The sequence below is a fragment of the Phoca vitulina genome, unplaced genomic scaffold, assembly GCF_004348235.1.
Source record: "Phoca vitulina isolate PV1807 unplaced genomic scaffold, GSC_HSeal_1.0 scaffold7, whole genome shotgun sequence".
Classification (NCBI taxonomy): Eukaryota; Metazoa; Chordata; class Mammalia; order Carnivora; family Phocidae; genus Phoca; species Phoca vitulina.
The window spans coordinates 62,223,329-62,294,899 of record NW_022589710.1 but is presented as its reverse complement, the minus strand read 5'-3'; the positions used below and the strand labels follow the sequence as shown (position 1 = coordinate 62,294,899).

General features: G+C 50.4%; 1 long non-coding RNA gene across 1 annotated transcript; it reads right to left on the bottom strand.

Annotated features, from left to right (window-relative positions):
• Nucleotides 1–47,852: 47,852 nt before the first annotated feature.
• LOC116633265 lies at nucleotides 47,853–67,743 on the bottom strand. Its single transcript, XR_004299601.1, has 5 exons — nucleotides 67,102–67,743; nucleotides 61,465–61,526; nucleotides 58,870–59,693; nucleotides 51,603–51,789; nucleotides 47,853–48,392 (listed from the first exon to the last, which is right to left on the bottom strand). It is a non-coding gene; the product is annotated as an uncharacterized LOC116633265 (long non-coding RNA).
• Between the last annotated feature and the right edge of the window lie 3,828 nt (nucleotides 67,744–71,571).

Here is a 71,571-nt window from a genome sequence, read left to right as displayed (position 1 = left end):
GCTTTCTAAAGACATTTCCTCTTGAGTATGTTCTTGCCATACATTCTAAGAACCCTCATGAATGAAGCTCAAGACAGACCTCCCAGAGAGGCCCACATGAGACCATCAGAATCATCCAACTAACTCAAGAAGGACCAGACCGGGGATCTGCAGGATGCAGGCTGGTCACCCTCAAGACAGAATCCCAGAACTGGCCCATCCTGTCCAGTACCCTCATCAGGGCCTGAGACGAGGCAGGCCCAGAGAGGGGGGGCATGGGTCAGCAGCAGGGCCAGGTCTATGATTCAGGACGCCTGACCCGCGGTCCCCTCACATGTGTGGTACCAAAGCTATCAGATGCCGGGCGGTCTCTGTCTCCTCTGGACCGACGACGTCATGATGCTGTCACTGGTGCCCACCCTCGCGCTCACCCTGTGTGTGTCATCTCCACAGAGCCCACTGGAAGTGGGTGGTATTATACCAGGGCTTTCACCTGTGAAAACGGAAGAGCAGAGGTCAGAGCCCCCTTGAGGCCACAGGGCGTCCTTGAGGCAGGGCCCCAAACTCACGTTTTGCTCCCCAGGAAGATTTCGTGTTAAAATGTTTAAGGTGCGGGGAACATTGGGCCGGGTCATTTTTCACAAGGTCACGAAGCTCTTTGGAAGGTGCACTATGTCTCCATCAGAGCAAGAAACCTGCACCTTTGTGGTTAAAATCCTTGCCGGAATATTCGTTGACCTCAACTCGCAGGAGGAAAAAGAAAACTCATTCACGGAGTTCCACCCCAATGCTGTGAAAGCCCCAGGCACTACTCGTAGTCAGCGCTCTACCCAGAGCCCTACCCAGCGCTCTGGCCCCATCCCAGATGGGGGGTTATTCTCCAGGAGGGGAGAGAGGCTGGAGGCATCAAGTGACCCATCGATGTCACCCAGCCCGGGCCGGTACAAATGTCGCTTTTGGCCTCAACTCTGACCTCCAGCTTTTCCAGCTCACCAGGCTGGTTTCCAGTAGACCATCCCCTAACTGTCATGGTCAGAGAGAAAATTCCCTGACCCAAGTATGCTGGAGACATTCTCTTTTGTTGCTAGAAAGGAAAGAGCAGTAGAACTGTCTCCAAAGGGTCCCTTCTGAGGGCAGAGCCCCGAAAGGGGAGGTCTCGGCATTCCTGGGGATGGAGCGGGCAGGCCTGAGGTCCCGATACACACCCTCCACCCATCTGATGCTTTTGGCCCTGAGGAATCCCCATCATGGAGCTGCTCAGGAGGGCAGGAGCTGTGGAGGGACAGGAAGTGTCTTCATGTGCAAATTCCACACCTGTACACACATGCATTTCCCTGTCTTGGCCTCCAGTGCCTCCCCCCCACACACACACTGCATGGGGTTAGGACACTGAGGAGATCTTCAGGTGCCCAAGCAGAAATGGGGTGGGTGGGCTGGAGTTGCAGGAATGTGGGAAGGGCTCCCTACGTGGAATTAAATGAAAAAGCATTTGTAAATTGTCTGGCCCAGGGCTTAGCCCATGGGAGATTATCAACAAATAGGAATTTCAACCCCCACCACCATCCCCAGCTGGACCCAGGAATCAGGTCACACTGGGAGTGGTCTGAGAAGTCAGGACCCTGAGTGGGGTGCTGCCCCACTCAGGCCAGCTGTGCCCAGGTGTTTGGGGTGCATGCCGGGCCTATTCTGTGCTAAATCCTTGTTCTGTAAAGAGGCATTGTGTAGAGAGGAGCCCTGGGCTGTAGCTGTTAATGAGCAGGGGGTGGAGGGATCCACGTAGCTGGGGGCAGCCCTCCTGATAAAGCCACGGGGATGTGTACAGAGCCCCTCGGTCTGTTGGTGGTCCGGGCGGCTCCCACCCTCGGCCGGCAGAGAACAGAGCAGCACCCTCTGCTAATTATCTACCTTCCAGGGGATTCCCTCCTCCAATTTGGGGATTTGGGGTGGGGAGGGGACAGCCGGTGCTGCTAATTGGTGTCTTCCCAAGAACCCTAGATTGAGTCTGGGGATTACGCTAAGGAGGTGAGGAGGTGGTGCCCAAAATAAACACGAGCGCCCTTCCTAAGTGCATTCTTGCCAGCAAGTTAAATAATCCAGCCCCTGGAGCCTGTTCCTAAAAGATTTAAATGCTAAATCAGGGGAGGGGGACGGGTGGAAGGCGTAGTAGATTTCTACCGATTCTGACTTCTTCTGACATCTTTTAAAGGCTTCGTTTCTGAGCCGTTTGATTCCCTTTGACGATTGTCAAGTTAAGTTTACTAAAAACTGGAGAAGACTTTGTTCCAGGGTGGGGGGGATGGAGGGGGGCCGCTGGATTAGAAACATGAGCTGGTCCCCAGCTTGTCCATCCGCCCTGGCATCGTTTTCTTTCTGCGTTTCTGAAAGGCTCTGAGTAATCAGTTCCAGAGGACAGGCTGGGGGAACCTTGGCAAAGGGGCCTCGCTCTTGGCTATCACTTCGGGTATTTTATGCAGCTCATAGAGCTGCGATAGAGCCCAAAATGTGGGCACTTGGAAATCTAGGGGCCCATCTGAATTGATGTTCTGATGTGCACCCTCTCCCAGAAAGCAGCTCTCCGGAGGCCCTCGAGGGAGGCGTTGACGTTCAGGTTTCTAAGCGAGGAGTTTTGCATCAGTTTTCATGCTCCACAGGAAGGAAAGGTCTTGAGAACTGGCTGATAATAGCCTACATTTACTGAGCATCTACTGTGTGCCCGATGCCGCAGCTCCGTGCTGGCACTCCCTCTCTCATTTGACCCCAACCATGGACAGCCTGGTGAGGAAAGGCCTAGCATCGTCCCCATTTCCCAGAGGAGGTCACTGAGGCTCACGGGTGTCCAGCACTTGCCCACAGGCAGTCCGTGGGGGGCGGTAGGCAGGGCCCCGAGCTCCGCTCCAGTGAAGGAATTCTTTCCCAGTTGGCCTGTCTCCTGAATGCATTCCATGCTGCACTGAGCCTCATCCTTGGGTGGCTGGGCTGGATCCCGAGGAGAGATGGATGTGAAGTTTTCTAAGGCAGAGTCCCAGAATGACAGAGGCATGAGCTGTGTCCCCATCACAATGCTCCCCGCTCCCGGCCAAGTGGTCGGTTAGTCTCTAGGTGTTCTCGTCCAACGACAAGCATCTCATCTCTCCCTAAGGCAGGCACACCGTCTGAAGGCAGCTCTGGCTGGTTGAAGCTTTTTCTGGGCTGAGCTCTGAGTCTGGTAGGTTCTCCCAGCCTTCAGGAAGGCTCTGGCTTCCCCCCCGACCCCCACCACCGCCAGACCCAGGAGACGCCTGGCTGTCTCCTTCCTGCAGACATAAAGAGATCATTCCCAAGCCTCCTCCCACCCACCACTTCTTATTTCGCACATTTCTTTTAAACCGATGACAGCAGAAAGCTGAGAAGAAACCAGGCTTTTCTGTGTAACTCACTTGAGAACCGCTTTGAAGTCATCCTAAGGGTGTTCTCCCCTCCTCAGCACAGTGTCCACAGGACATATGAATACAGACATGTTTGGTGGCCACCTTTGGATTCACTGCAAAGAGATTAGCTCTGGGCCCGGAGGCTGAAGCCGGGGTGTTTAGCTCTGGCCCTGCCACTTACTGTCTGTGACCCTGGGCTAGTCACTTCCCCTCTCTGAAACTCTATGAAATGGCATTATTATCTCCCCTCATCGGGCCGTGAGGGTCAAATGACAGAAGTCTTGAATGGCCAAGGGCTGCGTTGTAAGAGTTGTCATCTGCACGTGTACATGGAAGCTTGAAATTTCCAAGACCATCAGGGTACCAGCACATAGTGATGCTTAGCTTGTCCATATTTGTCCAAGGAATGAATAAAATGATACACGGTTGCCCCTTAAATAGCATGGGTTCAAACTGTGTGGGTCCACTTTTTGCACATTTTTTCTTTTTTTTTTTAAGATTTTATTTTATTTATTTGAGAGAGAGAGAGAGGGAGGGAGAGAAAGCACAAGCAGGGGCAAGGGCGGAGGGAGAGGCAGAAGCAGATTCCCTGCTGAGCAGGGAGCCCGATGCGGGACTCCATCCCAGGACCCTGGGATCATGACCTGAGCCGAGGCAGATGCTTAACCAACTGAGGCACCCAGGAGCCCGTGCACATTTTTTTTTTTAATGAGTACATAAGAAAGATGTTTGGAGATTTGCGACAATTTGAAAAAAACAGATGAACCGCAGAGCCAAGAAATAACAAAAAATCTCTGAAAAGTTAGGTATTATTGTAGGAATACATTATATAATACATATAACATACAGAGGATGTGTTGATTGACAGTTTATGCTATCAGTAAGGCTTCCGGTCAATAGTAGGCTATTAGTAGCTTAATTTAGGGGAGTCAAAAGGTGTACTTGAATTTTCAACTGTGTCGGGGTTTGGTGCCCCAAACCCCCAAGTTGTTCAACCATATATGCGTCCTGGCTAGAAAGCCAGGAAACAACTTCAGGTTAGTTAAGTGAGCTTGAGTTACACGTTGCCTCCCTAAGACTTCGGTGTCCACTGACGAGCCCACGGGGGACAGCCAGTGCCCGGCACAAGCTAGGTGCAAAACAGCTCATTGCTGGCTGTCTTCTCTCCCCTCCCCTTTCTCATCCCTATTTGAAGATAAAAATATTGCAGTTGCTGTGACGTAAAATTCAATGCTTTTTTTTTTTTTTTTAGCGTTTAGCAAAGAGGTGACGAGTAGCCTTGCAGAAACACCATAATCAGAACGTTGTGGCTCTTGCAAATCTGAGGCCACGTACGTGTCACTGTGCTCTCTGTGGAAATAATTGTTTTCCAAGTGGCTGTTCCTCAGGTAACCTGATGTTGACTGCAATAATGCAATTTTCATATCGAAATGTTGTTCCAGAGGGAGGGTGTCTATTTCCCTTAGGCTTGTTGAAACCCAATCTACAGGAAAGGACGTTATAACAGAATTGGAGGTTAAATTTCATTTGCTGATTTAATAAAAACTAACAGGATGGATTTGGGGATATTTCATTAATCTTTCTTTCCTTTCAGTGCAAAGGAAATTAAGTTCACTCTAGTTCAAACTTTGTTTCACTCTTATACAGGGCCTGCCAATGTCCACTTTCTCTCTGGCAAGTTAAAACCTAATTAGTCACAGAAAATTCTTCCCTGACCCTGTCACCGTGAGCAGGAAAGCACCGAGCAACAGGCGCGGTGCCGCACGTTCACGTGTGCACGCGTGTGCTCACACACACACACGCACGCACGCACACGCTCCTGTCACCCTCTGCTGGGTCTTGTTTTTATTATCAGTGGCTTCCACAATCTGGGTGTGATGACATTCCTAAAAACGTATTGACAGGATGTGAGTTTTGCAGACGCTCCTTGCCAGGGCTTCATCACGTGACTATTAGACCATCCCTAGATGGGTCTTGCTTCACTTGCAGAATAGGCGGGGACTCTTTCGAAATGGAAACAATATCTTTTCCATTAGAGGCACGCTATTCAGCTTTTAAATGTCAACTCTGAATTTTTACTTCACCGAATAAATTGCAGGGGGGAGTATGTAAGGCAGTGAAGGTAGAAGCGGAGAAGGGGTAAGCCCCAGCTGGCTGGATCCACTGAGCCCACACTGGAGCTCTGGCTCTGTTGATGATTAGCTGTGTGCCTTTGGGTAAATGACTTAACCTCTCTGAGTCTGGGTTTTCCCTGCTGGAAAATGGGAATAGATAATCCCCAGTCTACCTGCCTCAGAGAGGGAGTGGGGAGGTCTAGAATGGCCCTTCGGGGTTCAGTCTCCTGGCCACCCTCAGAGTGCTGTAGTCTGGCTAACCCAGAACCCCTCTCCCTCTTAATCTTAACCTGCTCTGTCTCCATGCAGCTCTGATCATGCACCGTGCGTCGCCGTCCGCTGACTGCCTCTCCCTCACTCCCACGGACGAGTTCCAGGAAGGTGGGCATGCTCTCTGTGCCCCACTGTCAGCCAGCCCCCAGACCTGTGGCTGGGACACGGGAGACCCCCCAAAAGGCATTTGATGAACGAGGAAATGTGTGCCCAGGAACGCCCTTTGTAAACTATGATGCGCTGAAGTGACGTCATAGTCACCCCCAGGTGAGACATGATTGTGGAAATGTGACGTATTTATGGTGAATGTGCATCTAGTATTTCTCAGTCGTCTGGAGTTGGCAGCCTTGAGCGCCCCTGGAGTTTTAGGGATGCACTGGATGCTCATGGCTTTTAAGCATCTCTTCTTAAGGTAGGTGGTATTTCCTGTATTTCCAAAGATTCCAGGGTAGAAACCACTGCTGCTTGAGGGGGCACCATTTCTTGCCTGTGAAAGTCTTTGTAATGTAGAAAGTGCCCCAGATACTGGATGGTTTATTTTTATTTTTTTTTTAAGATTTATTTATTTATTTGGGGGGTGGGGGGAGGGGTAGAGGGAGAGGGAGAGAGAGCATCTGAAGCAGATGTTGCACCGAGCACAGAGCCCAACGTGGGACTCGATCTCACAAACCCAAGATCATGACCTGAGCCGAAACTAAGAGTTGGACGCTTAATGGACTGAGCCACCCAGGCGCCCCACCGGATGGTGTAGACTCCTGGTGGACACAGGCCTGTGGAGTAGCTTCTGGACCTGTCACCTCAGCCTTCTAGAGGGGTGCACGGTGCAGAGGAAAGTGAGAAGGACAGGTCCCACCTTCACCTCTGCTTGTGTCCTTATGACCCACGTGGTCTGGGCAGCTTCTTAAATCCTCCCGAGCCTCAGTTTCCTCGTCTGTAAACTGGGGATGGTATCGTGCCGGCCTGGGGTCTGAATGGGGATTACGGGAGGTAGCAGGTCTTTGGAAGGTCTTGGAAGGCTCGCCCTGCAGCACAAATCTGCGGAGCCCATGGCCCCGGCGGGAGTTCTAGTCCAATCTGTCTGCTGTGCGGGCTGGACTGGGTTCCCTCTAGCCTGGTCCCTGCCACTCGCACCCAGGGCCCACCTGGTGCCACCCTGCCCAATAACTGGTCGTCCGTGGACCCAGCGGTGGGGTGGAGGACAGACTGTGTGCACCGCTGCCCTGGGGGGCACATCTTGCCTCCTCACTTCGCACTTGCGAACATTTCTGTTCTGCCTCCTGCGTCATTAGGGTTAAATCTTGTAGCTGAAGCACTGGGAGTGAGCTGGGGCCCCAGGGCCTCTGGGAACAGCTATGGGTTTTTCTCCTCATTTAAAAAGTGAGCCTAGGGCGCCTGGGTGGCTCAGTTGGTTAAGCAACTGCCTTCGGCTCAGGTCATGATCCTGGAGTCCCTGGATCGAGTCCCGCATCGGGCTCCCTGCTCGGCGGGGAGTCTGCTTCTCCCTCTGACCCTCCCCCCTCTCATGTGCTCTCTCTCATTCTCTCTCTCTCAAATAAATAAATAAAACCTTTAAAAAAATAAAAAAATAAAAAAAATAAAAAGTGAGCCTAAACATCCTTGTCCTGTGCCTTCCCCCGGGGTCACACTGGGGGGATAAAGTGGAACAACACCGATGAAAGTAAAACCAGGCACATTGAAGAGTTTGGGCTCCTTAGTCCTCCTTCTGGGGCCCCGCAGGGCTGCTCGAGGCAGAGGGGTGGGGCGGCAGGCAGGAGTGAATAGATGGCAAATAATCCAACTCGGTGGGTAGGAATGTTCTTACTAAGCATTTATCGTAGGCCAGGCACTGGGCCGCGTCCTTCATCACAGCAAATCCTCCTATGAAGGAGACACGAGTATTAGCCTCTCCATTTTGCAGATTGGGAAGCTGAGGCTCAGAGGTCACACGGGTTTGGAGGCTGCAGAGCCAGGCTTGACCTCTGCTGCCCGTGACCGGCTGTGCGCTGTCCACTTCTCCTTGCCAAGAGGGGAGGCAAGAAGAAGCCTGAGTTACGGGGCTTTGAACTTGGTCTTGAAAGGAGGAGGGGAGTTGATTGCGCAATGAAGATGGGGAGGGCTGTGTCAGGAGCAGGGCGGGTGGGCAGGCTCCCGGCTGGAGTGGTCAGGAAACCTGCCCAGAGGACATGAGGCTGGAGCTGGACTTAGAAGGGTGGGTGGCAGGCAGAGGGTAGAGGAGGTCCTCTGGGAGATGAGCTTGCAGGGAGAAGGATGGGGGAGAAGGGCTACAGATGGGGTCAAGGCAGAGGAGGCCAGGGCCCACTGGAGTCTCCTAAGAGCATAAGCTGGTTGCCCAGGAAGGTTTATCCAAGGAGGGACAGGCCTCCCTGTCTCCTCTTCCTCCCCGACTTGAGCCCCCACTTCTGCATGCCTGCCACCATGACTGTTACCCCTTCTGAGAGATGGGGAGGCTGAGGCTCGGAGAGCCTAAATCCCCCAGGGTCACAGGGTCGCAGCCAGCGTAGCCCTGGCTTTGGAATCCAAGGTGTCCGAGCCTGAGTCATTCCCCCTCCACGGTGCCGAGCTGCCCTCCCTGGCCATCTCCCCCCAGCCCCGGCACGAGGGGACCGACCAGAGGGTCCTCAGGGTTCAAGGGGGATGAGTGTGAATGGATGGGCCCTAGACCCCAAACCCCAACCAGAAAAGGTCCACTTCTGTCTTATTGCTGAGGTCTCTTTGAAGAAATGTCTGCCCCTTGTGGTTCAGTGGGACAAATTAAGCCCCAGGGAGCGGGCATGACTTGCCCGTGAACCCACACTGAGGTGGAGCTGCTGAGACTCCCAGGCCAGTGCTCCTTGGAATGGACTTGCTCGTGTGCCCCCGTAGACACGAGAAGGACACTCCAGGCTCCTTGTCCCCTCCCATACGGTCCACTGCTGCCACCTTTGTCCAGACCTCACCCTGCCACCCCCTGTGGCCCAGGGAAAGAATGACTGAATGAGGTCAGGAGAGCAGAGGAAGGGCCGGGAGGTTCAGGAGACGCTGGTCAGAACCATGACAAGGAGAGTCGAGGGGTTGCCAGAGCAGCAGGCTCACAGCAGAGCCCGACACTGGGGATGACCAGACAGCGCACACACGTCTCTGGGCTCCAGCGCCATTGAGCCCGCTGGGCCTCGGAATCCTTCTCAACCCGGGGCACCAACAATAAACACAACACAGCACCTTTGTGCAGCACCATTCTGAGCTGTTGAACTTGTATGTGCACATGTGCACTCACCCCGAGACGGACCCCATGATAATCCCCAGTTCACGGACCAAGAATGAGGAGTCCAAGGCAGAGGGACATTAAGTGAGTCGTGCAGTGTGACCGGGAGCCCGTGGCAGGGCTGGAACATGGGCATGGGCAGGTGCACTCCAGGGTTGTGTCTCTAACCACCTTCCCAGTGGCCTCACGGATTTAGCAAGTGATTCATTTTGTTCACTTCTTAGCATCTGTGCTTCCCTGTTACCCGCCTGTCTCCTCTCTCTACAGTATAAGCTCCTGGGGGTCGGCATGCCCCGCAGGCTCTGTGTGCACCCCCAACAATCTGCCTCCTTCATGGCCGAGCCCTGGACCTAAGAAGCCACTGGGGAGGACTCTAGGCCCCTGTTGGGTGTGAAACACGAGCCAGCCCAACCTTCCTTGTCCACACCTTGCCGAGTGCACCGGGTCCCGTGAAGATGGGCACCTCCCCTCGTCCCCATCTCTGACAGGGAGGGAGCCACGCTGCTCAACACTGAGGACCATGAGATCCCCCTCCTTCCCTCCACCCCATACCAAGGATATGACTTCTGATCCCTGTTTGTCCCAGGCATCTGGTGCCAATTCAAACCCTTCTGCTGGGATTCCCAAAGGTCCTTGAGTAGAGTCTCTTGTCACCATACCCAGCCCTCACCACCCTGCCCTGGATTCGTCCGTCATATAGCTTCTTCCAGGAAGTCCTCTGGAATGCCCCCCAGGCCCCCATCTCACACTCATCATGGTGTCTGTAACACACATGCTGTGATGTGTGGGCTATGTCAGTTGGAGAGCAGGCCCGCCCGTGAACCTGGGAGGCCAGGAGCCTCCTCTTATCCGTGGCTGTGCCCGACGGTAGAGTGTGCAACCCACCTTTGTTCAGCAAATGAATAAATGAATGAATTCCACCGGGGCCCAAACAGATCACATTTCGAGCCCACCTGGTGCTCACCTGTGCACCCTCCCAACAGGGCTGGGGCAGGCATTACAGTCCATCGCTGTCACCTTCTCATCGCCCCGTCGGACACAAAGCCCCGGGAGGGGTGGGGGGCTCTCCTGGGACACAGAACAACATCGCCCCACCAGTTGGTCCACGTTGGGGAGCCACCTGTGTTGAAACAGAAAGACGGCCGGGGCTTGGAGCCAGGCGGGGGACTCTGCCGAGAGGGGGCGTGGCGGCCTGCTGTTGAAGGACACACTCCTGGGGGAGGTATTAGCATTCCAGCCACTCTCCAGATTTGATTAGAGCCGATAACAATCGTGGAGGAACTGCTCTGCCAATGATCGCAACGCCAGGAGCGGCCTAATTCAATAGTCTGAGGCCCGAGCCTTGTTTATACGTCTCAGGTGTGGCAGGGCCCACGCGGGAAGGAAGGGCGCTCTGGTCTACCAGACAGACGCTGTTTGTATTAAAGAGCAGGACGAAAGGGCCCTGGCATGGCCGGGGACGGGGTTCATACCCCGTCAGCACATTCCTGGCCGGCTGGGGGGGGGGGGAGCGGGGGCGCGGGCTTCTCCCCAGGGACAGCCACTTTCTCCTGGTTTCTCACTTTCACTTTTGGGGAGGGTGGCCCTCGGTGCTGCTGGTTGCCCGCCTGACCCGCCCCCTCCGCCACCTCACACGAAGACCTGCCATCCGGGCGGCCGCTGATAGGAAACCTGCTCGGCTTTTCCTGCCTCTCGCAGCGGTCCAGATAAGGCGAGACTCGGCCAAGGTCACGTAGCCGGTCCACGGAGAGTCGGGTCCAGGGCACGTGGCAAGAAGATGCTGCTGCAACGGCATGAAGTGCGTGGTGGATTCCCTATCTATGGGCTCTCGTCCACCTCCAGGTTCATTCGAAAATGTAGCTCCTTCTGCAAAGCCTTCCCTGCCCTTCTGGGCTCTGCCTGCTCACCCCCAGCCCTGCCACCCAGCCCCAAGTCATAAATGTCTCCATGGGAGGCCCTGCCTACTTCTCTTGGGTGGGATTCTACTTGGGCTGCCATCTCTGTGGGCCACGTTCCTGCGGCCACACACCACGAAGCCACGAGTAGCCGAGGCTGGCCCAGGTTGACCCCCATTCAGACCAGAGTCAGGTGAGCCCTTTGGGTTTCACTCTGGCTATAGGCCGGCGGTGACAGCTCCCCTCACCACCTCTGCAAGTGGCCGCAGCCCTGATGACCTCAACATAGACATTCTGGCCCAAGTGCCCCCCTCCCAGGCGGGCCTGGGGTGCTGGAGGGAGGGGCAAGGGGCAGTGAAGTCAAGACCACTCCGTTTCTACGGGCAGGGCTGCCACTTGGTGACTCCTATGGACTTGCCCAGCTGGGCCAGGACCCAACAGGCTGGACAGATGGACAGAGGCCTGGGCGTGGTGGGGGGGGAAGCATCAGCCTTTACTGAGCTCCTACTGTATACTCTTCACTCTGCAAAGCATCAGCCCTTATTAAGCACCTGCTGTATACTCTTCACTCTGCAAAGCATCAGCCCTTTATTAAGCACCTGCTGTATACGCTTCGCTCTGTGCAAAGCATCAGCCCTTTATTAAGCACCTGCTGTATACTCTTCACTCTGCAAAGCATCAGCCCTTTATTAAGCACCTGCTGTATACTCTTCACTCTACAAAGCATCAGCCCTTTATTAAGCACCTGCTGTATACGCTTCGCTCTGTGCAAAGCATCAGTCTTTTATTAAAGCACCTGCTGTATACGCTTCACTCTGTGCAAAGCATCAGCCTTTATTAAAGCACCTACTATATACTCTTCACTCTGTGCTCTGGTCTATGCAATGACACACCCACATAGGAGGGTGTCGGAAAAAAGTGGGTGCTGGAAATTAGTTTGTTGGTTTTGAAGATTTCTGCCTAATGCAAGGGTGTAACATGCACACCTCAAAACATCTTAAAGGAGAATGTTGAAAATATCAAGGTCAAAATGTGACGAATAGTATAGTAATGGAACCTCTATTAATGGTGTGTCAACAGATTTTTAGAGAAGAACACTGGGGAGAACATGTCTTTATTTTGGTATGTTCATATGCTGGTGTAAACAGGCTGAATATAACACGAGAAGTTTATTGGTACGGTGGAAATACAAACACGTCTGTGTTGGTGTATATACGTCATTTTTGACAGATAACTTGATACAGAAAGCTAATCATGAAGCACGTCTGCATGCATATTTGTAGATACAATGCACACAGACAGACACGATGCTAAGAATGAAATTCACAAAAAGTTCTCCCAGAAGTCGTGTTTCCGGGTACGGAGATATCTAGCGCCCTTGAGGCACGTGAAGCTGATATCATAGCATAAATGATAATGAAGACACGAGTTAGTGGGAAAGAACATCCTAAAAGTCCCATCTGCTTAAGAAGCCTCCAGCTCTGTCACACGCCAGGCTCATTGGATAACCAGGGGTTTGGGGCCCTATCGCCCCCCACCCAGCGCTGCCGCCACAAGCCGGGTCTCCGTCCCAAGAGGTGGGTGTCAAGTGCTGGCCAGGTCACAAAGCGGGGCTGGGAGCCAACAAGACAGACGGGGACCAGGTTAACGGGGCAAACCATGGAGGCAGGGAGGCCTGGCGGGGCCTTCACTAGTCTGCTCGAGCTGCAGTAACAGAACAGCACAGACGCGTGGCTTCAACAACAGACATCTGTTTCCTCCCAGTCCGCTGGCTGGAAGCTCGAGATCAAGGCGTTGGCAGGGCTGGTGTCTCCTGAGGCCTCGCTCCTTGGATTGTAGGTAGCTGTCTTTTCTGTGTGTCCTCACCGGGTCTTCCTCTGTGTTTGTGTCTTGATCTCTTCTTATAAAGTCACCTGTCAGATTGGATCAGAAATACCCTAATTAGCTCATTCTAACGTAATCCCCTCTTTAAAGGCCCTGTCTCCAAACACAGTCACATTCTGAGGCACTGGGCTAGGGGCTTCAGCATATAAATTTGAGGGAGCCCACAACTCCGCCCTTATGAGCCTTGGAGGACACAAAAAGGGTTCCTGGGCTTGGGGTCAGAAGGCCCGAGTTCCAGGCCAGCCGTGGTCCAGCGCAGCCCTGTAGTTTCAGTCGGCCATTCACACCTCTGAGCCTCCGTGTTCCCATCCGTGAAATGGCTGTAACAATCCCACCTTGCCTCTCTCACAGGACCGTGGGAAAATCCAAAAAGGTAAAGGATGCGAGAGTGCTCTAGAAACCGTAAGGTGCTGTGTGCGAAGGGGTGACAAGGGAGCGCTCTACGTAGGGATGCGCCCAGGGGGGCAAAGGGGGGCTGAAATCCAACCACTTCTCTGCTCACCACACAATGTCACATGAGGGGCTACTCTGACCTGGAGAGAGAGGCTCCCTTCTCTGACGCACGTCAAGGTTCTAGAAGGCTCGGACGGGCTAGCGGAGGCCTTGCCGGGGGCATGGAGGACTGGGAGGTGATTACATCTAGGAGAAAGAGCATAGCTTCCAAATCCCAAGTCCTTGTCCGCCCTATCTAGGCCTTTCTCCCGAGTCGGCACGGTTCCACTTCTCTGGCTGCATCAGGAATTACCTCTCCTTTGGGCCAAAGACAGAAAAGAATGCAGACTTGTTTCTAGGATTATTAAATTACATACAGCGTATTCTTCCCGAGTGTGTCCCGTCTTAGTGGGGTTTAGAGCTGCATTCGGGCCAGGGGGGCTCCGGTTACCTCTAATGAGGATAATGATCAGGAGGCTTAACCATAATTCTTCATTGATTCTCTTGTGCCTGCAGAAACCGTGTTGGACAACTCAGATGCCGGGGGGATCCTCAGAGGCTCCCTCGGCCTCTGCTCGTGGAGCACTCACCTTGGTCAGGCCCTAGGGGCCAAGGCCTCCTGCCCGCCCTACTTCAGAGCGGCCCAGTGCTTTCAGGATGGGATTAAACACCAGCTTACACCCCTGTGGGGGGGGGGGAATGAAAGAGCAAGAAATTAAAACCCAAACAAAAAAAAAAAGAAAACAAAACGCAGCTAATTCCATCCTGTCAGCGGTGGATATTAAAGACTATTCGCTGGCAAAAGGCCACGGCGTGTCCACAACAATGGTACTACTGTTAAGTTTTAATTCAATTTTCAGAGAGGTAAGTGAAGCCCCAAGTGCCGACTGGGAAGGGGGTGCTGGAAGTTTTGCTCCCTGCAGGCAGTCTGGAGTTTTCCCGAGGCCTTGCTGAGTGGGTTCCCTGCCTCGGTGAATGGAAATGTCCAAACAACGGTGACCCTCCGGGAGTGGCCGTTTTTGGAACATCAGCTCTGTGCCTGGGCTTCTCCAGGCCACCTGCCGGCGGCACCAGAGCTGAGAGGTGGGTGTGATTATCTCCATTTCGGGGAAGAGGAAACCGAGGCTCAGAGAGGTTGGGTGAATCTGGTGAGGTTGCTCAACAAATGGGTAGCAGAGCTGGGGCTCGAGCCCATGTCTTTCCAGTTCCACTGGCCTTCTGGATTCTGCGGCCTCTGTTCTGTCCATTCTCTGTTGCCCTCCAAACATCGGGACCCGGGGACTCAGAGGTCACTTTTGTGGTTCTGTCTCCTCCTTGGGCAGCTCTCCGTAACAGTTGGCACTGTTTCTCAGAAGTCGAAAGAAAGGCCAATTGCCCCCTTTTGCACAACTGTCCCACCTACATCTTCCCCTCCCCAGGGGGCCTTTGGCCCATGCTCACCCCTTCCTGTTTCACACACATCATCTTACCCAGCCCTGGGCCTTGCGTTTCTCATAGGTTACCTAGGCTAACTATTATTACTTCATGCCCATTTTACAGGTGGGAAGTGATGAGGCCAGCAGTTGAGTGTAGGCCCGATCCAATGTGCAAACCTCTGCCAAGCTCCCTCCCTGGTTCTGACGTCAATAGGCTCCTTCTGAGGGGGGGGGGCGTGCACCCTTGATCGTAGAACTAGGAAAGTCAGGAAAGAGGGAGGGACAGACAAAGGACGTTACAACTTGTCAAGCTATGAAGAATGAGTACAGGTCAAGACATTTAGGTTGAGAAGGGTCACCTGTGGTTAATGGCGTGTAAATGACTGTCCCTTGAGGCCTGCTGGAAGGGTCCACTAGCCACGGTCAGAGGAGACAAGTGGCCTGGGAAAAATGTTCTGTGACCTTGACTCTTGGGTATTTCCAGAGCCTTGAGGCATGAGGCAGGAACCACGAGGATCCCAGTCAGACAGGCCTGGATTCGAATCCTAGCTCATTCGTCAGCTTGCTGGGTGACCCTGCACATTTTTCTCACTCCTTTTGGGTCCAGTTTCTTTTTTGGCTGCACACCCTCATGCACACGCATGCTTGTGCACGCACACACAGTCACCCCACCCCCTCATGCTGACATAAGGTGCTGAGATCCATGTTGGGAACGTTCACAATTTACTCTCATGACAAGGACGCGGGCTTGAGAAAAAAATGGCTCACACAGCTTTAGCCTTACAGTTTACAAGGAACTTGCGCATTCATTGTAGGAAAAATAGGTCCTTCGTTTTTCAGATGAGGAAGTTGAGGTGCAGAGAAGTGACTTCCCCAGCCAGAGTGAGCTTTCCAAAGCACAAATCTGAGGGCGACGCGCTCGTGTTTCAAGGACCTGCCACTACCCTCAGGGTAAAGACGAAGTGTCATGTGCATGCGTGTGCGCGAGTATATGTCCACGGGTGCGTACATATGTGTCCACACACTTAAGTGCATCCATACATAGCCATGAACGTGCGCATGTGCGTGCTTGTGGGTGCACCTGTGGGTGTGTGCAATCTGCTCCCCACTCGCGCCCTCCCATCTCCAGCCACGCCTGCCCAGCTGGGCTACTGCTGTTTCCCAACTACTCTGCATTCCTTGCCGCCTTCACGAGTGACATCACAGGAGCACTGACTCTAGAACCAGACTGCCTGGGTTCAAAATCTGTCCCTTACCCTTCTGAGGCCTCAGTTTCCTCATCTGTGAAATGGGTTTAGGAGTACCTAGCTTATGAGGTTTAAACGCAGTATTTGTAAATTGTTTAGAACAGGGCACGACATATCACAGGTGCTACCTGGGTGTTAAACAGATCACTGGGTTGGTGCCTCTTCTTTTTGTTTTAAAGATTATATTTATTTATTTGAGAGAGCATGAGAGAGAGAGAGTGAGCAAACATGAACGGGGCAGAGGGGCAGAGGGAGAGGGAGAAGCAGGCTCCCCCCTGAGCAGGGAGCCCAATGTGGGGCTCGATCCCAGGACCCCAGGATCATGACCTGAGCCGAAGGCAGATGCTTAACCAACTGAGCCACCCAGGTGTCCCAGTTTGGTGCCTCTTCTGTTCCTCCCCTATGGTGGAGCAAATCTCCCCATCCTGGAAGCGTCCATCCCCGTAGACTGCGAGATCTGCCGTCTTTCAAGCCCCAGCTCCCAGGACTGCGGGGCCTGGCAGGTCAGAGCATTCAGGAGGCTCCCTCCAGGGTCCAGCCAGGGTCGGCTCCGAGGGCCGTCACTTGCAGGCAGCATGCCCTGTGTAAATCTTTCTGGAAAGCTATACAAATAATAGCCATGCTAGTTAAGCGTGTGAACAGAACAACATTAGGCCGTGGCTCTCCGATTAAATGATTCCTCCTCAACGTAAAATCGTTTCTGATTTTAATTGTAAACTTCTCGGGACCTCCCATCCAAACGCATGATGGCGCCTTCCCAAGCGGCTGCACCTGGACGAATAAGGGTTTGGAGAAGCGGCCCACGCTGCTGGCCCATCTGGTGCAGCTGCTTGTATGTGGCGCCCAGGTGTCGTCCCAGTCCCCAAACTGGACAGTGTCACCAGCCCCCTGACTGCTTAGAGCTCTGGCCAGAAGTGGCAGGGGAGAGGGTCCCACAGGCCCCGGGGGGCAGACCCAACTCCAACCAGCTACAGGGTGGGTCTTCCGAGTTCAGAGCTACCTGGAGCATGTCTGGCTCTGCCTGGAAGGCATTAGGTGGCCGTCCAGGTGAGGTCCGGGAACCTAGGCATCTCGGCGAGGCCCGATGGCAGCGGACCCAGCACGCGCTGAGGCCCGAGAACCAGTTGTTACCATTTCAGGAATTTTACGAGCAGAGCATTAAATAGAACCATCATTTCATCATTAATAATTAAATTGTGTAAATTTATACTTAAATAACTTATATTAAAAACAAAGGTAAGCGTGAAACTATTCTGCATGATATCACGATGGTGAATGTGTCATCCTATATTTGTCTAAAACCACATAATACACAATGGCATGAGTGAAGCCCAGAGTCAGCTATGGACTTTGGGGGATGATGATGTGTCCGTGCAAGTTCACTGAGGGTTACCAACGTACTCGTACCCAGTCTGGGGAGGGATGCTGAAGTCGGGGAGGCTGTGCGTGCTGGGGACGGGGAACAGGGCACTCCGCTTGCTGCTCGACTTTGCTGTGAACCAAAAAGTGCCCTCAAAAAATCAGGTGGATTAATTCAAAAGCAAAGGTTGTAAGTACTCAAAGCTCATCATTCCTGGTTATTTTACTAAATCTTTGCTGCCGCCTGAGCTCCTGAGGTTATTCACGCAAATTGGAGCTGCGTGGTAGTGACACAGGAAATGCCAACTTAGCGACACGGGAAATGCCAACTTAGCTCTCATCTCGGCCATGCCGCGCCCAGGCGACGCTCCTACCTGGAGGGGAGCGTTTACCATGCAAATGGGCCACCGCCACACATAGGGCTCTGTGATTGTTTAGATTTAAGAAAGTACATGGAAAAAAAAAAAAAAGAAAGTATGTGAAATACACTCAAAGCGTGTCGTGTCTGTCGCTGTACATGGTAAATAGCCCCCCGAATTGAGGCCCCATTCTCCCAGCCTTTGAAAACTATCGTCTGAGTCATCGAAGACACTGCTCCTGGGTTACTCGTGAGAACTTCATCGTTCGCTTTTGTCTTACGTGCTAAAGTAAATGGAAACATCCACCATCATTGCTGGGCGGTGTTGCCCTCATTCTTCAGTTGAGACCACTGGTTGGCTACGGGTAGGGGAGCTCATCACCGTGAAAGCATTCTTGGAGAAGCACCTGGCTGTGTGGAATTTATAGTATTGGGTATTGTATTATTTGTTGACTGTGTGCTACACATCTCTCATATTTATTTATAATAAGCATTTACCTGCCAAGGCTGCTTGGTTTCCCTCTTAGTCCCGTAAGATAAAAGGTGAAGGGAGTGTAGCAGGTGCTTTAACAGAAGTGAGGAAGAATAGCTGCTCTTTGTTGAGAGCCTCTTAGATGGTAGCACCGTGCCAGACATTCCCTCACATTCCCCCATTCAACTCCCATGATCACCTGTGGGAGCTATCTTAGTTGGGGTTTCCTTGGAAGCAGACCCCGAAACAAGGAATGGAGTGCACATTGTTTCTCTGGGAGGTGACCCAGGAGACAGCGGTAGGGACGGGGAGACAGCCTATCAACGTGGGTGTTACCATGGCGGCAACTGGAGCTGGATCCCACTAGGGGACGCTGGAGCCAGGGAAGAACGAGCCCTCAGGACTCTCCCACGCGAGGGGCGAGGATGCTGGGGCAGGCATGGATACATCAGCTCCTGAGTGCTGCTGGTTGAGTTGCTATTCTGGGAGAGCATTTAATCATTATATTTGTCTCCCATATTGCAACATACTACCTCCATTTTTTTTTCTGTGAGGATGGAGAGAACCTCCTGTTTCTCTGAGAAGGGGTGAGAAAAACAGCACGAATTGTCTTCAATGGAAAACTTAGAAGTCCAAGAGCAGGTGACTGGGGCTTCTACAGTCTTTCTAGGTCTTGGTCTCTCTCTCGCAGTCTCCAGGCTTTCTCCTCTGTTCTTCCCACAGTCTCAGAAGTTCTCCCTTCATAGTGATGAGATGGCTGCCCCAAATCTAGCCTGACATCCTCCTGGCTCAAGGGGCGCCTGGCTGGCTCAGTTGGTAGAGCATGTGACTCTTGATCTCAGGGTGGTGAGTTCAAGCCCCACGTTGGGCCTAGAGCTTACAGAAGAAGGAGGAGAAGGAGCAGAAGAAGAGGAGGAGGAGGAGGAAGAAAGATAAGAAGGAGGAGAAGGAAAAGGAGAAGAAGAGGAGGAGGAGGAAGATGGAGAAGAAAAAGAAGGAGGGGAAGAAGAAGATGAAGAAGAAGGAGAAGGAGAAGAAGAAACAGAGCAAGCCCTTCCCAGGTACTCAGACAAGAAAAACCTCAGTCTTCTGCTTGGGGCTGCTTGGCCCGGCTCAAGTCACGTGCCCACCTCCTCTCCGGGGGCTCACACAGGGTGCCGATCTGACCCACCAGACTTACATCTTGTGCCTTTTCACAAGGGGCCCATAGGCAGTAGGAAGGAGAGGACCCCACTTGCCCCGAGGACAAACTCTGACAATAGATGGGTGACTTGTGTTCACAAATTCTACAGATTCCATCATGTTGGTCCATAAGGTGTTCTGAGCACATTAAAGGGGTGGGGGAGTTGCAATCTTCATGGACAACATGTAACATGCATCTGCTATGTAATAAGGGAAAAGAGAAGCAGGCAACCCTGAACCGACACTGCATTGGCTTACTTGTTTGTTTTTTACCTTCCTATCTGTCTCCCTTTATTAGACTGGAAGTTTCGTGATGAAGGGAGGGCAGGGATTCTGTCTGTTTTTTTCATTGCTACTAAGCATAGCAGCTAAAGCGAAGTAGGGCATATGGTAGATGCTCAGTAAATACTGGACGGTTGTGTTGACTATAGAGAGTGTGGGTGCATGCGGAAAGGAGTTTGGTTTGTAAGGGCTGGGGGCACTGTGCAGTCCTCTGCATCCACCCTCATGATGACATCACTGTACTATCTGGGCAACAAATGGGGAGAAACAATGAACACCAAAAACAAGGCAGGCACCCTAATAAAGCCAGAACATAGCCTATTACCTCTGTGACCAGGAAGATTTAGAAAATGCTCCAAGTGGGCTGGCCGTACAGTTAAAAGCAATGACCATGGACCAGCTCTCTCTGTATCCACCTCTTTAATCCCCCCCATGGCTCTACTGAGGCATGGACTCTCATCGTCATCCCCATTTTACAGACGAGGAAACAGAGGCACAGAGTTGAAATGCCACTCCCAGGGTCACACAGGAGGGGCAGCTACGGGCCCAGTGCTTCTCAGACTGTGAATAAGACAGACACGCTTCTGACCCTCATAGAACCACAGTCTACGGCAGAACTTTTCAGGCTTTAAATGCACACCCGGGATCTTGTTAAGATCCGCATTCTGATTCGGGAGGTCTGTGGTGAGGCCTGAGATCCTGCATCTCTTACAAGCCCCCAGACTGTGGCCGCGCACGTGACTTTTAGTAGCAGGGTGGTGCGCGACCTCCCGAGAAGAGGACCTCATGGAAAGCCAGCCACAGAGGGGCTGGGCCAGAAAGTGGCTGTAAGGTGAGCAGAAAGGAGCAGGTTCAAGCAGACCCTCTCTCAGACAGGAAGCAACCTACTGTATTACAACACTTTGATACTTAATCACCAACCCAAGGGCAGCTTAGTTTCTGGCCCAGTCTGGCGGCCTCCTCACACCTCCCCTGCACCATCCCAGAGCCTGGTCCCAGCTGCTTCCTGTGATAGTCCTCTCCCACTTCTGACAAGCCTCCCCACCCTCGGGGAGGCCCCACTTTCTGGGATGCTCTAGCTCCTCAGGGCTGCTGCCGGATGCCGAGCCCAAGGAGGGGGCCCATCAACCCCACCTGGGTCCTGGTCCTCACCACAACCTCCATGAGGAAGCTGACTTGGGGTATGGTAGGAAGCCACCTAAGTCCCCTGCCCCAGCCTCAGGGCATGGCTGGCAGATGCCTCGGTCTCCACACTTGTATAATGGGGGGATGGCCTTTCCAGCCCTAAGTTCTGCTGCCTGACTGGCAGACACACTGAGGAGAAGTCTTAGATTTCAGGCACACTCTCCCCCAACAGTACCTGACATCCCTCGATGCAGCTGGAGGGCAGGTTTGGATCCTGGGGGTAATCTCTCATGGCTGATGGGGGAGGTGTCTTGCTGGGAGACCCTAGGAATGGGCTGTGGCTCTGGGTTCCAGCCAGAGAATGAGGTTTTCACCGAGGGCCTGGCCTGGCTCCCCACCTCCCTCTCTTACACTACTCTTCACACATGGCAGGGGGTGGGCGTGAGGGCAAGGGATGGGCAAAAGGGGAGTGGAGGAAGTGCCTGGTAAGAGTTTAAATATATGTCTGGCAAATGGATGGATTAATGAATGGTTTCAGGTTTCTTCAATTTTCTGGAAGCAAAATTCATGAATCCCTGTTGAGGGAGGCAGTGGGGCTGCCCTGGGAAATGGACCCTGATGGGCTGTGTCCTCTGCTATGTCTCCAAGGTCCGATGCATAGTAATTACTTAAATATTTGTCGAATTTATGAATGAAGAGAACTGAACAGTTGGGGGAAAGAATATCTCCCAACTAAAATAAAGGAACCAGTTATTTCAACTTCTTGGGATCAGAAAGAGGAATCAGAATCGAGCAGTGACTAGCATGCAGAGAAAGGGTTTGGGCCAGCAGTGATTTCAGGGTGAGTCCCACTGTGAGGTATTGGCTAATGGAGTTCATGCCCACTCAGGTTACATTAATAGATATAAAACATTTAAAATGAAGGGGGTGGTTTTCTCTCACTCAGCTCTGTTTTACCACTTTTGGAGAATTGTCTTGCATTCTGAGCCCTGCTATTTAAAAGAAGCACTGATAGATTGGAAAAGTCCAGAGGAAAGGGGGCTGGGAGGGCAATTGAAGGAACTCCTGGGGATTTATTTTGAGAAGAGAAAAATAATATCTTGAAATAGTCAAAGAGCAGTCCTGGGAAGGTGAAACTGAATATTCTTTGTGTCACCAAAATGTGGTAGAAATGTTACAGAGAGTCATCTTTAGAGTCAATCTTGCAGCAAAGTTATCCAAAGGTGGAAGATTCTGTCTCCTGAGACAGTGAGTTAAAGGTCACAGAAAGACAGAGGTCAAATGTCCATTGAAGGAGCTGCTACAAGAGGTGATTCAGCAAAACAGAAAGAGCATCACTGTAGGGCTCAGAAGACCAAGGTTAGAGCTGGCTCTGGTTAGACAGTAATGAAGATAATGGCAAGAATCAGTGAAGTGGAGAAAACAACACTAACAACAGAAGAAAAAAAAAGATTAATGAAACCAAAAGTGATTTCTTCAAAAGGATCAATTAAGATAGATAGGAAAATGCAAATAAATATAAAATAAAACTGAGGAAAATATTTATTGATACAAGAGAAACTAAAACACAATTTTAAAGTTTTAGGAAAAACTAAAAGGTAATACATTTTAAAATCAAGACAAATTTTGGAAGAACAAAAAAGAGCAAACACTTACTCAAGAAGAAGCAATTGATCTCCAATAGACCGCTACGCATTTTAAAGATACTGAAATGGTGATCTAGGTCCCTTTGTCACAAAAGGTCCAGGCCCAGATGGTTTTACAAGTGAATGCTATCAAACTTTCAAGGTCGAGAAAATTCTTACCTTATACAAGTTATTTCAAAAGGAGCTGAAGAAAAAGAAACCATTTAATTAGTTTTATCAGATTATCAGTGTAATCTTGATCCTTAAATTAGACAAGAGTAGTCCAAGGAAAGAAAGTTACAGACACAATAAAAAATTCAAACAAACCAGAGTCAATAAATTATTGGAACTGGGGCTCAGTGGGTTGAGTGTCTGACTCTTCCTATGGGCTCAGATCACGATCTCTGGGTTGTGGGATCGAGCCCCACATCCAGCTCTATGCTCAGCACAGTCTGCTTGCCCCTCTCCCTCTGCTCCTCCCCCCCACACAGGCTCTTTCTCTCTGAAATAAATAAATAATATTTTAAAAATTTTAGTTATTTATTTGAGAGAGAGAGCCTGAGTGGGGTGAGGGGCAGAGGGAGAAGCAGGCTCTCAGCTGAGCAGGGAGCCCAATGCGGGGCTCAGTCCCAGGACTCCAGGGTCATGACCTGAGATGAAGGCAGACGCTTAACTGACTGAGTCACCCAGTTGCCCAAAGTTAATTAAATCTTTTAAAAAATAAATTATTGGAACTAGCAAGAAAGTTCAGCAAGTTTATTAAATACAAAACAACTTTTGAAAACATCAGTAGATTTTTTTACATGAACAATAAATAGAAAACATAATAATAAAATAGACCATACACAAGAGCAACAAAGCCATAAAGTATCTAGAAAATAACCTAAAAATAAAACACACAGGGGTGCCCGGGTGGCTCAGTCGTTAAGCGTCTGCCTTCTGCTCAGGTCATGATCCCAGGGTCCTGGGATCTAGCCCCGCATCGGGCTCCCTGCTCTGCGGGAAGCCTGCTTCTCCCTCTCCCACTCCCCCTGCTTGTGTTCCCTCTCTCGCTGCGTCTCTCTCTGCCAAATAAATAAATAAAATCTTAAAATAAATAAATAAATAAAACACATGACCTCTCCGAAAAAAAATTTTTTAAATTGTAGTAAAAGACTTAAGACCCCCCAAATAAATAACTATTTCATGCTTTTGATGGGGGTGAGTTAATATTAAAAAGATGTCGAATTTCTCCAAATTAATCCATAAATCCAACGTGGTCTCAATCTCAGTTCCAGTTGGGCTTTTTTGATGGATTCCATGAACTTATTTTGAAGAATAAAGGTCTGTGACTAGCAAAAGCAACTGAGAAAAATAGGAGCAACGTGGGAAATCTCACTCCATCAGACAATGACAAATTGCAAAGCCCCTGTTCCACAAACCAAGTTGGGATGATACACCAAAGAAGCAAAGAGGGGGCTTGGACAGAGATGCATGTGTATGTGGGAACTTCATAAACAATAAAGGGGGGGCACGCATTTCAATGGGGGAAAGGAAGGATTGTTGAGGTGTTGGGGAAACTGGGTCACTACAGGGAGAAAAATATGCTAGATGCCTAACTAGTAGTACAGAAAAGTCGAACCACAGATGGATTAAAGACCTCAATGTGAAAGACAAACATAAACATAATGAAGTTATAGGAGATTATCTTTGTAACTTGGGACCACGAAAGGACTTCCTATACAAGACCCCCAGAATACAAGCTATGGTTTGAATGAAGTGTGGGGAAGGAACAGATGGATTTTTGAGTATGTTGACATTAAGGATTTCTGTTCATGAAGGGCAACCTGGACAAAACTGGTAAATAGACACAAGGCGGAAATGTGCAATATCTAAAATTAATTACGGATTGATAGCCTAGCATATATATATAAACTGTTGTAAATCTACAAAAAACAACACTACCACCGCCAACAACAACCAGGAATCCCAATAGAAAAATCGTCAAAGAAGGGCGCCTGGGTGGCTCAGTCGTTAAGCGTCTGCCTTTGGCTCAGGTCATGATCTCAGGGTCCTGGGATCGAGCCCCGCATCAGGCTCCCTGCTCTGCGGGAAGCCTGCTTCTCCCTCTCCCACTCCCCCTGCTTGTGTTCCCTCTCTCACTGTGTCTCTCTCTGTCAAATAAATAAATAAAATCTTCAAAAAAAAAAAATCGTCAAAGAACATGAACTAGTAATTCACAACCAAAGAAGCCCCAAATTCTAACAAGCATATGAAGAAATACTCTTACTAGGAACCAGAGAATTGCAAATTAAATCAACAATGTGATATCACTTTACATCTATCAGACTAGCATGGATTAGAAAGGAGGATACAGGGAGGTGGGTGGAACATCATTCTGAAAGGTCATCAGACAGAACTCCATCAAATTAATTATGTGTATCTCCTATGACCCAGCAGTGCAACTCCCTAGTGTTTGGTCTGGAGAAATCCAGAAGATATTTATGGGAATGTTCGTCACTTCACTGATTAGGTCTAGGGACCCTGGAGGCAACGCATATGCCAATCACTGGGCGGGAGGATGGATAATGAAGACATGCTAGATGCATACACTAGGGAATACCATGAGCAATTAGGGAAAGACACATAACAACATGGACAGAGCATAAATACATATAACTGAATGAAAAAAAAATAGAACCAGCATAATATCTAAGTACAATCGTATTACCTGCACATAAAATAATAGAACGTGTTTTATACAGCAATGGCAGGAGTGAGCCTGGGGAATGGGGAAAAAAGAGATTAGGTTGACCTATCCATCGGTCAAGCTGGCACGCTAACACGGACCAGGAGCACCTTTAGCCATGAGCTGAGGAGTGTGATGACTCAGTCCTCTGAACCTGAGGTCGTGCAACGATCATATTGGCTGGGCCTTCAAATCTCAAGGCGGGCATCCTTGGGCAAGAGGACTCACCTCTCTGAGATCGGCAGTCCTGCATGGCAGGGCTGTTACAAGGCTCCAGGGTGATCTGTGTAGGGGACTCAGTCCACAGCTTGGCACATAGTAGGTGCTTCTTCAGTGGACAAGCTGCAGAGTATCTTCTGGAGCCAAAAAGCTGGCTCTGAGGCTTAGTTCCTGTGTGGCGTTGGCAAGTTACTCAACCCCTCTGTGCCTGAGCCTCATCATCAGCTATGTGGGAATAAGAAAAGCTCTGCCTGGCGGGGCTATCATGAGGATTCGCTGAGTTAATCTATGTGAAATGCTTAGAATGACGCCTGCCATGTACTCAGTCCTCAATGGGCATTTGCTTTTATTTTTATTATTCAACTCATTATGAAAAGAGGGACTGTGTCCTCATGGGGTTTCTTCCCAAACTGAGAAGCTATACTTTCATGAATCTAGGAAATGCCTGTAATATGCTCAACAGATGGAACAGTGTGACTCAGCAGGAGAGGGTGAATTACTGAGTGGATTTTTTCTCATCTGTCATTCCAGAAACCCAAGTGAGATGGTCAGTGCTTCTGAAAGCTGCCTCGGCCGCGTGGCTGGGAGGCAGGGAGGCGGGGCACCATGGGGTGGGGCAGGAGGAGCTGTCCTGACTCGGCAGGTGTGTGCACCTGACCGTGGGCCAGCCCCGCCCACGCCCCCTTCCACTGGACCGGACAGAACCTTGGGGTCTCCACCTCAGGCCCTGGAGAAAGGCCTCGTCCCCCATTGCTGGGGGCATCCAGAGTGTCTCACTGTCATATGGGAATGATTTAGGACTCGATTGCAGGGTTCTTGGGGCAGGAGCAGGCTAAGATTTCCATAAACACGAGTACTGAGCCATTTATGGGTTTTACTAGAAATTTTATTGGCGTTTGGTCGTGTTGGCATTGTGTGTGCCTTCAAAGGTAAATTAGATTACTGGCAGTGGATTCAATTTAGCGGTAAAAATGTAAAGGGAGAGGAATCAGGCTGCAGATGAAACAATGCAGTGACTGTTCTTGGGTCGACAGACGGTGAAATCACCAAGGGGGCGTGCGCGCTGAGAGGGGGTGACGTGGGGGACCAGGATGCAGCGCTGTGTCCCCACCGCCGGGACATCCTACGCACTTTGCCCCAACGGCCACCTGCGTTTTCTGTCCTGGAAGGTGCCAGGCTCAGCCATCCCCATACACATGAACAACACACTGCACAGACTTTTGAGGAAATACAGTAACTGCAAATTTGGGAAGAGGTCTGCACATGGAGGGGCCGAGAAAGCTTAGCTGACAAACAGCCCCACCGCAGCTGATGTGTCCTGAGCTCTTAACCGCGTGCCACGCACTGTGTACAACTCCGCACGGCCATCCTTGAGGGAGGTGCAAATAATAGTTCCATCTTGCAGATGAGGAAATCGAGACAGGCTGGGGGGGAGTGATTTGCCCCAGATGACCCAGCTAGTATGTGACACGGCTGGGACTCAAACTGTGAGCCTGTGCATCTCACCAATGACATTTCAATGTTCCCAGGAAAGTGCCTGTGTCCTTCTCATATGGGCTCATGTGTGTGTGTGTGTGTGTGTGTGTGTGTGTGTTACCCAATTGGGGGGTTTGGGTGGGGAGCCGAGCTGTGGGGGTCTTCGCTGCAGGCCCACACAGAAGGTGGGGGGCATCATGGTAGAGCCAGAGCGTCTGACCCCAAGAGGGGGGCTGTGGGTCCCCAACGAGCCACAAGCTTGCATGGTGACCTCAGGTAGGCCAGCTCAGCAATCTGGGCCTGCTAGAAAGGTGGGGGAGGTGCTGTTTCTGAAGGCGGGGAATTGTATCAAATGTAGGGATCCTATAAGAGAACCAGGGTCCTCCTTCCTGTGCTTCCTCCCTCTGGGGGCCCCTCTCTGCCCCATCAGCAGGGACACCCCGCAGTCTCTGTTCTAGTTCCTCTGGATTAATTCCTAGCTGGTGATGAGTGAATTGAATAAACTGAGCCCATGGAGCGAGGCATGAGGATGCACCGGGGCTCCACGATGCTGGCATGCTCCTGGGGTTTGGGGCCAGTGGCTGGATGGCCCCATATGCATCGCCAGCCGGCTACCCAGGCCAGACCACGAAGTCATCTGCCCCCCTCCCTGGGTCCCCTCCACAGCCTGAGCTCTGTGCAGCCGCCCCCTTCCTCCCTGTGTCCATCCCCCTCTGGCTCAGCTGGATTCCTGGGACCAGCTCCTGACAGGACCAGGCTGGTGGAAATGAGGGAACTGGGCTGTGCAGGGGGCGGAGCACCGGGAGCCAAGGGGGCCTGGGGAGGCCCTGGGAGGTCTCTATGGGAGGAACATGGGGCGTGTCCCAGGGGTGAGGCTGGAGGGGCCAGCTGTGGCCAGGTCACTGTCAACTCCTCTAACAACGGGCGGAGGTGTGTGACATGGAGATTGAGCAGCCAGGGGAGTCCTCTCTGAGGGGGTGCTGTTGAAAACATGACCCGCGTGACAAGAAGGTGCATGTTTATCTTTGTATATCTGTGCATGCATAGATTCTATCAGACACTGGGCTAAAGACTTATCTTCATGAGGATCCAGCAATGTAGGTGTTATCCCCACTTCACTGAAGAAGACACTGAGGTTCAGGGTGGTGCAGTAACATACCTCAGTTCACACAGGACTGCAAAGCCTCAGCCGGGGGAGCCTGAGGATACCCGAGGAGTTACCTATCCGTGAGAGTGTGGGCTTCCTGAGGGCAGGGTCTGGGTCATCGCCCTCTCCCCAGTACTGAACAGACGGCGGGTGTGACCATGAAGGTTGTGACCCAACTTAAGCTGAAAGAGAACCAATATGTGGCTACTTATAAATCCATGGAGCTTTCCAAAGATGTGGCTTGGGGATCCAGTGCCCTGAGGCCAAGTTCTCTCTAACGGTAGACTTCAGACAAGCTCCTGGGAGCGGTGTTCGCAGGCAGAAATCCTTGCCAGAACACCTCAAATCACCTCCCTTGTGTGGCCTTCATTCCCAGTGGGAAAGAGTGACCGCCCTGTTTATGAAATGGTTGTGTCCAAAGGACACAGCTGGTTGGTGTGCAGCAGACCTAGAAATCCGGGTTAGGGTCCCGGTTCTATCACAGATGGTCACATGACACTGGTTGACTCATTTTCCCACTGGGTTCCTAAATTAACTTCCTTGTGCCAAGGAGGCTTACATGTCCAGACCCCTCGGGGTGACACCTGAGATGAAGCTAACAGGGAAGCAGGAGAAGTGTTCAAACCCTAGGATAGGACCAGCTACGGGATTTGCAGGGCTCAGGGAGGAGAAAAATGCAGGCTCCTTAATCAGAATTTCAAGATGACAGAGCAGTGCACTAAGCCAGTTGTGGGGTCTTTCCGAGTGTGGGCTGTGTGTGCTGCCCAAGAATCTGCCCAAGGAGACTGTCCTCAGAGAGGTCCCTAGAGGTCCCCTCTCGGTGTCAGGCAGTGACTTGGTTTCCAGCTGGTTAGGCTGGGTCATTCCAAAAACTGACATTCCAAAGGATGAGAGGTGGTTTTAGCCCTGAGTGGTTTGGAGAACAAAACTCTTTACTGGTTAAAGAAGAAATGAGGTAAAGATGAACCTCCTTCGGCATTTTCCTCACTGGTGGCTGAGGCAAAATCCCACCCTGAATCCATGTGAACTCGCTGCTGCTGCTGGGGCTCGGGTCCTACCTCAGGCTCTTCCTGCCCTGCGATCTTGGCCAAACTACTTCCCTCCCCAGGCCTCAGCTTTCTTCTGGGCAACTGGTGGGGTAGGGGTCGCTGGGGGTGGGCCCGATCATCCTCTCCCACCCCAAAGAACCCCCCATCCTCCTCAAAGTCTGTCCTAGACTGGTGTGGTTATCAATACATCAATTCATGTAAAATTCTCATTAAATTCATTAAAGCTTTTTATTATTTTTTTTTCCCAACCAGTGCCCCAGGTGGGAGTTCACGACATTTTCAAGATTAAAAAGGCATCAAAGTAATCCTGAATGTGAGTGTGGAAAACCTTGGGAAACCATCCGGCTGGGATTAGCCAGATGATTTCAGGTTTCCTCACAAGGCAAACACTATGCAGCAGCCAAAAATGCTGTCAGAGCAGAATGAATGGCACAGAGAGATGCCAAGGATGTACGGGTGAATACAAAAATAGAAGAGGTTGAAAATGGTGTGGATGACGTAATTCTGTCTTGAGAAGAAAACATGGATATAACATTTATAAATGTCCGTTATATGTAGCAATAAAGGTTAAGCCCCAAATATTAAGCATGACTATTTCTGGGTGGTGGGATTTTGTTTTTCATTTTTTTTTCTTCTTTCTCTTATCTATATGTTACCTTAATTTTTCACCATAAACATGTGTTACTTCTATCATGAGTAACAATGATCAGATTATTTTGTTTGAGAGGCTGAGCGCCCTGAGATTCCTGCATCTCAGCTTCAACCTTGGGCTGTTTTGGCTTCTGACCTGCTTTAGGACTGGATAGAGTGGGGGCTGGGGGATCTCTCCACGGGGGGGTGGTGGTCTGTTAAATAGCTTGATCTCTTTTATGGGGTTCTTGTACACACCTCGGCTTGTCTCGATGGCCCCCTCGTCACTTGCAGGGCACCTGCCTCTCAAGCCTCGCGGCTGGACACGCTCCAGCCACCGGCCCCCAGGCCCCAGGCTCTGGGACAGCTCCGGGTCGGGGGCAGCCTGGCCTCCCCACCGGGCCCTCCACCTGAAAGAGATTAGCTGGGACCACCAGAAGCCTGCAAGCCTAATCGCAGGGATTTTGTTTCTTGTTTCCTCGGACGGGTTTCTCCAGGTGTTTCAAGTGATTAGCCAGGACCCATGCGGCCGGTCACTGTGCCACCATTGTGTCCCCAGCGCTGTTTCCCTGCCATGTGGCCTTTGGGATGACCTCAAATAAAAACGGCAAGAGCAGACTGCCAAGTGGCTGGACCATTTATGTGAGGGATGTGGGACAACGGGGAACACACCCAGAAGGCTTTATAGCTCCACCTCGGGCCCCAGCAATGGGGGCTCCCTGGCTCCCAGGTGCCTCACTGGCCTCCTTTATGGGGGACACCTCAATGACGCAGGCCTGGCTTCGGGAGGCTTTTTTCTTTTGGGGTTGGTTTTGCTTTCCTGCTGGGATGGCCTCAGTAAATCCCCCTGATTGCCACTGAGCGGTGAATGAGATGGTCTGTTGCACAGACAGCTGGCCTCCAATCCAGCAGATAAAGAGGGATGCCTTCCCCAGCGTCTTGGGTTTCTCACGCCGCCTCTTCCCTGGGTATGGATTACACTGTTTTCTCGTAAACATGCCCCCCATGCCCCCCCCCACCCCCAGCGAAGGCTTCTTCTGAGCAGCGGAAGAGACCCAGAAAACCTCAAACAGAAATGGGGGTGGGGGTGGGAGGAAGGTCCAGCCCAGGTCCCCCTCTGCCCTGGAATCTGGGGTTTTTCTGTCTTCACAGTTGGACAGGGTTTCAAGAAGCAGTAAATACAGAAAGGGAGACAGAAGAAAACGCAAAAGGCAGGGTGGAGGCACTTGGAGTCATCCCTTGGCTTTCAATCCACACCCACCTCCTTTTCTTGCCAGAGCTGGTTGGAGGCTTAGGGAGCCCACAGATCCTGGAGCCCTCAAACTGAGCCTCATGAGCAGGCTTCTGGGGGCTAAGCAATGCTCAGACCATGGGAAGAATCTTTCTCTGACCGTGTTCATGGCTTCCCTCGGATTCTCAAAGGCCTGTGACTCCATAAGAGTTCAGGATCATTGACTTAGTTCAACCTCATCTTATATATGGAGAAACTGAGGCGGGGGGGCAGGTGACCATCCCCTGGTGACTAAGTGACAGAGTCAGGATGCCCAGGACCATACACCCCGAAGTCAGATTAGGACATCATCCCAGGGTTGACACCACATTGGAGGCCATGCCCTGCTTAATAATAATAAAAATAAGAGCATTTGCTCTGCATCAGGCTCTGCTGGGAGCCTTTGACATGTAATAATTCCTTTTTTTTTTTTTAAGATTTTTATTTATTTATTTGACAGAGAGAGAGACAGTGAGAGAGGGAACACAAGCAGGGGGAGTGGGAGAGGGAGAAGCAGGCTTCCCGCTGAGCAGGGAGCCCAGTGCGGGGCTCGATCCCAGGACCCTGAGATCATGACCTGAGCCGAAGGCAGTCGCTTAACCAACTGAGCCACCCAGGTGCCCCATGAAATGTAATAATTCCTTAATTTTCAAAACAGCCCTACGAGGGAGTTTAATATCATCATCATTTTACAGACCAGAAAACTGAGGCACAGAGGAACTCACGACTTATCCAAAGTCATGGAGCTGAAGAGACACGGAGCTGGGATTCGGAGCCAGCCAGCCTAGCTGCAGACTCTGCACTTCTAACCACATCGCGTGTTGGGCGTGCAAGTGGGCGAGCCTGGGGCCATGACGGGGGTGCCCGTATGTGCTCTGGTCATTCCAAATTGGGGTGTCTGCCGTTTACCTGGGGACCTTCTCCCCATCTCTGAGACTCAAGCTTCCTCATCATTTCTACCTCCTGAGTTGAATGGACATAAAAGCAAAGTGCTGCCAGTCCTTCCAAAGCTGGAGATGGTCCCAGGACAATGTAGGGGGGAGGGCGGGGCCAGGAGGACGGACCAAGTGACTGGGGAGGTTGGAAGGTAGGGTTGGCTTCTCCTTCCACCCCCCGGGGGGGGGGGGTAGGTCTCCTGAAGGGTTTGGGGCAAAAAAGCAGTTGGATTTGATTGTGTCTCTGCAAACATGCCTTCTGAGGACCCAGTGAGGCGTAGTCCCAAACACAGGCTGAATGGGCTTTCTAGATCCTTCTTGGAGCTGTCACTCAAGCAGGAATCCTTGTTCAGGTTCCTTTTTTTTTTTTTAAGATTTTATTTATTTATTTGAGAGGGAGAATGAGAGAGAGCGTGAGGGGGAGAGGGTCAAAGGGAGAAGCAGACTCCCCGCTGAGTGGGGAGCCCGATGCGGGACTTGATCCTGGGACTCCAGGATCATGACCTGAGCCGAAGACAGTCGCTTAACCAACTGAGCCCCCCAGGTGCCCTTCGTTCAGGTGTCTTAGCGGCCCTCTGCTGCACCCAGAGCAAGAGCAGAGCTTGGTCACCACGGAGGAAGAGCCCACTCTTGTTGGCAGTGTCCCTCCCTCCCCTTGGCCCACCTCCCTCTTGCCAACCCACAGTTACCAGCTCCTGAGCAATCCTTGTCCCTCAAATAAGCTTGGGACAGAAAGCAACAAGCGAGTGAAGATGCAAGCACAGAGCCCCAGCATAGTAACATTATGCTGTAAGGGCAGGGGACCAGAGATAGCTCTGTTCCCATCTCAGGTAAAGGCAGGTCAAAGGTTTTAGCAATCAGGGCTGGGTTCTGCTTAAAGCAGTTAAGGTAGGAACACTCTTTCTGGAACTCCCTAGCACCCAGTGAATGTTCAAACCCCTTTGCCTGGTGTTTAAGCTTCACCCTGACCAACGTGCTGCCCTACATGCCCATCAAATGGAACTGTGCTCACCTGTCCCCATTCATAGACCAGACTTTTCCATCTCCAACAGGTGTCTTTCCTCCGAATCCCTATGGGTCCAAATCCAGAACATCCTACAAAGTCCTTACACATGCCCCTTTGCTCAAAGCCCTCCTTGACTCCTTGGTGACATCATTTCTTATGTGTAGCTCTCATGGCATTGATGATTTCTCACCCATGTTGGAATTATTTGGCAATGTCCCCTAGCCTGGGCGCTCCTGGAGAGCCACGGATCTGTAAACTCTCAGGAGTTCGGGGCCCTCCAGATTCACCTGCTTAGTGCATGAACTTTGTCCACACCACCTAGGCACCTGTCTGTCCTTACTCTGTCTCCAGGTTTCCGGGAGCCCAGGGCAACCTGCTTCATGCAGCCCCGCCCCCCACTCCGCCCCAGAGTCTCCTGGTAGAGTGCACTAGTTACGGTCTTCACGGGCAAGGACGCTGAGGCACAGAGAGGTCCTGAGCTCTCCCACAGCCACACAGGTAGTAAATGGCAAGAATGGAACGTGAGCTTGGGCAGTCTGGCTCTTGACCAGGATACGCTACTCTCTCAACTCAGGAAGGCAGGTAACATACCCATCTCAGAAAGTTCTTCTGAGGATTCAGTGGAAACTCACTTTCTCCTCATCTAGTCTCTTGTCTCCAAGATCCCCGGGTTGATCCTCGCATCTCCAGCCACGAAATCTAGCACACAACAGGAGTGCAGCAATGGCTATTGAGTAAATTATTCGGGTTGTGCTCAAACTCAGCTCTTCACAGCACCTTGAAGTCCATGGAATCACTTTGAGCCTCCCAGGAATCTCAGAGGAAGACAGGACGGGGCCAACACACCCATTCTACAAATGAGGCACAGAGACATAAGTGACCACTGGGGACACAAAGCTAGTGAGCAGGGCAGCTGGACCCGGGCACCGACATCTCCTTGTGACAGCTCCGCTTGTCCGCTCTCGTTTAAGCATCCCCACATGGCTGCCTTTTTACTAGACAAAGTATTCATCTCCTTGGGCTGCCTTAGCCAAGCACCCCAACCTGGGTGACATGAACACCAGAAACTTATGGTTTCATGGTTCTGGAGGCCAGAGGTCTGACATCAAGGGGTCGGCAGAGCTGTGGTCCCCTGGAAACTCTAGCAGAGAATCCTTCCTCGCCTCTGCTAGCTTCCAGCATGTACGAGTGATCCTGGTGCTCCTGGCCTGTGGCTGCGTCGCTCCTGCCTCCCCTCCATCATCACGTGGTCTCTTCCCTGTGCGTATCTCTGTCTCTGTCTCTTCTTCTCTCTTACGAGGACATCAGTCATATTGGAGCAGAAACCCACCCTGCTCCAGTATGACCTCATCTCAGCCTCAGCTAATTACGTCTGCCATGGCCCTCTTTCCAAATAAGGTCAATTCTGAGGTGCTGGGCTTTGAATTTCAGCCTATCTTCTGGGGGGCCGCAGTTCAGCCCATAACAGACACACTATTTTTTTAAAATTTTTTATTGTTATGTTAATCACCATACATTACATCATTAGTTTCTGATGTAGTGTTCCATGATTCATTGTTTGTGCATAACACCCACTGCTCCATGCAGAACGTGCCCTCTTTAATACCCATCACCAGGCTAACCCATCCTCCCACCACCCTCCCCTCTAGAACCCTCAGTTTGTTTTTCAGAGTCCATCGTCTCTCATGGCTCGTCTCCCCCTCTGATTTTCCCCCCTTCATTCTTCCCCTCCTGCTATCTTCTTCTTCTTCTTCTTTTTTAACATATATTGTATTGTTTCAGAGGTACAGATCTGTGACTCAACAGTCTTACACAATTCACAGTGCTCACCATAGCACATACCCTCCCCAGTGTCCATCATCCAGCCACCCCATCCCTCCTACCCCACCCCCCACTCCAGCAACCCTCAGTTTGTTTCCTGAGATTAAGAATTCCTCATATCAGTGAGGTCATATGATACATGTCTTTCTCTGATTGACTTATTTCGCTCAGCATAACACCCTCCAGTTCCATCCATGTCGTTGCAAATGGCAAGATCTCATTCTTTTTGATGGCTGCATAATATTCCATTATATATATATCACATCTTCTTTATCCATTCTTCTGTCGATGGACATCTTGGCTCTTTCCACAGTTTGGCTATTGTGGACATTGCTGCTATAAACATCGGGGTGCACGTACCCCTTCGGATCCCTACATTTGTATCCTTGGGGTAAATACCCAGTAGTGCAATTGCTGGATTGTATGATAGTTCTATTTTCAACTCTTTGAGGAACCTCCACACTGTTTTCCAGAGTGGTTGCACCAGCTTGCATTCCCACCAACAGTGTAGGAGGGTTCCCCTTTCTCCACATCCCCGCCAACATCTGTCGTTTCCTGACTTGTTAATTTTAGCCATTCTGACTGGTGTGAGGTGATATCTCATTGAGGTTTTGATTTGGATTTCCCTGATGCCGAGCAATGTTGAGCACTTTTTCATGTGTCTGTTGGCCATTTGGATGTCTTCTTTGGAAAAATGTCTGTTCATGTCTTCTGTCCATTTCTTGATTGGATCATTTGTTCTTTGGGTGTTGAGTTTAAGAAGTTCTTTATAGATTTTGGATACTAGCCCTTTATCCATAACAGACACATTATTCACAGCAAATATTTGGTCGTGTTCATATTCAAATATAGACGTAACACAATCAGGAAGATATGCCAACCAATCTGCATGAATATGACAAGTCACACAAGGGAACACAACAAAATAGACTCAGCAGATACATGTTTACTATGATTAAAAGAAAAACAAATTAAATAACTTGGATAAACTATTCTGTTCCTAATAAAGTAGCAAACACTTTTAAAATGGTAATATCCATTGCTGGTGTGGTTGGAACAAAGCTAGCAAATGCATTTATTTGTCGGTAGCTTTCTAAATTATTACAGTTGACCCTCAAAGAACACAGGTTTGAGCTATGTGGGTCCACTTACACACAGATTTTTTTTCAATAAATACAGTATAGTACTATAAATGTATTTTCTCTTCTTTATAATTTTCCTAATATTTTCTTCTCTCTAGCTTATTATAAGATTATAGTATATAATACATATAATATACAAAATATGTTAACACATATTGACTTTATGTTATTGGTAAGGCTTCTGGTCAATAGGAGGCTATTAGTCATTAAGTTTTGGGGAAGTCAAAAGTCATATGCAGATTTTTGACTATGCAGGGGGTCAGCACCCCTAACCTCCACATTGTTAAAGGCTAATTTAGTTAAGACTTCATGTGTGTTTTGTTTTGCTACTTAATATGATTGTGTTTTATTTAATATAAAAATGTACTGCCCCTCACCACCACCACCCTGTCCAGTAGTCCAGGAAAGCAGACGCTGCAATGAGCTGACCCCAGCGCACCATACCTGTCCTCCTTCCCAGCACCGCATACCTGTCCCAGGGCCTGTACCTCCTGTTGAGGAGCTCAGACTAACTCCGGTCCTGGGGCGGAATGCGTCCCTGTGCCCACGTAGGGAGAGGCGAGGGGCTGAGGGGCTGAGATGATGACAGGTCCCCGTGGGGAAGCGGCGGGGCGGGGCCAGGGGCGGGGCTTCTGTGGCAGAGGGCTTGCTGCCTTGCCACAACGTCTACTCGTCCACTTAGCTGTCCCTGGAGAGGGGCACTAGCTCTGTTTCGTGTTCTCTGCCTGAGGAGGCAGGGAGGAGCTGTCTGTCCTCCAGGGATGCGTGCAGGAGTCCTCGCTTGGGCGGAACAGGCTCTGCGCGCGTGCCTGTCCAGAGCTGCCCTGTTCCAGAGCGGAGCTTTGCCATCCCCCTGATGCCCCCACACTGGAACCTAAACCCAGTGAGATGGGGTTAGGAGTGGAGGCCTCTGGGAGGTGATTAGTCACGAAGGGGGAACTCTGACGGATGGGATTAGTGCCCTCATAGGAGAGAGCAGAGAGTGCGCCTTCACCCCTCCCATCAGGTGGGGACACAGGAAGATGGCCCTCATTGGACACAGGCTCGCTGGTGCCTCGATTTTGGACTTCCAGCCTCCGGAACTGTGAGAAAGACATTTCTGTGGGTTATGAGCCCCCCCCCCCCATTCTGTGGTATTCTGTTACAGCAGCCCAAGTTGACTAAGACAGGCCAGTGCCGATCACCGGAGTGAACCCCAGACGGCAGCCCAATGCCAAGCTCGGGAGCTCAAATGAACAGAGTGCAGAATGCACTCACCGGGGATTGTGATGCAATCAGGAACATGAGCGAATGCAAAATGTGGATGGGTCTTAGCAATCCACTATGTGGTTTAGAAAGGCACCAAGAATAATATTAAGTAAAACAAAACAAAATAAAACAAAGCAAAAAAAATCGTGGCCCCAGACTGCATACAGTTAAATGCAAATAAAACAGTCATTTTATGAGAATTCATATAGATGCAATAAAATTACATAAAAAGGAAAGCAAGGCAATGTTGAATATAAGCTTGGAGGCGCTATGTTGGGAAGGACCATATACTGTCCAATGGCGATTATTATTAAGGTCTTAGCCGTGTTTGGAGGGATGATTGACAGGTGCTTATTATGCTATTAAAAATAATAAATTGAACCAATTACATAAGAGTGTGCTACTACACCTGGACTAATGATGGCAGGTATATTGTTATTATTGTTATTCTTCGATAGAGAATAGAGAATGCAGGGGCTGGGGGTCAGCAGACCACGTTCCTGAACTGGGGCTCTGTTTTTGGACGGCTGGGATGGCTCTGACCAAGGTCAGAGGAGTGAGGCCAGGGAAGGGGTGGGAAGATGGAGCTAGTGGGGCTCCTCCCTAGGAACACACGTGGAAGGGGCATGGTGGTTCTGGCCTGCAAGGACAATGACTCCAAGATCGGTCCAGCCCAGTAGTCCTGACGGCAGGCAAGGTTCTGGGGAAGCAGTCGTGTAAGGCAGGCTGGGTGCCCAGGCCTGTCATTGACAGGGACTGCAGGTGGCCGGGCAGAACACAGAGGGATAGTGAGTCCCCTCTGTAACCTTGAGGAGTCCTCCACAGTCTGGGCCTCTCCTTGGTGGTGGCACCTCTGGGGTGGCTCAGCCTGCACCAGTTTCCTTGCCCTGTTGGGGTGCCCATGTTGGGAACCGGGAGGTCATATTTGTGCAGTGGTAAGTCTCAGCCTCTGGCTTTGAGGACAGCACCATAGCATGTTCTGGAGAAAGTTCTTGACTCATCCAACCCAAAGCTCCTTTCCAACAATTAGTTTAACCTCCTTTTTACCATCCTGAAAGAAAAGTTCCTAGACCCTATATTGTAACTACTCACATAATTTTATAAATCAATATAATGCTCTTAATGTTAGATGAAGACAAAATGAAAAGGAAGTGGTTGGTAACAAAAAGTGTGCATCTCAGCAGGGAGATGCATGGGTCTGTCTCCATTGGAAGACACGGTGGAGCAGGGCAGGGCTAGCACCCACTGGGCACATTGATGTTATGCAGGAGCTGCCCCCAGTGGACAGACACACAGACATACAGTGACTGGACTGGCAACTCACAGAGCAAAAGCCTTGCTGCCCAGGGAGGTGCTTTTCTCAAAGTAGGACGGTTCTTAATCAAGTTCCGTTGATTTATACCATCATTTCATCCCAGAGAAATTCAGTGCATATTACGACTTGCCTACAAAACTAAGTTTATGCAGAAAACAGAGGAAGTTTTGGATCAGGATTTCTGATTTCTCAGCACCATTGACATTTGGGGTACAATTATTCTTTGTTGGGGGACTGTCTTGTGCATTGTAAGGTGTTGAGCAGCATCCTTGGCCTCTACCCATTAGATGCCAGGAGCACCCCCATGCCCAGTGTGACAACCAAAAATGTCTCCTGACATGTCTAATGTTCCCTAATGGGCAAAATCACCCTGGGTTGAGAACCACAACTCTGGGCTTAGATCACTGCATGAAGATTTTTACTCTTAGCTACTCACGTAAATGTCTGTTTGGGAAATCCCCTGTTGGCGTGGGACTGCCCTATGCCTCCACAGTGGTACTTATCCACTCAAGAAACACTAGTTATGCCCCTCCTTGGTCTCTGTAACAACCAACCCCACCGCACAGAAATCTAAAATGTTTCTTGGGTGGGGGTGCTGGGTGCCACTCCTGTGATAGACCACAGACTAGAGTGACCATACACAGGGTTGGGTGTGGAGGCCTCTGGCCCCAAAGGTTCTGGTCCAACTTTGAGTCCCCAGCTTGGCAAGAGCAGCCAGGATTGGCTCCTGGTGCAAGAATGAGATCTCTCGAAAATTCTTGGACATCTTAGGGGAAGAGGCTCCGGGGAGGAGGTGGGGTTCAGTTGTCTATTGCTCAATAGCAAACCATCCCCAACCTCAGTGGTTTGAATGGCAGCTTCTTAACTCTTCTCAGCCAGGTGGTTCTTCTGCTCTGTGTGGCATCTACTGGGACTGGAAGATCCAAGATGGCGCCACCACTCTCAAGTCTGGTGCCTTGGCTAGGTAGGTGGCTGGAACCCCTGGGGGCTGGCTGGGCCTCTCTCTCCACATGGCCGGCTTGGGCTTCCTCACAGCATCACGGTCTCAAAGGAGCATCACATGACGACTGCTTCCAAGAGGGAGGGTCCTAGAACTGGCACACCTGTCTTCTATTGGCCAAAGCAAGTGGTAAGACCATACCTGATGTAGCCAGAGGGGATGCAGATGTGAGCAGGAGCATGTGTATATGGGTGGTCATCTTTGGAGGCTACCACAGGGACACTGGATTCCTACTGATGTGGGCTGGTGGAGATTCAGTTTCTGCCACTGGATAGATAGGGGCATGTATGTGAAAGATGCTAGAAACTTCTATTAAAAACATGTTTCCAGGGGCACCTGGGTGGCTCAGTCGGTTAAGTGCCTGCCTTTGACTCAAGTCATTGATCTCAGGGTCCTGGGATCGAGCCCCACATAGGGTTCCCTGCTCAAGGGGGAGTTTGCTTCTCCCTCTCACTCTCCCTCTGTACTATCCCTCTCTCTCTCAAATAAATAAAGTCTTAAAAAAAAACAACAACACACAGTTCCAAAAAGGTGCTGCTTACTAGCGATTTTTATTGAACATTTAGTATGTGCTGGACCCTGTTCGTATTATCTGCCCCACATTTAACAGCTCCACAATCCTGGGACACGGGCACTGCTATTATCCCCATTTCATAGGTGAGGAAACAGAGATTCGGGAAGTAATCTGTCCACCAGTCCCACTTCTGGGCACTTATTCTAAGGAAGCAATTCAGTCTTAGTCATCAGATGTTCATAACAACATAGTTTGTAATGGGAGATTGGTTAAATCAATCATGATATATCCATAATTAGAGAGGACCGTGCAGCTGTAGGACAATATTGATGTGCAGTGATTCTCTCAATGTAGTAAGTGAAAACAATGGGTTAAAAACAATGTATATGATATCCTCCCATTTTGGAGAAACATACATACAAGTTCTTATAAAAGTGGTCACGTCTAGGGAGGGAGTATGAAAAAGAATATTTTGTCTTTTGGTTAATGTGTGGTTTATTCTCCTTTTACAATGAACATGTATTGCTTTTGAAGGAAGAGAAAAATAACTCGTTGTCGCTCTTAATTCTTGAAAAAGAAAGAAAAAAGGAAAGAAAAGGTTGTCTCCTTAAATGAGAGAGCTGCAGGTAACTGGAAAAGTCAATGAACCAGAAAATCACCCTTGGCAGTTGGACTCCCCTTGACCTTGTTGACTAAATTCAAGTTCTCATAACTGAGCAAACGTGGTTGAAACAGTGCAGCCTGCTCTGGGGTGGGGGTTCTCCACAACTGTCAGCTGCTATGTCCGCCCCCCCTGCCAGTTTTGTGTGCTGAGTGCTGGCTGCAGTCCCCGAAAGTCTGTGTGGTCTACAGGACCCATCAGCGCCTCCACGGCAGACATCTGTGGATGTAGGTGGGCGGGCAATGACTCATCTCCCCGCCTTCTTCAGTGACAATTGTGTTTGTGGACCTTTTGCTCCATCTTCCATCACAGACATTTGGCAACCTTTCCATCTCTGTCTCTCCCTTTATCATAGCAGAAGTCTTAGAGAGTCTCCCCCATATTCTTGGCCCCGGGTGTACACCTGCCTTCTCCCAGTTATTCAATCAAACATGAACCCAGGTGTTGCAGTGCAGGGGTTTTACAGACGGAATGAGGGTCCCAAGTCAGTTGACCTTCAGACCTGGTGGAGATATCCTGGTGGGCCTACCCTAATCAGAGGAACCCTTAAAGTCTGGGTTGAGGGAAGTCCGAGATCGTAAGGGCTGGGGGAAGTTCTACATTGCTGGCTTAAAGCTGGAGGGGCCACCTGGTGAGGAATAGGATGGCCTCTGGGAGCTGGGAGGGGCCCCTGATCAACAGCCAGCACGGAATCAAGGAGGTAAGGAACTGCATTCTGCCAACAACCTGAATGAGTGTGGATGAGCTCCAGATGAGACCACAGTCCTGGCCAGAACCTTGATTTCCACCTTGTGAGAGCTTTTACTGACCCATGCCCAGACTCCTGACCCACAGAAATTGCAAGATAATAAATTGTGTTGCTTTAGGTTGCTACATTTGTGCTGATTTCTTATACAGCAATAGAAAACTAGCACACTTCCCTCCTACCCTCCCTTCCCCCCTTCTCTTCTTTTGGTCTTTCTTGTAAACCTATCGAGGAAAACTTCCCCAGTTATTACCGAGTATGCGGAAATAAACCCCATGTGTGTTGGCGGATTTGACTCAGGGATTGAAAGTCTGGCATCGCAGCATATCCAACGTGGAAGACACACACTCAGCCCAGAATTGTGTTCTTTCAGATATCCGTAAAACAAATCCCCCCCTCCAAAAGGGTGTTTTTGCCACGTCCAGGTCCTTTGATGGTGGAGTTAGCTACCTACAATCAAAGAGAAAACCTCTCATAGAAAGAAAGAAGCAGAGGGACGCCTGGGTGGTGTAGCCAGGGTGGTTAAGCATCTGCCTTCGGCTCAGGTCATGATCTCCGGATCCCGGGATGGAGTCCTGCGTCGAGCTCCCTGCTCAGCGGGGAGTCTGCTTCTCCCTCTACCTCTGCCCCTGCCTGCCACTCTGTCTGCTTGTGCTCTCTCTCTATCTCTTTGTCAAATAAATAAATAAAAGCTGAAAGAAGAAAGAAAGAAAGAAAGAAAGAAAGAAAGAAAGAAAGAAAGAAAGAAAGAAAGAAAGAAAGAAAAAGAAAGAAGAAAGAAAGAGAAGAAAGAAAGAAAGAAAGAAAGAAAGGAAAAAAGAAAGGAAGGAAGGAAGAAAGGAAGGAAGGAAGAAAAAAAGAAAGAAAGAAGGAAAGAAAGAAATTATGACATACCAGGTGGGGAGAACCACCCTGTTCCCCAGGAGCCTCCATCCCTTTAATGTGCAGTTTTGTTCTGTCGTGTTCTGCCTTCTTTTCCTGTCACGTGTGTCTTATCTCCCTGTTAGTTATAAGCTCCATGAGGGCAGGGATCTCGGGTCATGGGATCTCCCTGCCATGCAGCACCCCACACATGGTGGTTTACGTAAAGGGGTATGGAAGCCACGTCCAAAATTCCATTAATCTTGACCAGTCCTCTTTTCATCTGGGTGCCCAGGGAGTAAAGGGGAAAAATTTTGGAGACAAGTTTGATTTGATTCCCAGCCTTCAAACTTATTGGCCGACCATTCCAATTTCTCGACCTCTCAGACTCAGAAGGCCCATCTGTAAAATGGTCTACCGGAAAGTTAGCATATGTGGCCCATAGTAGGGCTTCAGCCTCTGTTAAGGTTTTCCCCTTCCTTTCTGTTCTTTGATCTCATTTTACTTTTTCTCCCTCTTAAAATAAACAAACAGGTTTTTGGCCTCCTGAGCCAGACCCTTCTAGAAAGAATTCATGTTAGAGCCGTGATAACGAGGTTTGGCATGAGCCTTGGCGACTGTGTTTGAATGTTTTCAGGCTGTGAAAATTCACTCTGACAGTCATTTATGACCAGTTTCTGGCCTGGGCACAGCCCACGCTGGACAAGAGGGGGTTTCGGATATGGGTGGGTCGGTGAAGCCACCATGAGGACGGAATGGTTAAAGGGTGTGTTCAGGGGCAGGAATGTCACGTGGCTTAGCTTTTGTCACAAACTCGGGGCACCTGTCTGAGGGAAAGGCCTGGGCTTCTGTGACACACCAGCCAGGGCCCTCACCTCCCCAGAAGTCAGAGTGAAAGCCCTCAGGGGGTGTGAACGCCATGAAAAGGATCCATCAGATGAGGTCTGAATGGAGTGATGGGAGGGCCCTGGAGGTCAGGCTGACTGCTCAGCAAAATGGAGAAATCAGTGATGTTTATTTTTACAGGAAGCTTACAGACCTGTGGGATCTTTAGCTTCTGATGAGGGGCAGGAATCAGGTCTGACTCATATCACCCTCCGGCACCTGGCCGGGCACAGCGAGTAAGCGGGTACCCGAGCTGTTGAATGAATGAATGAAGGGAGGAGAGGAGGAGACATACCCTTTCCCTTTTCAGATCAGGAAACAGGCCAATACAGCCTAAGGTTTAGTCTCAGAAACTGCTTTCCCATTCGGGTGTCAATAACTGAGAATAGATTGAAATTAAGACGTCTCCTGGTTGATTTTTTCCTTTAGAAATTACATGGGTCTTGGGGGAGGGAGTGCTCTCCTATGAATGAATTTCACAGGTGAAAGCAGGTCTCAGGTCTGTCTGGTGCTCTGTTAGCAAGCTATGTCGGCGACTGGCCCATTGGTAAGCCGAAGCTGGCCCCAGAGTTACCGGTGTCCAATAGGATGGCTTGGACAAGATGCCATGAAAATTCCTCCTGGCTTTATTTTATACCCTCATCCTGGGGTCCGTCATTGTCATCTCTCCCCTGGACTACTGCAATGGTCCAATTATGCCCCTTCACTGTCTCATACTCTTTAACCCACTTACAAATGAGAATGGGCCCCTGGGACACTGTTCCCTCTATTTGCCTCTGTTTCTAACCCTTCGGTGGCTGGATTTAGAACAAAAGGAAAACTGCTCACTGCCCTCTGTTCCAAGCCCACCTCCTGCCATGGTTACCCTCTGTTTCAGCCCACTGCCGTCCTTTAGTCCCTTATAAACACAAAAAGCTATCTCAAGGATATGCTATTTGCTGTTCCCTTTGCCAAGAAGACTTTTCCCTCAATCATCGCATTCTCCTTCTCATCCAAGTCTCAAATTAAACCCCACCTCCTCAGAGAGGCACCCCTGCCCACTTCTCTGAAGTAGATCCACAGTGGTCTCTAGCCTAGGGTTCTATTTTTGTCCTTTATGGTGCATGTCAAAGTTTGGAAATTACATATTATTTTGTTTATCTGTGGCCTATTATGTGGCTCTGCCATGAGCCAATAAGCTCTATGAGGAGAGGCACCATGTACGTCTTGTCTACCACTGTGCTTCCCACTGTGCCTGGCACATGGGAGGTAGTCATTATATACGTGTTGAATGAAAAAATGAATGAATACAGAGTTAAGTGAATGTCTCGAGTTCCTGGTGGCACACTTCATGCAGAGAATATTCAAGGACACTACCCTGCTTGGTCACACACTTAATAAGTACTGGGTTTAAAGTGATCTCAGGCAGAGACTGTGAGCAAAGCTACTAAAAAGAAAGTGACCATGCCAGGGCAACCCAGTATGGAATGAGAAGGCAGACTTTGAGAGATGAGCCAGCCAGACTGGGCCAGATCTGCAACCAGCCCCTTGGGCAATCTGGCTAAGAGCAGTCACTGCTCCCTTGGTGAAGAGGGAACTAGAAATAAATGTGGCTGCCCCAGTGGTCCCTGTGTGGTATGGGATCATTCTAGAGTGCCCCTTAAGAGTGTCCATTCCCACTCTGTAGCATGGGTGTCTGCCATTCTCAGCCAACCATGCTGTCCTCTATCAAATGAAGATTAACAAGCTCCCTGGGGGAACTCCGGGATAGGCTGGGGGTCCTACGTCCCCATGATCCAGGTCATGATTCTAAGACCTATTCTCATCTATTTCTGGTGGGAATGTGCTGCATTGCAACTTTTCTGGAAGGAAATTTGGCAAGATATATTAAGAGCCTTAAATATAGTCATGCCCTTTGACCCAATAACTCCACTTTGAAGAATCTACCCCAAGAGCTAGGGTCAGAAATGTACACTAAACCATCAGTATTAGGTTTCTCATATGAGAGTACTTTTAATAGCAGGAGAATGGCAAAATGAAATTATCAAATATCCAACAATAGATCAGCTATAAGTAAATAACGGTCTATCCATATTATGGAGTATTATTAGCTGACAAAAGTTTCCAAGGACATGTGTTTCTAAGGAAAATGTAATCGCATGGGAAAGTGCTCACAATGTAATTTGGGGGGGAAAGGGGGATACAACTCTTTTGCATTTTATTAAAAATAGAAATGTTTAAATACTTAAAGTTTGTGACATAAGAAACTTGGGTTCAAAGCAGCAGAGCCACGTTATCTTTCAAGAGTCCTAAAGACTCATGTGTACAGTCTTGAAATTTCTCAAGAAAGATACGGCCATTGATGGTCTGGTTCTCTGCCTACCATAATCTCACTTATACTTTGCTGTTGCTGCACGGATCTGGTTGAAATCCAAACGCGCGTGCGGACAGCGACATGTAAGACACACACCATATCACATCTATACCTCCTTCGTTCAAAAGATCCGTTTCACAGTGTAACTTTAAGTGAAAAAAAAATTCATGGAATACAAAGCCAAGTATAGAGAAAGAATCTTCTTTTCTAAAAGAAACATGGAGGCACCAATCCTAGAAGGATATATCCTGGAGCCATGAGCAGCGATGACCTACCTCTGATGAGATTATAAATTCTTTTCATTGTGATTGGCTACTGGGAGCAGGCACTGCATTTATAATTAGAATAAAACAATAAACAACCTTTAGTCGCACGAGAAAAAATCCTGCTCTGTGTGTGTGTGTGTGTGTGTGTGTGTGTGTGTGTGTGTGTGTCTATAGGGGAGGGAGGTGTGGTATTTATAGTGATTAAAGAAAAAAAGAGCATGGACACCAAGGTGTCATTAGCCATTTGAACAAAGGAAAGGAAACAGCCAGTCAATGAGCACAGAACGCCGGGCTCTCTTTCCTAAGCCAGCCGCACAATATCCACCCACAAAGGGCATTCCCCCGAGGCCCGCCCACAACCCCTACAAGACCGACCACAGAGAGCCTACAGGAAGCCCTCACCATGGCCGCGGAGGCCATTTTGAATTCACGGATTTTCAGCATTTTCGCCACAGAGCTTGAAAAGTGCTTCTCATGGATCCTTCCCCCAGACGGTGCGTCCTCGTCTGATGGGTTTTCAATTCAATAAATATTTACGAAGCCCCCATTCTCAGTCTGACCTAGCAGCTCACGCCTTTTCCTTCGAATTCTCCCAGTTAAGTGGGGAGCAATGTAGCATTAGCCCCGTTTCGCCTCCCAGGAAGCCGAGGCCAGGTCGCCCGAGGCAGAGCCACACCACAACTGCCTGTTTGCTTCAAAGCCTGGAACAGTTGATGAGCCCTCAACCTTCTGCGAAGCTCGGCAGAAAGGAACTGGAACTGCCAAGCCGACTTGTCTGAAATAGTTGTGGTCCTCAGCTTCCTGGAACAAAAACGCTCTCTTTCCTGAGTGGGGACCGGCCCCTTCACCCATCTTTTATTCCATGCAACGGCAACTCCCCACCACCCGTAAATCCTTTTCCAGGCCTTTCCGCTAGGCAACTCCACTTCGGAAATGCAATGTCCCACGCAGGGCGAATGGGTAGTCTTCTGGACCCCATCAGGCAGGCGAAGCAAAACCAGAAGTGTCATATGTAGCTGCAAACCTAAAATACATTACGACCGAGACCCAAACACACAGCGCAGATAGGAGAGGAGGCAAACGCAGAGCCTCGAAGTGCAGTTTTCAAGTTTCCAGGCCTTGCGAATGGATCAAAGAGTGCCACGACCCTTGGGAGCCATCCAGGAAGCTCCTTGCTATGGGAGCTGGCTCGCCACAGTGATTTTGTTCTTTTTAATTTTTGATTTGATCAAGTTCTGGGCGGGGCCTAGAAAAGATCTCCAAAAGGTACTTGCTAGACCTCATCTTGATGAAAAAGATGCCTTCCCTCCAGCTTACATTGCGCTGAACCACAGTGCAGTTGGGTGGGGACATTTTGTCTGATGAAACACAACAAGCTCTTTGTCCGTGGGATAAACACAAAAATAGCAGAAAAGCGCAGAAGAGGATGACGATTTGCCGTTTATTCGGGGCCTGCAGTGTGTCACACACAGTGTTAGGCACTTTATGAATATCATTTGTTTCCCAGAACTGATGTCTTTATTTTACAAGAGGGAATGGAAGGTGACAAGTAAAAGGCTAAGCTCATCTCACATGGAAGGAGTGGACTGTGGGTTTTAACTCTGGCTTGTAATGAATAAAAACAGTTCCTATTAATGGAGGGCCTGCGGTGTGCCGGGCAATGGTCTGAACCCTTTTAGGCATGAACTCTTCAATTCCCCTAATCAACATTGTGAGATGGGTACTATTATTACGTCCATTTTACAGAAGGAAAAACCAAGGTCCAGCAGAGACGTGCAGCATCTTGCCCCAGGCCACACAGGCGGTAACTTGCAAAGCAGGATGGGGACACAGGCAGTCTGCCCCAGACCATGCACCGCTGACCCCTGCACTGCTTCTCTGGAAGATTCTGGAAGACATTAAGCTATAGAAGTTGGGGAGCTCATGTCAGAGCTGCAGGACCTTTGAGACCTGAGAGGAGCCTTCAGTAATACTTCTCACAACCTCCCTATTATACAGGGAACTAACTCAGGCCTGGACAGGGAAGCGACTGGTCCCCCAGGTCTCTAGACTGTTCAGCTGCTTGACCGTGGGACCAAATTCCACTGCCTCACACCAGTTCTTCATTCCTGAGTCAGCTGCCATTTAATCGTAGCCAAAAGAAATATAATGTGAGCTTTATGTAATCCAAGTTGTTTTTTTTTTTTTACTGGCCATATTTTTTAAAAGTAAGTAAGAACAGGTGAAATGAATTTAAATAATATATTGTATTCAACTCCATACTTCCAAAATATTACCATTGCAACGTACAATCGATATAAAAATTATTAGTGAAAGATTTTACGTTTTGGGTTACAGAGTCTTTGAAATCTGCCGTGTATTTCACACTTACAGCACATCTCAATTTGGATGAGCCACATCTCCAGAGCTCAGGGGCCACATGTGGCCAGTCCCTCCCAGGTTGGGCGGTTCAGCTCTAGACTGCTGGTCATGCAGTTCGGTCCATGGATCGTCAGCAGCAGCGGTGTCAGGTGGGAGTCCCTGAGAAATGCAGATACTCAGGCCCCAACCCAGACATCCAGAGTCAGAATCTGCACCTTAACGAGGTCCTCAGGAGATCTGGGTGCACATTTCCTTGAGAAGTGATCTTGACTCCTTACCTTTCGCGATAAGAGCCCTTCATAATAGTTGAAAGCCACTGAGTCTCCTTCCCAGAAAAAAATGTAACTATGCAAATGCCGCAGATTTCTGCTTCAGATTCCAGAAACTTCCCCCAGTTCTTCGAAGTCCAGCTAAGGACCCCTAGTTCCATGGATTCCACAATAGGAAATCTGGTTTCCAAAAAATAAAAATAAATATTATAAGCAGTGCACATTTTTTTCCTATTCACAGATGAAAGCTTGTTCAGAAGCCCCAGCTATAAAATGGGCTAAGAGTGAGGACAGTGGCTGATCAGGCAAGTAGCCCCATTCCTATGGATCCTGCCTCCCCCCCCCACCGAACCCTGAAGACTTTGGGGGTACCTTAGGCCCAGGGTAGAACTTCCACCCCGACCCTACCCCGTCCCCGCCGTGAGTTTACTGACCATGGCCTGCCGGCTGCAAAGAGGTCACCTGCAAGCAACTTGCTCATTCATTTGGTTTGATCTTCAACCTCCCCCCGGAAATTCTGAGGCTCGGCTGGATGGTGGAACACTGATCTAGGGCATCCCAGCTGCCAGGCAGCAGAAACTGTGTCTTTGCGTCCCATTTTCCCCAGGGCAGAGCTGCTTTAGGCCCTTCCTCCCATGGGTAAGCATTGGCAATGCCCACTTTCACTCTTGGTGTTGTCGCGGTTTGCACGCGAAGTTACTTGGCGTCCCTTCCATGGAGTTTCCTCCTGTCAATTCTATCGCATCCTTGAAGACTCAGCTAAGAACTCTTGTCGTCTGAGACTATAAACTGCAACGTTTTTGTCTGCAGGTGACGGAGGGTTTATTATGGCACAGAACTAGAAGTCCAGAGATAAGAAGTTCTGGGTTAATTCTGCTAGCAGTTTCATGAGCAAAATACACAACGTCACCTACTCGCAATGACGACCAGAGGCATAGAAGTGGGAAGACTCCTCAGGGAGGGTTTTGGGTGTGCGTGCGTGTTTTTTTAACATCAGCGAGGAAAATGTTTCCCAGAGGCCCCCCCACGCCTCACCCACCCCACGTGACTTCCTTTCAGCTCTAATGGGCCAGAACCTGTCACATGCCTTCGGCTGAGCCAGTGGTTAGTGGGGAACAGGAGCCTCTTGGTTGGCTCGGGCCAATCAGCAGTCATCCTCTGGGCCCTGGGGAAAGCTCAACCTTCTGGGAAGAGGTAGTCACCATTTTGAAAAGAAAAGAAAAAAAATCTCGCACCTGGAAGGCTTGGCTGTGAGGATGGAGGGGGGCATATCTGCAGGCGAGGCCCACAGTGTCTACTCCATCTTCCCTGAGTCCCAGGCTGGGAGGGCCCCTCTCTCCGCTGGATTTCCAGAGGCCGCTGTGCCCCCTCTGTTATAGCACATTTCACTTTGCAATTTGTCTCTACTCCCCCTGCCCCGATATCAGCTCCACAAGAGCAAGAGGCATAGCCTGTCCACCTTACTCTCCTCCCGGCTCCTCAGGGAGGGCTGGGCACCTTATAAGAGCTCCCAGAGCGCTTAAATGACATTTCCTCCCCTGCAGCGTTCCCATGAAGTATAATACACTCCTTGTTCTGGTTACACCTGATGAGACAGGTGGAATGTAGGATGGTTCACGTCCACCCTTACCCTGTGCTCTCGCTGAGCACAGGGACTGTGGTGGCACAGCTCTGGGACCCAGCTCTGGGACCCGGCTCAGGGTCTGATCCACAAGACATGTTCATGTTTCAAGATACACCACATAATCGACAGATTTCTACGCAATACGACGAGAAAGTGAACTCCTCTACATGTAATATGGATGAACTTTTCAGACATAAGGTTAAATGAAAGAAGCCAGATATAAAAGAGTAATGATAAGTATAAGATTCGATTTTCTATGAAGTTCAAACAGGGCAAAACCAATTCTTGCTGATGTAGGAGAGGGAAGTGGTTACCCATAGGAGGTTTGTCCGGTAGGGGGCACAAGGGAGCCTGGTGGGGGCTAGAGATGGCCTATCTCTTGACCTGAGTGGTGGTTACATATGTATACACCTGAAAAACTAATTGAGCTTTACACTGTGGTACACTAGACAATGGACTATTATTCGTTTTTATTTTTTAAAAATTGAACTATCAAGCCGTGAAAAGACATGGATGAAATTTCGATGCCTATCAGTAAGTGAAAGAAGCCAGTCTGGGAAGACTATGCACTGTAGGAGTCTAGCTGTATGACATTCTGGAAAAGGCAAAACTTTGGAGACTGTAGAAAGATCCATGGTTTCCAGGGATAGAAGGAGGGGAGAGGAATAAATTGGCAGAGAACACAGAGGGTTTTTAGGGCCGTGAAACTATTCTGTATGATCCTGGAATGGTGGCTCCATGTCATCATACATTCATCCAAGCCCATTAAATATACAACACCAAGAGGGAACCCTAAGGTAGAGTATGGACAGTGGGTGATGACCATGTGTCAGGGCAGGTTCATCGACTATAGCAAATGCTCAAGGTGCCGTGGGGGGGATGTTGACGATGGGGGAAGCTGTGCATGGGTGGGAGCAGGGAGGATAAGGCAACTCTCTGTACCATCCACTCAATTTTGCTGTGAACTGCTCTAAAAAATAAAGTCTATTTAAAAAAAAAATTACTGAGCAGTATACTTTCTGCACTGTACAGCATGTGATATCTCAGTAAAAAAGGAAAAAATGTTCTCAAAATAATGTTAACTCGCACTCACTAAAGGCTGATGGGAAGCCAGTCCTTGCCCTAATTCTGTACCTGTAGTTTTTCTAGCATGCACATGGTGGATGGCAGGGAGTCACCTGGCTGGATCGCCATCCTGCCCCCGTGCCCAGCACATAATAAAGGTGGGGAAATGTGTTTCTTGAAACGTCAGAGAAGTCCCATGCTAAAGGAATGAGTCCTGCCCCCAATCTACGGAGGAGGACACCAAACTTCGGAGAACCAAGTGACAGGTCCAAGGCCACAAAGCTGAAAAGGGGCAGAGCCTGGATGTGTGCCGGGTTGTCTTGAGAGGAAAGCCTGATTCTGAACCCCTCTGCTTTGTCACCTCTGACTTTCAACGAAGTTGAACCCCAGGGAGCCCCGAAGTGTTCTGAAGGTGTGCTGGCGAAATTGTAGTTTTCACGGTGGTTGTGTTGTGCCTAAATTAATTGCTATTGTCTCTTGGACCTTGTTACAAAGTGCCCTGATTGTAGCTGTGATAAAGGGACATTCCAAGGCCAAGTCCAACCTGTCACATCTGTCAATAACGTTGACACCTTGATACCCTGTCACCCCCGGTAACTACTCAAAGGTGTAATATTCTGAAGCCTTTAATTTTACCTTCTGCAGGAGAGGAAAATTGAGGGGGGAAAGATAGGATGCAATTTGAGACACGTACAAATTACCTTTTGACTCTCATGAATATATATTCCGCATGTGATGCCTGCTGGGGCGAGAATCTCTGGGACAGCTAGGTTGACGGCCATCAGCGCATAATTGCTGGGCTCTGCGCCGTCTCTCCCGCTGGAGAATGAAACCTTGCTCAAGGTCAGTGTTGAGGTGTCAGTCTGAAAGTTTCCAATGCCGAGTGAGCTGTGTCAGGAACAAAACAGTCTTCAGGGAGGACACTTCACCCCAGATGGAAAAAAATGTGTGTGTATTTGTGTGTGTGTGTATGTGTGTGTGTTCGTATTGTCTGATGATGCCTTCAGGCCAGGTAAGGGGAGAGGTGAAAGGGTGACCCAATGGGACAATGTCAGGGTCACGATGGTGCCTGAAGCCAGACAGGAGGACATAACGGGTGAGCTGGTGATGGTCATGTGGGGATAGCCTGTAGGGACAGCTCCTCGGAGAAGTCTGGTTGTGACAGAAACGGGAGAGCGGAGAGAAGGCAGCATCATGAGAAATCCACTGAAGATTTTTGTTTTTTTGAAATCTTTTTCATTGTGGTAAAATATACATAACATATAATTTGCCATTTTAATGTGTACAATTGAGTGGCATTAATACATGCACAATGCTGTGCACCATCACCATTATCAAGTTCCAAAACAGTTTCATCCTCCCCCAAGGGGACCCTGTACCCATTAGCAGACACTCCGCATTCCTCCCCTCCCCCAGCCCCTAGCAACGGGCCCCACCCCCATCCCAGTCTGCATTCTGTCACTGTGGATCTACCTCTTCTGGACACTTCATGTAAATGGAATCATCCAGTATGTGGCCTTTTGTGACTGGCTTCCCTCATTTAGCATAGTGTTTTCAAGGTTCATCCATTGACACATCCATAGCAGGAGTCAATACTTGATTCCTTTTTATGGCTAAATAATACTCCATGGCGTGGGAAATAGGACATTTGTGGATCCATGTTTTCATCAATGGACATTTGGGTGGCTTCCACCATTTGGCTATTGTGGACACTGCTTCTGTGAACATTCGGGTACAAGTTTTTTTCTGGGACACCCATTTGGTTCTTTTTGGTAGATACCTGGGAGCAGAATTGCTGGGTCATGTAGTAATTCTATGTTTAACTGGTTGAGGAAACACAGAAGTGTTTTTGACAGCGACTGCAAAATAAAGACCCGATTTCCCCACGTACGCACCAACAGTTATTATTTCCCTATTTTTTTTTTTATTTGAAGTTTTTTTTTGTTTTGTTTTTTAAGGGAGGATTCTTCCTTCTTCACTGAGTGCTCACCATGGGCTCACCGACTGGCTGGTCAACAGTGGACAACGAGAGCTGAAATTTCAACATGAGATTCAGAGCCCCTTTTTAGGGAAGCAAGAGAGGAAAGAGCACAGACTTCGGTGCAAGAAGCCTTTAGGCTCAGACCCTGGCTCAGTCACCTGCTCACTGTGACCTTGAGCAAGCTGCGTCAACTTCCAGAGTCTCAGCTTTCTTGTCAGCAAAATGGGGATAATACTACTTACCTCGGGGAGCTACCAGGACATTTACACAGATAAATGACAGAAGGGAAGACCTGGATGCTCAGCGAACTTGCTTTCCTCTCCTTGGGTCAATGGAGAGAAAGTCAAGTCAAAACAAGAACGTGTGCTTCTTTTTAATCCAGCACTACTTAAGGCAGACGCCGACTAAACGGGACGTGTGCAGACTGAAGAGGTGGCCAGTTGTGGGCCAAGAACATGCCACCGACATGCTCCCTTCCATTGTTCTGGGCCCTCACTCACCTAGCAGCCTCCCATTGGTCACCTCAGTCTTGCCAGTAATTCTGATGCCCAGCAAGCTTTGGGGTTCACTGGCTGCCCTGGCTTTCTAAAGTTGCCGTAACAAAATAACAAACTGCATGGCTTAAAACAACAGAAATTCATTCTCTTTCGGTTCTGGAGGGTAAAAATCTGAAATCAAGGTGTCCACAAGATTCTAAGGGAGAATCCTTCCTTGCCTCTCCTGGCTTCTGGTGGTGGTCGGCAGTCCTCGGCATGCCTTGGCTTGTAGACGCATCTCGCCAATCGGCACCCACCTTAATCCAGTATGATCTCATTTTAACTTGATTATATCTGCAAGGACCCTCTTTCCAATAAGATCACATTCACGGGTACCGGGGGGCTAGGACTTCAACATATCTTTTCAGGGGACACAATTCAGTCCCTAGCACTGACTTATGGTTAAATGCTGGCATAGAATCAAGTTTTGTGGAGCACAGAGATGGTTTGGGGAGCCCTCTTTAAGGAAAAGACCACAAAATGATGAATGCAAGTTTAGGTACAGGACCCTGGAAGGGGACGAATAAGTGGGGGGTTCTGTCGCTTAAGCATTGTAGCTCCATGGAAAATCTACCGCTGGCTAAACCTCATTTATCCCGATTCCGTTTCTAAGCTCATTACATGGAGCCAAAGGAATAAAACAGTTAAAAATGACAAACCATAAAAACACAAATTCCCTACATAGACATACATATCTGCATTTATATTAGAACAGGTCTGAAAGCAAGCACATCCGCATTTCAACTGATTACTCGTGACTGGTGGAGTTGTGGGTCCTCGTTATTCTTTTCTTTTTGCTTATCTAAATTTGCTAGAATTCCTACAACGAGCATATATTGCCTTTATAAAAACCATAACCACCTTCTGCTTGCAACTCGATGTGTCAATTAGAGCCGAGATGTGTCCGACGCCCTTGCAGAGCGCTTCACTGCTGGTGGTTGTCATCGATCTCTTTCCTGGGAGACCCTATTTCCTCAAGGGCTCCATGGAGCCCACATGACCTCCCCTTGGGCTTCCCTGGATCCCCCCCCCCACAGCTCCACCCCCAGAAGGCTGCCTGGCTCAGATTGGAAAGGTACCCAGAGAGCCACTGGCCAGTCAATGCACAGGAGAGGCCCCACCATGGAGAATGAGGTATCGTGGCCACTGATCCGTTTCCCTGATTTACATCAATTTACATTCAGCTCTCGAGTAATCTACATGAAAATCAGGCAGGCTCCAGCTATTCCCATGAAATCAGATGAGGCCGCCTGGCCTGTGGGATGATGCAGGGGGATGCTCCCTCACTTCCCAAATCCTGGGCAGATTAATTTGTCAACCAAAACAAGGGCTGGCATTGTAATCATGGCTGCCTAGCACTCTTTCACTTTCCCCAAATTGGATAGATAAATGGAGATTTGCGGTATATTAACCTGAATGTTTTGTCTAGCTTCATTTTCCACTTCCTTCCCTTCTCTAAGGAGCCAGTGTGTTTTTTTCATATGAGATTATCGATGCCATTCATACATGCTTTCCTCTAACAATAATGTACTGAGGTCTTCTATGTGCCACACAACCGTGCTTGGTGCCCGGGCAAGAGAGGGGACTGCCTTCGTCCCTGTCCTCACTTGAGGTTCCTGTGCTTGACTTGTTTTTAAAAATAAAGTTCAATGTAGATATAACCTACATACGGTAAAATGCATAAACCTCCAGCATACAACTCGGCACATGACAGCATGCATCCTGTAACCTCCATCATGATCAGGACATTGAACTTGTTTATCACCCTCAGGAGGCTCCCACACGTGCTCCCAGTCAATATCCTTCTCCCCCACCGTGATCACCATTTCTGATTTCCTTACCCAGCAGTGAGTTTTGCCCATGTTTGCTCTTCCTGTAAATAGAATTATCCAGTAGAATTTCAAACACGGGCACAACTGACTTTGGTCATCCATATGTTTGTGAAATTCATCATGTTTGTGTATCAATGATGGATTCTTTCTTATGCGGTATATACATGTAGTATTTAATTACATGTATATACCGCAATTTATTTATCCATTCTCCGGTTGACAGACACCTGGGTTGCTTCCAGTTGGAGACAATTAGGAAGAAAGCTCCCATGAACATTGTGGTACATGTCTTCTGGGTTTGAGAAACACACGTTTCTCTTGGGTATAGGACACGCAGGGGTAGAAGTGCTGGGTCAAAAGGTCAGCCTGGGCTTAGTTTTAGTAGATACTGATGATCCTTGTCTTTTATTTATTTATTTTTAAGATTTTATTTATTTATTTGAGAGAGAGAGAGAGAACAAGCAGGAGGTAGGGGCAGAGGGAGAAGCAGACTCCCTGCTGAGCAGAAAGCCCAATATGGGGCTTGATCCTAGGACCCTGAGATCATGACCCGAGCTGAAGGCAGATGCTCAACCGACTGAGCCACCCAGGATCCTTGTATTTTAAATTCAGTTCCCTGGGGCGCCTGGGTGGCTCAGTTGTTAAGCATCTACCTCCATTGGGTCATGATCCTATGATCCTGGGATTGAGCCCCATGTTAGGCTCCCTGCTCAGCGGGGGGCCTGCTTCTCCCTTTCCCTGTGCCCCTCCACCCCACTCATGCTCTTACCCTCTCAAATAAATAAAATCTTATAAATAAATAAATAAATTCAGCTCTCTTGGTCCATTTTCTCCAAGACCTCTTCCTGATTTTGTTTGTGTCCCCCCAACCCTTTTTATTAGAATCACAGGATATAAGTGAGGTTTCTGGTTTGCAATTGAGGACTTGTGCAGCAACAGCTTTCCACGGAGAACCACGAGATCCGGCCCACTCCCAGCCGTCAGGGGAACTGACTGCGCGCACTGGGAACATTGCCTCTCTTCTCTTGAGCTTGGTGACCTATGTTAGATACATACCATTTGAGGTACCTTCCAGTCCTGACAGTTACAAAGACTGGGCTGAAATCCGGGCTCAGCCAGCCGCATGGCCTCGGACAGGTTACTTTACTTCTCTAAGCCTCAGTGCATCCTACTGTGAAATACGGATCAAAATGTGCCTAATTTCTTTCTTTTTTTTTTTTTGCGCGAGAGAGGATTAATGAGTTTGTAATTTTTCAATACTTGGCACAAAGTAAGGATTCAATATAGCTTAGGATATCTACTATGGCACAACCTCTGGTGACCAGCTGTGTCCAGAAGCAAAGACTTTGCCCAGCTGTCCCGCAGGTGTCCCCCAGGCTCCGTGTGAGCTGGTGCGGGCTGGGGGAGAGTGTCTTCTCTGACCAGGTGTTGCCATGAACCCTGGCTTACACTTTGCCGTTCATCTCTTCTTTCTCATTCGCTGGGAGGGGGTGGAAGGAGACTGGGTGAAATTAAGTCATTTTCCCTCCAAATGACTTAATATTTGAAACAGTTTTTTCTATATTCGTCAGAGGACACATCAAACTGTACTTTGCAAGAATTTTAAAGATGTATAGAGCACCCTCCTAGTCTAGCTAATAACATGATCTGAAGAAGTTATTCTTTTTTTTTTTTTTTTCTGACTTAGGGGACAATGTGATACATTGCCACCAAAAAATATCATTTGGATGATCATGGAAAGTGCTTGCTAGAATTTCAGCAAAGTTTTTTTCCTCCTTTCATCGGATTTTTAATATAGAAAAGAGCGCTAAGTTTGATCATATAAATTACACTTGATATTTGTCTCAAATGGAAACAATTTTCTTATTATTTCTGATTTTTAAAACACGTATTTATTTATTTCAGAGAGAGCGAGCGAGCAGGGGGAGGGGCAGAAGGAGAGGGAGAGAGAGAGAATCTCAAGCAGACTCCCTGCTGAATGCAGAGCCTGACATGAGGCTCAATCGCAAGACCCTGAGATCATGCCCTGAGCCAAAATCAAGAAGTGGATGCTCAACCGACTGAGCCACCCAGGCATCCATTATTTCTGATTTTTCGAAGTGTGGCAGACACTGTTGTTTACCTCACTGATGCCCTTCTCCCCAAAGAGCCTGGACAAGGCCACCACTCGCTGGTAGGGCCCCCTCTTCCTAGAGGCTCCTCCCGCGAGCACCCCCGTATCTCTGCTTGTCCACAGGATCAGCTAGATCCGGTTTGCTATTCTTCCGGTACTCACACAACCCCTTCATTGTGCCGCCCCTCCCCACAGACTCCTCTGGGTTCGGGGGCCGGGGCCCTGGGGTCCGTGTAGTAATTCCAAAGTCTTGCCTTCATTCCCTGCAGGTGGTAGCTACTTCCTATAGCTGTTATCCCTACACGGTTCTGATGCTCTTTTTACCCTTTCATTGTCCAGATGACAACTGTATACTTGGTCAACCCCTGGGCAACAAAATACCCGGTGTGGTTTCAGTCTCCTGACTGACCCCCACTGATGCACCCACAGCAGCAGGCTTCCTGGTCCTCAGTCCCGGCGCTGGGTGAGTTGCTGAACGTCACTGAGCCTTGATTTTCTGATTTGTGAGGTGGAAAGAATTGTAATAGAAGGCCCATCAGCACCGAGTGGCTTTGCAGGTTCAACTCAGGAGCCCTCTCTTCTAGAACCTTCTTGAACTTTTCAGGCGCGTTAGGGTCCTCTGAATCGTGATCACACGACCCACTTTGCCCCTTCATTCATTCAACAGGCATTTGTTGGGCACTATTATGGGCTGAACTGGGTCCCCTCCCCAAATTCTTAGGTTACAACCTTAACCCCTCAAGGTGATGGCACTTAGGGATAGAGGGCCTTTATGGGGGTGATTGAAGGTAAGTAAGGAGATGGCCATCTGCAAGCTAGGAAGAGGGCTGTCACCAGAAACAGAAACTGCCGGAACCTTGATCTTGGACTGCCAGCCTCCAGAACTGTGAGAAAGTACATTTCTGTTGTTTATGTCACCCGGTCTGTGGGACTTTGTGACGGCGGCCTGAGCCGCCCAAGATAAATCAGCACCCTACTATGTGCCAGACAGACCCAGGTCCTGGGGAAACAGCAGTCAGCAAAACAAACCAAAGCCTTTGCTCTCAGGTCGCTTCCCTTCTCAAGCGAGGAGGAAGAAAACAAAGAGAAAAATGCCAGGACGTAGGTATTCCTTTAGATGGTACTCAGTTCAAGGGCTGGGGGGGGGGGGGGGGGGGGGGGGGGAGGAAGAAAGTGGGGTACAGGAGTGACAGGCAGAGTGTTCAGGTGGTCAGGGAAAGTGACATTTTAGCAGAGACCAGAGGAAGAAGTGAAGTAAGAAGCAAGAGTGTAGACATCTGGGAAGGGTGTGCCCAGCAGAGGAAGGAGCAGGTCCGAAGGCTCTCGGTGGATGTTCACCACATCTACTAAAGACCTTCGCAGCAACACCCAGATTCGTGTCTGAATCCTAACCGTGTGCTGGAGCCCAGCCGAGCTGACACATAAAGTCACCGTCACCAGGCTCTTGGAAGGTTTTATGCAGATGACATTCTACCTGTTCACTTACCTGGTGTAGTTTCGACTTACTTTTAAGTGACCTGATGTGAGTGACTTTAAAAAGGATCCGCCCAGGTCCTCGTGGAGAACGGTCCGCAGGAGCATGACTGGCTGCCACCAGAGCAGTCCCGAGGCCGCTGCGGGCACCAGGTGACGTGCAGGAGGCGGGGGCCTGGGCCACAGTGGGGGCGTGGAGGCTGCAAACTCAGGGGGTGCGGCTCTTGTTTGCAGGTGGAACCAGCGGGTGTCAATTGCTGCTGTTCCCCCGGAAGCCCGTCCGTCGTGCGTCGTGCCTAGCAATCAGTGTTGGCCGACCAGAAACGCACGACAGACAGCAGCCCAGAGCATTCTGGATGCTCTAAGGCACTGTCTGTGTGTTCTCTGTTATCACCCTTGGGCCTGCTCTGCTCGGGGCCTCTCTCCTTGGACTGAAGCACCATTTGAGGAACCTGAGCTGCGGCCCAAATCCCAGCTCCCATTCTGTCTTGGAACAGGGCCCGCCCCAGCCCGCATTCCGCAGCTCTCCCTGGCTTCCCCTGACCCGCCCTGGAGTGCAGTGGAGGAAAGGTTTCCCTCCTAGGGGACGTCCCTGCTATGAAGGGCCCACGGATTGAGCCATTACTAGATTCTCTGCAGCGTCCCCAGTCCTCACGTCGGGGCTGAGAATGTCAGACTGCCTTCGGGCACTGTCTCCTGAATCTGGGAGCTGGCTGCACCCCCATCCTCCCCATTTCCTTGGGAGCTAATTAGAACATGAGGAAGAGAAGTCAGCTCTGGCGGTCGGTCTCCCGCCACACGGAGGGGGTGACCAACCCCTTGCGTTCATGGTTAAGTGCGTTCTTCTTCAAAGAGCTCTAAAATTAAAAAGAAAAAAAAAGCATAAGAAAGAAAAGAGAAGAACCCACTGTGTTTACATGGAAAGTGGTTCCACATTCCTGCCGTATGGGACACAGAATGTTCTGGAGCCAGCAGCTACCTGGCCCCGTTCCCTGCCGTATTATAGAGCAGGGAGCCAAATTTCCTTCTGGATGTCTATAAATAAAGTGCTTCATCCACTGGCAATTAGGCGGGAGCATTTTTCCGGCCAGTGTGCATATGCATTTCATTTCTCCACAAGAGGCACAGCAGATCAGAGATGTTAGTTTAAGCCCTATTGCTATGTGTAATAATAATAATGTTTTCATAGCCTCTACTTCCCTTCTTTCCACCTTTCCCTCCCCCCTGACTCGGTCCAGGTTTTATGTAGAAATTCTACTAGCAACAGGCAAGCAGAGCATTCCAAAATTCTTTCAACTGAAGAAATTTAGAAGGACGTGGGGTTTAATTTCTTCTGTTGTGTGTAGAACGCTCCATTTCTGATCTCCTGGGATGACTGGTGGGTTCTTCCTTTTCTGATCATGAGAGCTGTGCAACTGATCACATTCCCCTTTTCACCTCATCCACCAGGTAGCTCAGCGCCAGCAACTGTTTCTATGTTATGGATAGTGGCTCTGAGTCCCCTATTTTCCTAATTTCTGACTCCACTTCTGACTATCCTTTCCAAAATTAAACTTCAACCTAAGCTTACCCACAATGTCTTCACAAAGAAGCGGGATGCAGAGACATGACAGTTTTTCATTTTAGTGGCTGCTGTTCTGTGGATGGAAACTCAGGAAGGAATGACAGAAGAAATCGGGAGAGAGGGAAGGAGAGGAGGGAAATGACTTTCAGTGGCCACGGACCAGGTGTCTTGCATTAGGCAAGCACCTAACATAATTTCTTAAAGAAATTCAAGATGCACAGCAGATCCTCTACAGCAGGATGGCTGAGTCAAGCTTGGACTGAGGTCTTTCTGAGTCCAGAGCTAATGCACACTCCACATGATCGTGCTCTTCCTCAAACAGCTAATGGGGAAAAGGCTGGCCAGTGGCAGAATATCGCTGTGGACCACACGGTACGATGGGCAGAGAGCAGGTTTGCTTCATGTCAACAGGGAGGACCAAAGAGAGTGGACTTCAGGTGAATAGGTTAAATACAGCAAGCCCCAGGCATCCATCCATCTGTCCGTCCATCCGTCCATCCGTCCATCCATCCGTCCATCTATCCATCCATCTGTCCGTCCATCCATCCATCTGTCCGTCCGTCCATCCATCCATCCATCCAACTAAAACTTTCAGACTCCACTGCACAACAAAGGCCTCAAAACCAGTTCAGAACTGATCCCAATTGAGCCACGGCCTCTACACCCCCACATTGACCAGTCACCAGATGCAGATACCCTTGGGAAGCAAGTATGAGCCTGAATGAGGACTCTTAGCACAGAGAGAGACTAAGCCGAGAGCCACTGGCAGCCCACGCTCCCTGCAGGGGTGGGGGGGGGGCGGGGGACACAGGTTGCCATTCTGCAGGGACATCTGGGTGGCACAGCACAGGCCCCACTGAGCCCTGCTTTTCTGTTCTCCATTCCATGAGTTTTTCACAGTCTACGCCCCCCTCCATGAGAATGTGAGCTCCCCTTTCCTGTTTTGTTCACTGCTGCGTCTGCAGAGCCTAGACTGGGGCCCCGCCTAGAGTTCCACACCCTACAAGCAGCCCCTGAACGAAAGGAAGGGATAGACACAGCAGCCAATGTTGCTGAGTGCTTACCGTGCGTCAGGCACCGTGCGGAACGCTTCGCAGGAAGTATCACGTTCAATCCACAGGACAACCTAAGAGGTGGGTACTGTCATTCTTGTTCTACGGAGTTAAGAAACGGGGCTTAAAGAAGCCAAGTCATTTGCCCCCTGGCACACTGAGAATAGGGGGTTCAATCCAGATTTCAAGGATTCTGAAGGGTGGCCGTTGGCTCCGGAGACTTTCTCTAGTTTATGACGTGCCATCCCTCAGGGTAGGTTCAGAGAGAGTGGTGGCTGCTGGGAGTTCAGGGGAGGGCTGGGGAACAGAGGGGCCCTTCCAGGGTCCCACTTGGGGTAGTATGGGAGGTTCCACCAGGATGCACGCAGGACTCAGCTCCTGGTGGGGAGGGGCCCACAGCCCCCCACGCGGCTCTCCACAGCACCTGCATGCCAGAAATCCCCAGTCCCTGCGTCCAGCCCAGGACTCTTGCCGACCTCCAGACCCTCATGCTCTCACCATGTGTCTCTCAGAGATCTCGGACCTCACATGGCTGAACCAGAGCTCATCAAACTGCTCCTCTACCAGCCTTCCCATCTCACCGAGTGGTACCCGCTAGCCACGCAGTGCATGGTCACACACCTGCGGTTACCTTTACTTGCTCTCTTCCCTCCATCCCCTACATCCTTCAGCAAGACCAACAACTCTGCCTCCAAATGAAATCCCAAATCCGCCCACTTTCCTCCATTTCCACAGCTGGCTCCTAGCTGACCTGCCAGCATCTTTCATCTGGACCACTGTGAGAGCCTCCTGACTGGTTTTCTTTCATCCTCTCCACCCATGCCCTGTCTTCGCAAGTTCCAAAAGCCATCCTGTCAAGAACTATGAAGGGGCTGAGATCTCACTGGGTTGAAAGCTGACAAATCAGGCTGGTTTCATGGACGCTGATAGGAGACATGAGACTCTTGGGTCAGAGACAACAGACTTCATCACTCACAACAAGAGCAGTGGGCAGTACCAGCAGGCTCACTGATGGTCCCTTAGCCCCTATTCCCACAGGGGTGACATGGATGGGCCTAGATGAATGCCTGTACACGCTGTGGGTTTGCATTACAGGAGAGAAACTCTGAGCTTTTATAGCAGGCAGGAAATAAATTTGTTCTCTGTTAGGAAGGGGACATTACTACATGTCTCAAGCTTGCTCTCTGCAAACACAACCCTGAGAAATGGCTCAAGTAAAGAGTGACCAGAGCCTTGCATCCACGGCATACCCAATAAGATGAATGCCCATTGACCTAGAACAAAATTCAGACTATCTCACATGGCTTTCAAGGCCTGGAGTGATCGGGCTCCTGCCTGCTCCTTCTGACCTCACCTCCCAATCCCACTGCCCTCACCCACTCTGCTTCGGCCACAAAGGCCTCCTCAGGGCCTTTGTACTTGCTCCCCTCCCATCTCTTCACACAGTGGCTCCTTTTCGCCCTTTGGATATCGCCTGCTTGAGGAGGCCTTCCCTGACCACTCCAGCTAACACTGCGCCCCATCTTCGTCATTACATCATATAGACCCTCTTCTTTTCAAATGCCATCACACTCTGAAATGACCCTTCCCTGTAATCATGTTTCCTCTACTTGTATGTCACCCCAGGAGGGCAAGGACCTCGTGTGTCTTATTCCCCACCGTATCCCCAGAGCTCAGGACAGGGTCTAGATGCTAAAATATATATTTGGGGAATCTATAAATGCAAGGCAGGAAGAATCCCCAGCTCAGGAGGCTGGAGGCTCTGAGAGTGGCCCCAAGGGTGGGAAATGCCAACCGAGATGCTTCTCAGTGCTTCGGAAACATGAAACCCGGCGTGACTCAGCTTAATACCAGGGTGCAAGCACTGTGTGACTCAGTGTTATGCTTTAAACGCGAGGCTTCTCTTTGTAGCAGCCTTAGAGAACATCAGTGGGGACACCGCGGCATGATTGTAGGGGAAGCCAAGTGGTGGAAAGTGGCCAAGTGATGAAAAGTCTTCAAAAAGTATATATAGAGAGATCTGTTGTTTAAAAAAAACAACTAATACTCTCATAATGATGTATTTGCCCCTTTCATGGTGGGATTAAGAGCTTGAACTCTGGACTCAAATGAACTTGGGTTCAAGTCCTGGCCCTGCCTGCCCCCATCCCCACTGGTCTGAGTAAAGGGAGGAAAGCTTTTAGCTAACAGCACTGTCTGGGAGGTGAAGAAGGGGACAGATTTTGGTGGGAAGATGACAAGGGAGCTTTCAGATACAGAGACTGCAAGGATGATGGATCTCCCCAAGGACATTGCGTGGGAGGCAACTATGAGTTCAGGCCCAAGACAATAAGGGACCAACCAGGCTGAAGGCAATGGCAGCTCGGGTCATCAGGATGGCAAGGTGCCCAGAAAAGCAATCCTTGACTGCTCAGAGTGCCCCCGGATGGGTGTAGAAGATAACCCAGTGCCAGAAAAGAGGACCGAGAAGAAATATTACAAGAAGTTGAAGACAGAGAGGTAGTGTCTTCTCTGAAGATGACAGAGGAACCAAGGGACAAGGGCTGATTGGCAGGGGGCAGGGGTAGTATTGGTCAGCAGTGTCTATGCTGGAGACACCAGAAAGGATGAGGCTGCTCATTACCCGGGAGAGCGTGGGCAAGTCCCCTAACCTCTCTGAGCGTTTGTAAGTGATAACTATTATCAGCAGTAATAGTAAGAGCAAGAATAATAAACCCTGAGGATAGCAAATCCCTTCCCCTGGACCTGGTTGGGGAGGTGGTTGGGACTCTTTTAACCCAGCTAACTCAGCTACTGTCCTTCTCAACCAACAGAGAATGTCTAAGAATTAGCTACAAAATGGCAGCTGGGTTTCCACTGGGCAGTGGGGCAAGTGGGTGGACTTTGTTGCAAGCTGGATTCAAGGTCAGGGAGATAACATAGGCAGCTGTTTCTTCGGTGCTGGCTGGCAATACACAAGGGAAGTCCAAGTAGATCTTGTGTTTGTCTATTTGCCAAACACGGCCTGATTCCCTACTAGGTGCCAGGCTTGTGCCAGGCATTCAGGATAAAAGATAAATGAACCCCAGTGACAGCATTTGGCAGAAAGAGCAAGCCAGGGGCGCCTGGGTGAGTCAATCAGTTGAGCATCTGACTCTTGGTTTCTGCTCAAGTTGATCTCAGAGTTGTGAGACTAAGCCCTGTGTCGGGCTCTGCGCTTAGCGCAGACTCCGCTTGAGATTCTTTCCCTCTCCCCCTGCCCCTCCCCCTGCTCACATTCTCTCTCTCTCTCTCTCTGTAAAATAAAATCTTGGAAGGAAGGAAGGAGGGAGGAAGGAGGGAAGAAGGGAGGAAGGGAGGGAGGGAGGGAGGGAGGGAAGGAAGGAAGGAAGGAGGGAGGGAGGGAGGGAGGGAGGGGCAGGCCAGCCATAGGCTCACATACAAGAGCCCATGGCCTACAATGGCAGTGAGAGTACCCTTTCCAGCTGGCCTCACGGCGCACGTGCAGGAAGTGGGGCATGGAGGCCTCTTGAGAACACAGTCACCTTTGGGGACAGACTACATCTTTCCTCCTGGAGGTCATACCTGGTGCCCCCAACCAAAGTAAGGGGTCCAGAGGAGCCAGGCAAGGCTCCCCAAGGATTATGGACTGTGGTTCATCACCCTACCGACCCCCTTCTGCCATGGAGGCCTGATTGGTGGGGTGTGGAGGCCTCATGAATCCATATAAATCTGTCCCTCCCTCCAGCCTCCCCGTGTCTGTCCTGGGTTCCCAACATCAGTGACCTCCATTCAGTCAGGAGGACATACAATTCATAGACCAACAAACGCAGAGGGCCGCCATGCACCTTTGTTAGCTCCTCCACTGTGAGCGTTCGTCAACTTCCAAGGGCTGGGGCACGCCGGGAGCTGGGGCATGGAGCGTCACCTCCACGGCAAGCCCCGTCTTCCCTCAGCTGGCCCTGGGACTTAGGGCAGAGCTAATGGGCTGGCTGCATGGCTGGCAACTTAGCAACATCTGTGCAGCTTGGCCCAGAATGGGGAAGTGACTGGCCGGGAGGCACATGGCGAAACTGGGATGCGACCAGAGCTCAGATCTCCCAGTGACCTGAGCAAAAGGCTGCCCGAGAGAATGTTCATGCTGTGCTGACATTGCCTCTGAAAAATCACTGATTTTTTAAAAAGCCAGTTCTGGAGACACCCCACATCCCTACTCAGAATATCTGAGGTGGGGGGCGCCTGGGTGGCTCAGTTGGTTAAGTGTCTGCCTTCGGCTCAGGTCATCATCTCAGGGTCCTGGGATCGAGCCCCACATCGGGCTCCCTGCTCAGTGGGGAGCCTGTTTCTCCCTCTCCCCCTGCTCATGTGCTCTCTCTCTCTCTCACTCACTCTTTCTCTCAAATAAATAAAATCTTAAAAAAAATTAAAAAAAAAAAGAATATCTGAGATGGGGACAGGGCCAGGGAATCTGAATTTTGAAACCCCAAACCGCCCCTGGTGGCGATTCATTGATGGGGCCAGTGTGGGCCTTTCTGCTCTATTTGAAGCCCACGGGCTGGAGGTTTCCCACCCTTCTTGGTGCACCTCACCCAGGCTCCTCATCCTCTGGCTTTCTGCTGGGTCTGCCGGTGCGGCGGAGGGGGGGGTGCTGTTGACTGCGCATGCTCACGCCCTGCTGGGTGGCCTCTGGTCAAGGCCACCGGCAGGCCCCTCTTGAGGCACTCCCTGCCCTGTCCCCTCAGAGCTGGCTGTAGTAACAGCTCCCCTCCGTTGCTAGCCCTGCCCACCCCTCTGCCCTCCACCCCCTCCTTCTTTTTTTTTTTTTTAAGATTTTATTCATTTATTTGAGAGAGAGAGAATGAGAGACAGAGAGCATGAGAGGGAGGAGGGTCAGAGGGAGAAGCAGACTCCCTGCCGAGCAGGGAGCCCGATGCGGGACTCGATCCTGGGACTCCAGGATCATGACCTGAGCCGAAGACAGTCACCTAACCAACTGAGCCACCCAGGCGCCCCACCCCCTCCTTCTGTTGTCCTCAGTGAAACCCGCTGTGGATGCCACCCAGTTCCACGCAGCCCTCAAACTCTGTCGAAGTGTGGTCTACCTCTACCTCCACCTCCACCTCCAGCCTCGGGAGAAGGTTCTGGAATCTGGTGGCCAAAGGAGGGCAGAGGACAGTCACCCCACCGGGCAGAGAGGGTCAGAGGAGGTGACTCCTGAGCTGGACTCCTGGGATGGAGACCAGGCAGAGGGCCTGAGGCTCGAGGCGGACACCTGGGGTCCAAGAGAGCCAGGCAGGAGGAGGAAAGACCCAGCGGCGACTGAGAAGGGGGGAGGGGGCGTGAGAAGGGGTCCCCAGGATGACTTCATTCCCAAACTGGTGTGGGGCAAGCTCTGGCCGCCCCCCGGGTAGGGAGGGCGTGCCTACAAGCAGAAAATGATGCTGAAGAAGGCCTTTGGAGGAACCAGAGGAGGCACAGCGGTTCACAGCCGCGCGACCTTGCGTAAGCCTCGGTCCCCTTAGCCGGGACACTGGGTGACAATCCCGCCTGACCCCCTCCTGGACGCGCTGGGAATGGGAAAGCGCTTTGCAAACTATGACGTGCTGGGCCCAAGGGAACAATGATGACCATTATTTAAGCAAAAGAAACAAATGGGTTTGTTGGCCCTACCGGAAATGAAGGGCCCCTCAGCACCCCGAGCTTCCTCCAGGCCGTGGACGCCGCTGATCGAATAAGCACAGCTCCAACTGCTCCCCAGACAGACGGACGCCTGCTGACGTCTCCAACAGCTCCGCGGTCCGGGGCGGCTGCACTGTCGTTCCCGAGCCGAAGCAGGAGGTGCTGAAAATCTATTTTCAGGCTCTCTGATGAGGTGCTGACAGCTCTGGTTTTAGCCAATTAAACACCATTTTCATGCACATATGTCAGTCCCAGAAATGGGGCTATTGGCTTCAGGACGACGTCCCCTCGGGCTGTCCTCCTTTGCATTTAGGTTCCATCCGCTGCTCGGAGGCCACTGGCTGTGCGGGGGCGGGTCTCTGTCCGCGCTGGCCGCTGGGGTGCACGGACACGTCCTCACCCCAGAGAGTCAGCGTCTCGCCAGGGAGACCAAGATCCGTGGCTGCCCCTCTGGCGGGTACCTAGCGCATCCTCACCCGTGCAAGAGACGCAACGCTCGCCATGCAGGTTCCCGAGCTCGGGGAGCTCCCATTCGAGTGTGCCAAAGCCAACAAGCCAAACCCGAATGGCGAACACCACGTGCCAAGAGCCCAGAAGGAGGGAGTGAGAAGAGCCGCGGAGATGGACGATGCAGACGTGGCAAACCCTATTGTTGATCCTGATAGGATGTGTGTGTGTGTGTGTGTGCGCGTGCGCGCGCGCATGGGGGTGGGGGAGGGGTTATATCAACTGGAAGGCTCGGTTTAGCGAGGTTAGATCCTCTGATACCGTACTGAAGAATCCTGTAGCTCTGGTACCTGGATTGCCTGCACTGGGCACCAGGCACCGGGCACAGGCAGCTCTCGGGGCTGGTCCTGAAGGCAGCCCGGCCAGACGAGCCCACTACACCACGGCTCGAACGCCTCAGTCGCTACGGAAGCAAACCAAAACCTAAGCCACAGTCAGGGCACTTGAATCCTCGAAAATGAAACTCAGGACCACCCAATCATAGCCAACGAGGCTCTCCCAAATAAGGCAACTGCTTATGCTATGATCAATCAAATAATTGCTTTGCTTTGCTTCACCGTCTTCTCTATAAAGTCCTTGCCCTAGCTCCTGTCGATAGAGCGTTCTGATCATCTTTTGGGGGTACTGCTTGGTTCAAATCGATGTATGCTCAAATAAACTGTTGAAAACTGTAATGTGCCTCAGTTTACATTTAACGGAGCTCAGAATCGATATTCACGTCCGCCAGTGGCTGTCGGCTCGGTCACTATGGTCATTCTGGCCTGAGTAATTCTCTGCGGTGGGGGCTGTGCTGTGCGTGGTGGTGCCCCCACCCGCCAGGAGCATACCGCACCCCATCCCCCGGTTGTGACAACCAAGAGTGTCCTCAGATGTTGCGAATGTCTCCTGAGTGCAAAATCTCCCCAGGTCCATGCAAATGCTCTGCACCTGTCCTCCAGAAATTCACTTTAATCTGGGGAGGATTTTAGGTGCGTGCACCCCACATAGAAGATTTTAGAGCTAGAAGCCTACAGTAGTCTCCTCGCAATGCCTTAACGAACACATTGTTCCACAAATAATGGGAGAGAAACATATCGTCTCCCAGCTGTAGAAACGGGAAGTCTGAAATGAGGTGTCAGCAGAACCCTGCTTCCTCTGAGCCTCTAGCAGGGGGTCCTTCCTGGCCTCTCCCAGCTTCTGGTGGGAGGTGGTGGTCTGCACTCCTTGGCTTATAGACACATCTCCTCCAGTCTCTTCCTCTGTCTCCATGTGGCCTTCTCCCCTGTGTGTGTCTCTGTGTCTCTTCTCGCAAGGACACCAGTCATATTGGATTGGGGCCCATCCTGCTCTACTCTGACCTCGTCTTAACTAACTGCACCTGCAGCAACCCCATTTCCAAATAAAGCCGCGTCCTGTGGCCCCAGGAAGGACATGAATTGGGGGCGGTGGGGACACTATTTAACTCACTATGAGACCTTGGAGAGACAGTGGAGACTATCCTCATCTTCGCAGAGGGGGAACTGAGGCCTGAGAGATTGGGTTACTTCTTCTAGATCCCCGCGTCAGAGGGAGGGCAGAGCTAGGAGCCATGTCACCACACCACACAGGGCCTCCAAGTGTATGCGGCACAGCTGGGACCAAAGTCCCGTCCACGGGAGTCCGCCGCTAGCCCACTGCCCAGGTCCCGGGGCCCCAGCCATGCACCTGCACCTCCGGACCTGAGGGGGCCTCCTGGGACAGCCTCTGCACGTCCCCTCCGGTTCTGCCCCCCAAGAAATCTCTTCTTCCTACGGTCAGTCAGACCCTGTCACCAAAGGAGACAAGCCTTGGTGGTTAATTTTTTCCCCCTTCAAAAAAATAAATTCATAAATGGCCTTTGGCAAGCTGTTTACTACCCGGCTTTAATGGCCTGTTTATTACCTTGAGCCTGTGTCTGTTAACACGCCCCTTGCATTTTCCCTCATTAACTGTCAATTTGGAGGCCACTTTTGGCATAAAACATGCCTCGACCTAAATGGCTGCGGACAGTTGATTTTATGACCGCGCCTTGTCTTGGAAACGCGGGGCCTGTCGTCAGGGGAGGGCCGTTCGGAGGGTTCCAGCAGCAGACAGCGGGCCAGGGGGCCGCCGGGCGGGGGGGTGAGCAGGCGGGGCTCGGGGGCCTGATTCATGGGGCCACGGGGCCCTTCTTTCGGCAGCGGAAGGACTGAGGCATATTTAGAAGGGAGCGTCACTTCAGAGAGGGACCGTAAAGAATCTCTGATCTGGAAAAACTGCACCCACAGGAAGGCCCGCAGGAAAATACCTCTTTGGGAAACAATCCCGAACAAATCCGTGCATTGAGTCTGGGACTGATCTTCTCAGGCTCCCCATCCCTTTGTCCCCATCTGTTCTGTGTCCTCCTTGCCAGAAGTAGAAGATTTGGGATGAGGGGAGCTGCCTCTATGGCCCAAGAGCTCCCGTTCAAGGAGGACAGAGATGGACGCAGCCACAGGTCGCGACGAGCCACGAGCCAGGTAAGCACAGGGAAGTTCGGTCTAGGGGTGCTGAGCAGAGGCCCGGCCGTGAACTCAGGGCTGGTCGGAATGGCTCTGCTGAGGGGCTGGTGGCAGCCTGGAAGGATGGGATACGTTCATCGCAAGCAAAGAGAAATAGATTCTAGAGTGTTGGGATGGGGCAGAATCATTATCATACTGAAAACCCTCCGCAAGTGGAAAATAAAGTCCAGATAGTGAGGCAAGGGTCACAACCCTTCACCTGCTTTCCAGTATCTCCTGCTGTGCACCCCCTGTCGCCCCCTGAGTTCCAGCCACACCAGCCAGAGTGGGTTCAGGAGGACCCCCAGAATTCACGTCCACCCAGAACCTCAGAATGTGACCTTCGTTAGAAATAGTGTCTTCGCAGATGTAATTAGTTAGGTTAAGTTCATATTACAGTGTGTCCGAAATCCATTACCTGGGGTCCTTACGGGACGGGGAGAGGACGCACAGACACAGAAGGAAGGAGGTCATGTGACCACGGACGCAGAGATAGGAGTGGTGAAGCGACAAGTCCGGGAAAGCCAAGGATCCCAGCAACCACCGGAGGCTAAGAAGAGGCAGAGAAGGATCCTACCCTAGAGCCTCCAAGAGAGCAGGGCCCTGCTGACACCTTGGTTTCAGACTTCCAGCCTCCAGAACTGATTATGTGTCTGTTGGAAGCCCCACACTTCTTTAGGGCAGCCCTAGGAGAGCAATATACCCCCTTTCTCCCCTTAGACAGTTCCAGCCCTGTAGGACTCTGTCGCCCAGTGTCCTTCTAAATTTCTTTATTGTCCAGAGGCCTGGCCAAGGGCTGGGTGAAGAGCGCAAGCTGAACACACACTTCCAATTTCACTCTCTTAAAAAAAATCCCACTAAGTTACAGTCAAGGGATTTTTAAAGAAACTAGCTCGCCAGGGATGGGAGGGAAGGAGAAGAAAACTATGAAGTTTGGGTCTCCCTGCCTTCATCTGGCTGCCTGTCCCCATCCTGGGGCCTCCAGGGCAGTTTGGTAGAGGGTGTCATCCCTGAAATCCCTGCCATCAAGATCCTGGCGTGGGGCACCTGCCTTGCTTCCTACTTGCTCTTGATCATGAGCAGATGGATCCCTGCTCTCCCGGCAGGGTCCAGGGTCAGCAGAGTAACTCATTTACCCCTGCAAGGCTCTGCTTTGACCTGCTCTGGAGCTTGTGAGCAGAAAAGGGCAACCACTTGCTGACCGTGTATCTGGGGTACACGGTGACCCCTCCAGATGCCCTGCGGGGTGTCCTCACCCGACTTTCCTCCCAGGGAGCTCACAAGGAAACTGAGTCGAGCTTGTCCCAGAGACGGTGCTCAGCACTTAACCCGCAACCAGACCCACACTGCTTTTCAAAACGAAACAGTATTTTGGGGTGATACCTACATGGGTGCGAAGCTCTGAGACCTGCACCTGGGACCTCAAAAGCAGCCTTTC